Here is a 72,089-nt window from a genome sequence, read left to right on the forward strand (position 1 = left end):
AGCTCAGCCTGCGCCGGCCCCAGCTAATACAGCTCAAGGTTCTTCCAATCAGTACTCACTCGCTTGCACGCTGCCCTCTGACTCAGCTTCTTCCTCTTTCGAAGGACCTCAACTTTGCAACTTTGTGCTCTTGGCAACTGCTAATGTTTTTATTAAAAACAGAGCTGGGAGTCTAATACCTTGTCGTGCCATACTCGACTCAGGTTCGCAAGTGCACATTGTAACATCAAGATTCGTACACCTTCTTCAGCTCAAAGGGATTAAATCTGCTGCTGCTGTATCTGGTCTTGGAGATTCTAGCTTCAGAACTACAGGATATGCTGTCCAGCTGAATTTATCATCCAACTCTACCAATTACTCTGCAAATATTGAAGCCGTGGTTGCATCCTCAATTGTCAACGACCAGCCTGACTTCAACTTCGACTCATCACAATGGAATATCCCATCGAATCTACCATTGGTTGACCCGGAATTCAACAAATCGAAGAGGATTGACCTTCTCATAGGAGCAAGTTTGTTTTATGATTTGTTATGTATCGGACAAATCAAACTTGGACCCCGTCTTCCCACTCTGCAGAAAACTCGACTTGGATGGGTTGTCTCTGGTGGCACGGCACAAACTTGCCACACTCTCGTTGCCTCTCAATCTATTTCAGATAAAATTCCAAAGCCTGAAGATCGAGTCGATGATCTTCTGCAGCGATTTTGGGAATTAGAATCCTGTCCTTCGGAAAGCTCGAAATTCACCAAGGAAGAAACGGAATGCGAGGACCATTTCCAAAACACCTTCTTTCGACTACCCACTGGTGAATATGAAGTTCAGCTACCGAAAACTGGAAAAAATCGATGGTCTTGGAGAGTCATACCAGCAAGCATTTCGCCGTTTTCTCAGCTTGGAGCGGAAGCTGGAACGCCGTCCTGATGTCAAGAAACAATACTCTAACTTCATAAAGGAGTATCTGGAACTCAACCATATGTCGCTTGTACCTCCGGATGATAGAATGCACTGCAGATTCTTCCTCCCGCATCATTGCGTCTTTAAGGAAGATAGCACGACCACCAAACTACGTGTCGTATTTGATGGATCAGCAGCTTCATCATCTGGAATTTCGTTGAATGACACGTTGATGGCAGGACCTACCATACAGGCTAAACTCTTCAATATTCTAATCCGTTTTCGTACCTTTGCAGTTGCTCTCACTGGAGACATTGGGAAAATGTATCGCTGTGTTCGAATAGCCAAGTCAGACAGCTATTTGCAATGCATTCTCTGGCGCGGTTCTGATCAGGATGACATCAGCATCTACAAGTTGGATACCGTAACATACGGTACCAAACCCGCCGCTTTTCTATCAGTTCGAGCGATGCATCAGTTGACCATGGATGAGCAGTCGACATATCCTGTAGGGTCTCAAATCGTCAAACGTGATTTCTATGTTGATGACCTGATAACCGGAGGCAGTTCCATTGAAGAAGTCGAGGAGATTCTTCACCAAACAAAGGACTTGCTAGCGAAAGGCCACTTTATGCTTCGAAAGTGGTGCTCCAATATACCAGTCGTTCTCGAAAATGTTCCAGAAGAGGAGAAGGAATCATTCTTGAAGTTTCACGATGGAAGCGACATAACCAACACTCTCGGATTGGCTTGGGATCCTGCATCAGATGTCCTTCTTTTCTCGTACTTGCCTACGCAGTCCACGACCAAGCCAAACAAACGTTCTGTGCTCTCGACAATATCTCGATTTTATGACCCGCTTGGCCTCATAAGCCCGGTCATAACCAAAGCTAAAATCTTCCTACAGGAGCTTTGGAAGGAGAAGCTACACTGGGATGAAAGCTTGCCCGAATCTTTAAGCTCAACATGGTCCAGTATATGCCTTCAGTTTCGCAGCGTGGAAAGGACGACATTTCCCAGATTCGCACTACTACCAAAGGGATCAATCGAGATTCATGGGTTTTGCGATGCTAGCATGTCCGCCTATGGAGCATGCGTGTATATTGTATCCAGATCTGCTGACAAATCCAATGCCCAACTATTGTGCGCCAAGTCCAGAGTAGCACCCTTAAAGACTCTGTCGATTCCGAAGCTTGAACTGTGCGGAGCGCTTCTATTGGCCAATCTTCTGAGCGAGCTTCAAAAAATGGATATATTTTCAGGTCCATACTTCTGCTGGTGCGATTCAACCGTAGTCTTAGCTTGGCTGAATAGTGAGTCATCCCGATTCACGACTTTCGTTGCTAACAGAGTAGCATCCATTCAGAGACTGTCTGCCGGAATGGAATGGCTTCACATACCGACTACACTAAATCCTGCTGATATCATATCCAGAGGAGCCTTGCCCATGGAATTGAACGCGTCCGATCTCTGGTTTCATGGACCTTCGTTCTTGCTGCTACCGCGATCCAGCTGGCCGCCATCCCCTGCCCAAGAGCAGTGCTTACTGGAGCTGCGCAAGGCAACGTGTTTGGTTTTGACGTCACCGATTGATCTGACATCTACGTGCAAGTTCGAAAATTCATTTCCTGCCATGCAGCGAATTTTCTCATACATTTACAAATTCTTGTTTCGACTTAGATCACCCACTCTGACTGTTTCAGATTTACAGAATGGTACACGCCTCCTAGTTCTCGAACTGAACTTTTAGGTTCGAATACCACTCCTCGTACTTGGTCGTAATCTTTGCTGTTATAGGGTGTTACGGCGATTGGTTGGTCTAGGCAAAAGTTCTGTGGACTTCTCGAATAATTGACGACCTCCATGAAACTATAACCCTTGTTAGCTGAATACAAACCTCCAGTAATGGACAGGTCTTTATTTATGAGTACGGGCTCGTGGAGAAAGTCTCCATCGGTAATATTAACTGGTAGGGATATAAAAGCTCTTTCTTGAGGTTGTATAAGAAGTAGGTCAGTGCCTTGATAGATTTCCGTGTGGATATCGATGGAGGCGAAATGTGTTTCGAGTTTGGAATTCTCGATGTTGATCTTAGCTTTGTGGGATGCGAAGAAATCCATACCCAGCAGTCCATTAAAAATAGGGTGAAATTTAAAGGCAAGAAGATCTAGTTGCCCTGTCTGTTTAAATGCTTCCGGCAAGGGTAGTCGGACTTTATGCGTAAGTGAGTAATTATGAAAAACTGTACTTATAGTGACTTCTTCGTCTAACTTTATCATGTCATCCTTTGTTATTAAATGAGGGTCTATAAAGGAAAATGTAGAACCGGTATCTAACAAAAATTTTAGAGGTGCTGTTATACTGTCAAATTTCAAAAATACATATGGAAGTGTAGACCCGCGATATTCTTTCTTATTTAAGTATCCGACTGGGGTTTCGAGGCTTCTGCTTGAAAATTTTCGCTGTCCTCAATATTATTAAGGTTGGTTGAAGTGCGTCCACTTGAAGTATTTCGAGACTGGGATGATTCCCGCCTGAATGGGTTTGAATTAGCTGCCTGATTTCCCCAGGTGTTACTTGTATTTGAAGTTCTACCGTTTCTGGAGTTGTCCCTGCGGTAGTACTGTGAGTTGTAGTTCCTATCGTTCCTATCGTTTCTACCCCTGTTGTTCCTATACACAGGATTATTGTTGTAAGTCCTGCTTGTGTTTGAGCTTTGTGCCTTGTCTTGATAATAAAAGCTTTGCTCGTGTTGGCACCATTCGTATGCCTTTTCTAGCGTGTCTGGATTTCTAGCTCTAACTATTGTTTTCAGGGGCTCCCGGAGCCCCACTAAAAAGGCATTCAGACAGAGTCCGTCATAGAACCCCCTTTTTGATGCTGGGTTTACGAATTGGTTGTTTGGGCCAGGTTGGGCGTTCAAAAGTTGGTTTCTTAGTTTCGAGATCTCGTGGAAAAGTTTTCCTACTGACATTCCCTGGGGCTGATTTTGAAGTTCCCGAATAAGCATTGGTTCTGTCTTTTTGGATGCGTAAATGCTAGTCAGACTTGCCTTGATGCTGTCCCATTCCAGTTTCGTTTCAAGGTTAGTCAATGTTTCGGCAGCTCTACCGATAATTTTGTGTCTAATTGAACGTAACAGCAACTGTCCATAGGGTGTCTGGTCCGTACCCCTAATGAGCATAATCACCTCCTCAACGCTAACGATGAATTTGTCTAGTGTTCCTGGTGTACCGTCAAAAGTCGGAAGCATCTTTACAAACGCTAGTATGTCCGTAGGGTTAAGGGTAGAATTAATAGAAGTGTTCAGAATGGTACTAGCAGACTCCATAGCGGCTAGTACCATTCTGAACAGTGCAGCGAGCTACCATGTGGGCTGACTTAAAAGCAATTCAGGCCAACCATGTCCTGAAGCCATCAAATTGCCTGTCATCGCTGTCCCCATTCGTTGACGATTTTGGTCTTCTACGAGTCGGAGGTAGACTATCGAACTCAAGTCTGCCCTTTGACTCTCGTCATCCAATGATCCTGCCCAGGAAGCATCCAATAACTTCGGCTATCATCAAGCACTTCCACGAAGAAAGCCTTCACGCAGGACCTCGGACGTTGCTGGCCAGAATCAGACTCCACTATTGGCCCATCGGGGGGAGAAGAACAGTCGCTGCTGTCGTCACCAGGTGCATTCGCTGCTGTCGTGCTCGGCCACGTACACTTCAGCATGTTATGGCAGACCTGCCAAAGGAACGCGTGGATTCTTGCAAGGCCTTCACTGTCACTGGAGTGGATTACTGCGGCCCATTCCTGTATAAGCCTGAGGGACGAAAACGCCAGCCGTTGAAGTGCTACATATGCATTTTTATATGCTTTGCAACCAAAGCAGTTCACATGGAACTAGTGGCTGATTTATCCACACCAACATTCTTGGCAGCCCTCAGACGATTTATTGCAACAAGAGGTCGTCCCAAATGCATTTGGTCTGATAATGCAACCAACTTTACTGGAGCCAAGAACGAGCTTGCCGAACTTCGTCGTTTATTCTTAGCTGAGGACCATTTAAAGGCAATCGAAAGCTTCTGTCTAGCGGATTCCATCGAATGGAAATTCATTCCACCCAGATCGCCTCACTTTGGAGGCCTTTGGGAGGCCTCAGTTAAGACAGCCAAGCATCATCTTTATCGCACTATTTCGCAATCCGTACTAGGATTTGATGAGTTGCGCACCATCGTTTGCATGATTTCGGCCATCATCAACTCTAGACCGCTGCTGCCCCTATCAGAGGATCCAGCAGACCTTCATGTCCTGACTCCAGCACATTTTCTAACTGGCGGTCCTGCTACCAGCTTCAGCGAACCAGATCTCTCTAACCTAAATGTCAACCGACTTGATCGTTGGCAGAAAATTTCTTATTTGCAGGAAACTTTTTGGAAACGGTGGCGTGAAGAATATCTGACGCTCCTTCAGCAGAGATCCAAGTGGCGTTCTCCCCAACCCAGTCTGCAAGTCAACGATGTCGTCCTAATTAAGGATGAAAATCTACCACCACTCAAATGGCCATTAGCTCGTGTGCTAGAGCTGATAAAGGGGAAGGATGAAATCTGTCGAGTCGCTGTCCTGAAGACTGCAACAGGAACCACCAAGAGAGCTGTCGCCAAATTGTGCCTCTTGCCTACGAAGGATGATGTTGAAAGCCCTGGTCTTCCAACGGGGGGAGAATGTTTGGTCCAGCCCAAACAACTTAAATAACATCGCTTTTGTTTTCCTAACATCATAACTAAAACTATTGTAAACTGCCCTGCGAGGCAAACTCTCTTAAATTCGCTTGCCCTGCGAGGCAATTCTCTTAACCATCGCTTGTTCATTTATCACTTCTTACTTCTTCGTTAAGCTCATGCAGCTGCATTGCATCGGCATTGCCGAAAATAATTATCAGTCATCATCAGTCGTTGTTAGCTAACAGTCGTTAATAGTTGTCGTCGTTATCAGATCGTTGCTAGATCGTTGCATTTAACGCTCAAACCAATTCGGGTTTGTCTGCGCATATTATCGTATTATTTTGTAGCCGCCCTTGTGCCGCTAAATAAACTCTTGTACTTAATAACATAAGTGAAATAATTGAAACAAAACTTGTTATAATTTACGTTCGATCTAATTAAATACACTTTATAAAACCTAAAATAAATCTTTGTGTTATCTTGCCAAAAAATAGTTAGTGAAAAAGCTCGCTAACTAAACACTCTCCAAACGATTTTTTTGTAATTCGTATGTCTCTCGTTGAGCGATATTTGCTGGAACATCTTCATAATTTCTGCTGAGAACGTATAAACGTACATTCGGAAACGAAGGCCCACATTCAAGGCCTTGCCATTGGCGCCGCGACCCATCGAAAACTAATCGCAGTTTTTGGCCCAGCACCGGGTGATGTGGAAGATACAATTAAAACCAGTAGCGACCTCCTTCGGCGGGACCACTTGCATGTGCCCAAAATTGATGTATGGCCGTATAAAGTGTATGAACTGTAGTCATTGCTCCACTGATTAGATGCGATGGAGAGCTCATTGTAGAGTGTCTGCAAATTCAGGTTTAACTAAGTTAAATGGAAGCTCAACAATTTACTTCCCCTATTCAATCGCGGTTGTGGGTGGTGGTTTATTTTCCAGTTCTGCATAAGTTTGTCCTTTCAAGTTTCCCAGAACTTCTTAAACGAAGCGGTTATTTCTGTTATTGTTGTTAATGCAATAGCGTTGCTTTGTTTTGGCGTGTTCAATGAGGTGACAATCCCCCAATTATCGGAAAATTGCGATAAGATTTCCATGTTGCCGTAGATTTTGCGACCAAAGAGTACCGCCCAAAACGGCGCGCTTGTGTTGATCTGTGTATCCGCCACTTGCAGATCCCTGAATCCTTCGAGTGTAGATGGGTTAAGGCTTTGGCTTTCAAGAGACGAAGTGATCCTGCCTAGAAAGTGGGCTTGAAGTGGGCTTGGAGTGGGCTAGTCTGTAATTAAAGAGGTTTCATGTAAAGCGTGGTACATCCCATTGTCGTGTTTGCTTTCGCGAAAGATTTTTCAGTTACCAAATTTCGTGATGCTGCCCGTACCAATCCAAGACCTTGAATGCATCGTTCATCGTGTTCGAAACATATACCATGGCTTACCTGGATTTGCGTTTCCTGTGAAAATTTTACAGTTTCTTGTGCACATATAGCTTCTGAAGTTCCCGCTTTTAAGCCAAACACAACACAAATCCTGCAACTGCAAGCCAACGCTGATGGACAACAACAAAAATCGCCAACGTGCAAGAACTCTGACGATTACATAATTTATCGTATACTCATACATATAATCGTCCATACTTCTTTGTAATAAATATTTATTCTTATTTTGTACTCCAAGCAACACAGTGGTTTTGTTTGCAAGCTTCCTTCCAGTATTTTCTGAAGTCAGACTCGCATATGACACCTAATCCACTCCTTCGGTTACAGGACACTGGCACAGCAGAACTACGAACAAGGGATTAAAAGGGGTGACACACAAAAATGTTCACATGCATGAATATGTGGATATGTATCCGCACACAAAGAAAAAAAAATGTAATTAAATAAACGAAACAAACAAAATCAAATTCTAATTGACACGCAAGTGACCGTAACAAACAAAATCAAATTCTAATTGCCACGCAAGCGAGCGTGTATGTGTAAATGAGTTAAATAGTTATTCCTTCGTTGCCGGGTGGCTGCCGTCTTCCACGAAGTTCTTGAGAAAACTAATAATGTGGAGTACCAGTATGTTGACAATTAAATTGTACGGTGAAAGGGTAACTGCTAACATAAATGGAACTTCATAGCGGCCACGCAAATATGCTGTGTTTGCCGTATTGCACGAGCATCCGACCAGACGCTGTGTCAGCATTTTGGACGCTGCAAGCGTGAGTTACGCTCACTAAAACGGATGAGGATGTTGTGCTCCAAGGTAATATTCACGGAAAGCGAGCTGGCTACTCCTGGAGCCCTTTTCCGGGCTGCGTCATGATTGACAAATCGGGTTTCGTTGACTGTGGCATACTCGGCAAAGGTGATGAGGTGGGTGCTTCGTACGTGGAGAAACGTCCTGTTGTCCACACTCACACGAGCCGCTCGCTCCGTTTACGATGATGATCTCCTCGTCAACGTTGGTAACCGCGCATTGCGAGATCCAGCAAAGCGATCTGCAGCTTTGCTGGATCTCGCAATGCGCGGTGCCCCAGCGTTCCCCATTACATTCCGCCACTATGTTATCTACTAGCCTGAGCATCGTGCCATGATGCGATACGAGAAAAATAGTGATTTTATTAAAGGCTGACTTGATTTTAAGAAATTTGATAACGAAATGCAAAATGTTAATGGATTGTAAGATCTTGACGTACTCAACGGACAATACATCTTTAATAGGGGTATCGATGGGCTCTTCCATCCACACATTTTCCAGGTCTGCAAGATCTAATATGGTAGGGCTTACGATATTGAGTTTAGCAAGAGCTACTGCAAATATTAAATTTTTCATCTCCTTGCAATCATCATTTTCCGAGATTATAACATCTCGTATAGGTGCCCCATGTCAATTTGAGATCATTTAGCCGTCCTTAGAAGTTAATTTGATCTTGTACCTTGTTATTGATATTTACTTGCCTATTTTGTGCATTAATTAATTGAAATTCAGTGAATTTAATTTTTTCGAAATCTTCTGCGTCTGGCGTCTTGCCAACTACTTTCACCACCGTTCCTAGGAAATCTAAGCTTCAAGCTACTTTATAGTGGATGCTCAATGAGTCGAGCAGGTTGCGTAGGTGGGCATCGTCAACGCTCAAGAGTTTTTGCATATGCGATAGGGGGAACATGTTAGTCATGCCATCAGTTTCCTCCACTACGCGCCTATATTCTGAAAGATTCGCTGTGTGTCTTACGAATGCGACTTCTTGTAATGTTTGTTTGATATATTGTAATGTTTGTTCCAAATGGGGTAGCACGCACCCAAGGTATATAAAAAAAGCATGACTAAAAATAAAAGCGACTAAAAAAATCTATGACAAGTTGCTAGTGACAAAAATAATAAAAAATAAAAAACTATTTGGCGAATGATAACAAAGTTATGCTTTACCTAAGGTTCTCCTTCTGAACCACCCTCCCCTTAATGAGGACTGTAGCCCCCATGTTCGCTTCCATAGTTTTCTCCTCACATAATAGTGAGAGTTTCTTGCCTAGTCGCCTGTTGGATTCTCTGGTTCTGAGCCTATCTTGGTCGTGCCTTATATTATCCTCTACCTCGTACTGCGGGTTACTTAATTGTGTTTAAACCACGTCGGTCGGATAAATCTTTTGTTCTGTTCCGAGTTCAATGATGGTTCATTATCGCAATATATGACCTTGGCTTTAGGGAAAACATTCATAAGTTGTAAGAGGGCTGGCTTCAGATCCTCTATAATAATAGAGGGTATTGGCTAAACCATGGCAAATTTTGAAAATTTTTCGATGCACGTAAGAAAATAATTTTTATCCGTGAAGAAAATATCTCTATGTAGCTTTCCCCTACATGAGACGGGATTGACGCTTCTCCAAGCTTATGTTTCTTAGGATGTCTGTTATATTTTGCCCCTAGTACATTTCTTGCTGTTAGTGACTATTTCGTTCGACAATTTGGCCATTTTCGGAAAGTAGTACTCGGAGAACCTGCTTCACATTTTCCTGAGCCGATCTGTGAACCCGTCCGCTGGAAATTGCGGGAGCAATTCATCATGATTTTTTGCGTGTGAAGTCGATGTTATGTCGCCTCTTGTTTCCAAAAAGTACGAAGCTGCGTTTTGACGGGAAGCGCCCGTCCTCCAGAGTTATCTAGTTCTGGAAGCAATTCAATGGCTTGTCCGTAGTTTCAATAGTATGCGTGAGCGACAGCTTACTGTGAATTGTAGCCGCGCTCGAGTAAGCTTCTTCCTCTCCCATAACGTTAAGTTGTTGTCTTGAGAGGACATCAGCAACGAGGTCGTCTTTGCCAGGCTTGTAAAAAATCTTGAATATTCCTGAATATTCTTAGACCTGTGGCTACTGACACTTCCATGTTCCCCTTTCAGAATGTCCGATAATGTCCGAATGTCCGAATGTCCGAACGCATCTATAATAGTTAGCCAGGCCCAGGAATGATCTGACTTTGAATACGTTCCTGGGCTCTGGGTACACCTGAATGGCCTTGATTTTTTCGAGGTCAGCATTGGCACCGTTGTTGGTGACTATGAACCCCAAAAAGCGGTTTTTGCGTTGATACCCTAATGTTAGCATCGTGGAGGCTCTTAAGAACTCAGTCTACGTGCGGGATGTGCGAGTTCTCACCTCAGAAAAGACGATGACATCATCAACATAAACAAAGCAAAATTTGCCAATCTGTTCTCGAAGTATATCGTCTATCGTTCTTTGGAAAATGCTGGCAGCATTTTAAATCCAAATGACAGTCTGCGAAATTCATACTTTCCTCCGTTTACAGAAAAGGAAGTTTTATATCGATCGCGCTCTGTCAGTGTGATCTGATGATGGCGGGACTACCAGTCCAGTGTTGTGAAGTACTGGGCCTTGCCTAAGTTTCCAAATATCATCGATATATTTGGCTGGAGTATCGATCGGGTATTGTTCTCTGGTTCAGTTTGCGAAGGTCCAACACCAAACGCCTTTTCCGCTGCCCAGATTCGACGGTGCCCTTCTTATCTACTACCCATATTGGGTTATTGTAGGGGCATTTCGACTTTTGAATTATGCCATTTTTTACCAGATCTTGAATTTCATCATTGACGAAACCGGCTGCCCCCATTGGGTATGGGGTTCGCTAATAGTTCTTAAGGTAGCCACCACCGACGCTCTATATGGCAGGGCCTCGTTAGGGCGTTGCGAAGGCTTTTTTCATGTCGCGCGGTGCCTCATCTGAGGTGGCCAGAAGCTAGACAAAGTAATGCCCCAGCCTTTTTTAGCAGGTCGAATCACATCAATGGAAGACACGTCAGGTAAAATGAAGATCGTGGCCTTCAAGTTAAAAATTGACACAAAGCATTTCTTCGTAATAGTGGTGATGCCATAAATGGAATGAATTGTAAACGGAGCTTTTACTGGGCGGACGCCTTTCAATCCTTCGAATGGTCGGATGAAGTTTTTTGATGCGCCCGTGTCAACGAGAAGCCTCATATCAATCCCCGCTACTCTTCGTCTGGTGACGGGCGGCTGGGACTTTCCGCTAAAAAATTAATGGCGTCCGAGTCGTACTCGCAAATGGCGTCGTCATTCATTTCTTTTGCCGCGCTAGAAGCCGCGGTAGAGTGAGTATCTCTCATCGGGAGTGTTGACGCTTTGCGTAACGTGATTAACCTTCTGCCTCTTTAGCGAGGACAGCGAGGGGTCAACGTCCATGGATTCTGGAGTGTTTTCACGATGCCTATCGTTTCGTAAAGCAGAGTGTACCTGCGATCTATGATGTTTAGTAAAGTAGGTATTTTTTCCCAGTACTTGTTTGGGGGTGTACTTGAGGGGGGTTTGTTGGCGGTCTTGCGCTTTTGGAAAATGGCTGCTCTTTCAATCCTCTTGGCTCTTAGCTAACAACGTTGCGAATGAGTATATTTCGTGGTTCGTTTTCACTTCTGAAGGCAACGCAAGCGCAGATGGCATGTCTTTTTGCTTCGCCGAGAAGAGGACATCAGTAAGACTGCGTTTAAGTCCCGAAATAAATACGCTAAAGGCATCATCCCGGCACACAAAACCTTTGCCGCCAATGCCTCCGAAAGCATAGTGTTTTTATTAGTGAGTAAGGTGACCCGCAAATTCGGGCAGGGAATCAACAACGTCCAATGGCTCATTACACTGGACATCGCCCCTTATATGTATAGGTTCATAGACCCTTATCTGAGGGGCTTCTGCAGAGGTGGGTGGAATTTGCATCGCTGCTATTTTGTGTAGTCTGGCGCAAATCATTTTCCCTACGCAGGTCTTCGCCGGCCTTTTCCACAAAAGCGTGGGCCACGGCCGCCTGAATTACGACTCGATGGTTTGGTTGGTCCCCATACAAACTTATATGAAAGGGCCTCCGCTTAGTGCGTTTCCGCTTTTAGCGACAAACCGCTTATAGGAACCAAATTAAAAAAAAATAAAAAAATTACCCGGATATTGCGTCGTGACGAAAAAAAATCCAATGCAATACTGCCAAATTTAAGCTTAAAAACACGCTGTTAGAAATTCATGTATTTATCACTGATCGGCACCCTTGCGTGTGTGCGTAGCAGCAACACGAAGGATCTTAAACTGTCACCACTCTCTCTGTTAGTTTTTGCTGTCGCTTTAAATACATTCATCAAATTTACACACATACTTAGCGAGTAAGTCTGCATAGTAGGGAGTTTTCTTAAGATTGGTTGCTTTGCTGGCTTCACTTTACTGTAGTTTATTTTAATTTTTGTTAGTGTTAAAGAAATGCACTCGACTATGGAAAGCATTCCACAACCACACATCCTGTCCCTTCAACCACTGCTTGCAGGTGATCCAAGATCCTTGACCGCTATAGGGTCTAAAAGTCATCGATGAGGACGATTGTTCTTCTATTTTTAATGATTTTTTGAAAATGACTAGAAATACGCATTTCAGCCATATTTTTCTCTTTTCCATACAAACTTTTTCCGACATTGTCACCTTCAAAAAATCTTAAAAAATAGAAGAAAAATTATTTTTGAAAAATTCTTTTTGCAGTTCCTATTATTTTTGATTAAAGAAACTTTTTGCATCCAAAAATTTTAGTTTTAAAGCCGAGGGAAAAAGTTTATTTTTGACTTTTTTTTAAATTGCCCTTTTCAATAAATATCGAATGAGTTGAGAAAAGTATGGTATCATTCAAAAGGCATTTTTACCTTAAAAGGCAGAATTACCTTTCCATTGATACCAAAAGTTAAAAGAAGCAAGTTCAGGTTTCGAGTATATTTCACTTTTATTTTGACAAAATACTTATGGCCACCACTGTAGCTGTGTCATCAACAAAGGTGGATAGGATTGTTTGACCGCTTGTGGAAATATCAGCAGTGTAAAGGAGATACGAGATCGGTCCGAGCACACTTCCTTGGGGTACTCCAGCCTTGATTTTGTGGTTTTCAGAGAAGAAGTTTTTGCATCTTACAGTAAAGACTCTATCTTTGAGGTAAGATTCAAGCAACTTGTGGGTGTTTTGTGGCAAGACGGTCTTGATTTTGTAAACTAGACCTTCAATCCAAACGCGATCAAAGGCTTGAGACACGTCTAGGAATATGGCACTGCAATATTCCCTGTATTCAAAAGCTGCGCGTATTTCAGCTGTTATGCGATTTACCTGTTCGATAGTTCCGTGAATTTCCCTAAAGCCGAACTTATGCAGGGGAATCGCTCTGTAGTTTTGGAGGTGTGTTCTTAGGTCGCATGAAAGCACCTTTTCAAATAGCTTTGATAAGCACGGAAGGAGGCTAATGGGCCTGTATGGCGAAGGTTGGGATTTGTCCTTGCCTGGTTTCGGTATCATTGTAATAACGGACTTTTTCCATTGCAGAGGAAAATAGCCCCATTTGAGAATTGAGTTAAATATGGTGGTGATGCATTTAACTGCACATGCAGGCAGTTCAATTATCATTTCAGGCGAAATTGAATCATGGCCGGGGGCGTTTTTTTCGGATTCATCTGTTTTGCAATGGCTTTTGTGAAAGTACTTGTTTCAAGAATGACTGTGGAGGAAGGCTCTGCTGGTGGGATGTTTGGCAAAGTAAATTGATTCGCCGGCGGATGAGGTTGGAAGATGCTTTTTTTTTTTTTTTGAGCTTTATCTTTATTTATTGAATCTTCTCTTGAAGAGACTTACAATAAGAATTCAGATCTTAACCTATACTATGTATTATTAATGTCTATTATTTATTATTATTTATTTGTTATATTATGATTATGATTGTAAGTGAGAGGCGAAGATGTTGGCCTTTTCCTCGTCACTACGCGCCCATACACCTGTTGGTGATCGAATTGTAAAATCGGGCTCTATAGGTGGTTGAATGTTTGGGTGCGCTCTCCAGAGTGGGAATTTGTTGCTAATGAGTGAAAGCTGTGCTATATACGCACGTTGAGCCTGATTCTTCTCAGTTATTAAAGCTTTAGATAGCTTCCGACAGGCTTCTTTATAGCTTTGTTTAGTGGCCGGGGATCGGTGTGTCTGCCAATTTCGGCGAAGTCTACGCTTTTCTTGAAGCGATTGGATCTGCATGTTTGCACGCATAGTATTTGGGAGGGATGTAGCTAAAGGGTCAGGTGTAGAGTGTTTGGCAGCTGAGGACATTACATCTGTTATGTGCTTAAGTGAGTTTTCAATGTCAGCTTCACACGAGATATTGGGTTCGATTTCAATGTGAGAGCTGATATATTTTTTATACTTTAGCCAGTTTGTTGTATTGGAAGTCAGAAATTGTGGTCGCTTTACAAGCTGTGGGTGTTCAATTAGGCAGAGAAGAACAGGCGAATGATCAGATGAAAGTTCCGCCAGTGTTCCAACGCGAATCAGCCTGGGCGGCACTAGTTACGGCAAAATCGACAATGTCTGGTTGTTTATTCGGATCTGCTGGCCAGTATGTAGGACTACCCGGTGAAACAAAATCTAGCTTATTACTAGGTTTGATAATAGCATTGTATAGTTGTCGTCCTTTGGGGTTAATAAGCCGAGAGCCCCAGTAGTGGTGTTTTGCATTATAGTCACCGGCAGCTATAAAGCAGTTACCTAGTGAGTTGTAGAAGGCCAAGAATTCATTCTCTGGAATATTGAATTGTGGGGGACAATACACAGCTGATAGTGTGAGTGGACCGCTGGTTATATTGATACGTATGGATGTGGCCTGCAAGTAGTTAGTAGCGAATGCGTCCTGAGGATGATGCTTTATGCGCTGTTTGACGAGAATGCCAGTGCCTCCATGCGCTTTGCCATCTGGATGGTTGGTCGCGTGAAATACATAGCCGGTGAGATAAAAATAGTTTTTATTGGTTAGATGTGTTTCCGAGAGAAGCATGATATCGATATCATGGTTGTTTAGGAACTGAAGGAGTTCGTATTTGTGTTGGGAAACGCCGTTGGCGTTTCAGAAGCATATTTTTAAGGGATTCATTTAGATTTTTTAATTAAAAGCTCCAAAAGATGATTTTGGTTTCGCGTTAGGTCTTGCAGGGTACTTTGTATCGATAGCATAATTTTTGTAAGCGTAGTTAATGTATGTTCAAGTCCGCTATGTGCTTGTGGGGGGAAAGCTTTGGGTTGAGTTAATCGATGGGTATTTTGCTCTGGCAGCGAGTCATCTTTTCGATTTGATGTGGGCTGGAGAGAATGCACAACTTCAGGCTAAGTATAACTTACTGGCACTGGCGATGCTCCAGAGTATCGAAGAGCTCTGGCAAAGGAGACTCCGGGTGTTGTTCCTGATTGCGCGAAGTAGTTTGGCTGAGCAACATGTTGAACGGTAGTTGCTTTGCTGCGCCTCTGGGTGAGACGTGTCTTGAGTTCTTTATAGATAGGGCAGCCCCTATAGTTGGTTGTGTGGTTTCCACCACAGTTACTACATTTCCTCGTTGCAGGGTCTTCTTTGTTTCTCTGACATGCATCTATGCAGTGCAAATCACCACAGGCGACGCAGACTGATCGCAAGGTGCAGTAGCTCCTTGTGTGCCCAAACTCCTGACAGTTAGTACATTGTACCGGGCCGTTTCGCTTGTGTGGCTCCTCTACGGTAATTCTTCGGTGGAGAAGATATTGTAACTTGTGAATAGGGTGGACTGAATTTTTCTTAAGAGGTGCAGTCTCTGGTGCCAGTTCAATCTTAAATAGTGGCTGAGGGATTTTTTCCCTGTGGATTATATTGGTTACATGTTTAACGTCAAAACCTTGTTCTTTTAGTCCCTCGGCTATGTTAGCTACCGAGACGGTTGATTCTATTCCTTTTACTACAACTTGTAGTCCTTTGCTACTTTTGAGCTGGTAGGTGTAGTAGTTTACCGGCACATGGTCGATGAAATCCGTCACAGTGCGGTAGTTGCTTTCATTTTTTATTTAGAGTTTGGTTTCTGATATATTACCTCTTTTTAAGTTGGTAATATAAAAGTTTTTTGGCCCGATTTTTTGTTTAAGATTGTTAATAAGCTCCGAGCAATTGTGTTCCGTAACGTAGATAGGGGGGTGGCTTTACATCTTTGGTGGGTTGAGGCGGTTAACCCTCATCTTCTCCAAGGTCACCAAGTATAGCAAATCTATTTTCAGAAGTTGCCTTGTTGTTGTTGCCTGGGGTTTTCGATACTTTCGGCAGGTTTGCGTTCGTTTTTTGTGGGCTAAGCTTTCTTTTTATTTGTACATACCGATCGATCCCGGTCTGTACAAGCGTAGTTTGTGGGAGAGAGGCAGCAGAGACACATTTCACTTGCGATGATAATATCGGCCACAGATTTGACACCGACGTTGAAGTTGTTGTTGTCGTCGTCGAAACAACAGTTGTAAGAGAGGGCACCGTGCTGGTCAGCGCAAGAGCAGACGTAGTCAGTGCAATGAGTGGTGAGAGTGGAGATGGGCATTGGGAGCTCCACGACTGGGTCATGGCAGCGCGGCTTGAGCTTAGGAGTGCAGGTGGCAGAGAGCGCGCTCTCTCGGAAGCAGTCAATGACATTGCTTTTGTTGTTGCGTGTTCGTTACTTACTGTCTCCGAAACAATTTCTACATAAGCATTATTCCGGCAGAAGACAGTCGGCGTTCGTCTTGCTTTTGTTGTTGTTGCATTCTACTTTGACTCGTGGGTTTACTAGTTGCACTTATTATTGATTTGCCCGCAGGCATTGTATTTTGTTTGAGATTAATTGTTTTCTTCACTTTGATTTGTTAGAAAACAAGGAAATGGAGCTAATATGGTTTGGTATTGCTGCCAGCGTCCTTTCGGTACTATTTCAGTTTTTATTTCACTTAAATATCGAGCTAATTGACTCGCTCGGCGGAGCGATCAAGAATCACGTCTGCACGGGAAAAAGTAGAACTAGACGCCGAAATATGACGCTATTAAGCCAGGTGAAAAAATTAAACTCCGCAGTAAGACCTGGCTTCACGGCCGGATTGGCCGTGCCCACGTAAAACCAAACAACAAACACCACAAGGAAACAAGTAAGTGTGTAATACCATAATAAGAGAGGCCCAACGATTGCAATAGCCCGAGTACCAGTTTTTTGTTTTCGAGTGGATGGGCGGGCGTATTGGAGCTATCGGTTCGATCTCGTCGCCCTGCTCCTGATCGTGCTCGCTACTGTAACATTCGTATAACATTCATATATAAACTCAAATATAACAACCTTTGTATAACAGACATAAACCACGCTCAAAAGCTTCAAAGCTCTCCTTTGACCGATCAATGTAACTAAACTTCAAAGCTCCTTTAATTACCATATGTTTCATATCAACTAATGTAAGATTACGATAAGAACCGTTAGGATTAAGCTTACGCATAAGAACCAATGTAAACCGAAACGTATAAAAGACGGGCCTTGAGCTCGAATAAAGTCATTCAAACTTTACGCCTATTACATGGCGATCCTGCCTAATATCGGCAAAATAAAATATTAAGAGCCCAAGCCAATCCACAATAAGGCATGCTCAGCATAAACACTAATAAAGCTATAGCCAGTATACCGGCTAGAAAAGAACCGCATACAAAAGAGGAAAAGTTGGAAAACACTATCCAGTGGGCCCAACAGCGGTATATAAATCTAAAAGGAGAAAAGAGTGCCCACCTGGAGGCCATCAGGGAAGCACTAAAGAGAGAACCAGCAGCCGGCCCGAAACCACGGGTCATAAGAGAGAACCCGATCCCATCAACACCAGCGAAGAGACAACGAGGAGGGAGGATTGTCAAATTACGACGACTACGAGCAGCGCTGCTATCGCTCATCAACCGAGACCCACCACCACCTTGGGACGAAGCCTGCGCAATTTGGAAACGAATTGACGACATAGAACAACAACAAGAAGCAGACGCACAAAGACGACACCAACAACAACAACAATAACAAAAACAAAATAAAAACAACCTGGCGAAAACGCCGATGTTATAAAAAAAAAAAAAAAAAAAAAAACCAAAAAAACAAAACAAAACAAAAAAAAATATATATATATACCTATATAAATATACATATTAAAAATATTATGTAAACTAAACGAATGAATTTAAATTGAATTGAATTGAATTGAAACAAACCAAATTAAAATTATTACCTATTTATATATAAGACTAAAATATAAACAAATGAATTTAAAATTTAAAACAAACAACATTAAAATTGTTATTAATAAGGCTAAAATGAAAAATAAAATAAATAAATAAATAAATAAAATATTTAAATGTAAAATAAATAAATTAATGTACACTTAGAAAAAAAAAAGGGAATTTAAATAATTTAATTTCGAGAAGTTATATTGATTTAAAAATTTTTTGCCAACATTATAATTAAATTATAAATGTCAATGGAGTGGGAAGACATAAAGGACAAAATAGAATCACATAAAGAAAATTTTGATAAAGCCTACAAGTGTCTCAACAAAAACATATATATTCAACCATCTACAATTAAAAAACATTTAGATACCCTATTCGATAGCTTTAATAACATAAAGGAAATAATAAGAGAGAACTCAGAATTAGGAACACCCGATGAAAAGCCTCAAGTTACTGAAATAATAGAAACACTCAAAAATTTTTTAGTTAATATCTGCAGTAAACATCAAATAACAGCTTCAATCCCAATCGCTCTAGAAAAACAAGCTGAATTTAGATTCGAAATAATAACAGAAGTTAAGAAAACTCTCATAGCAAAGGACAAAATGGCACAAACAAATATAGAATTCCTTAATTCAGCATCAAAATTGATCCAAGAGTTTGATGGGAAGGCTGAAAACCTTCAAAGTTTTATAGACTCACTCGAACTTTTGGACGACATTAAGGGTACACATGAGTCAACAGCAATCCGAATAATCAAAACAAAGCTAAAAGGTGATGTACGATTACTTGTTACAGAAGAAAAAACTATTGTAGAAATTATAGAGACTCTAAAAAGAAATATAAAGGGAGAATCAGTACAGGTACTAGAAGCCCGATTAATGAATCTGCAACAACACGGGAAAACAGCTAACGCATATACATCCGAAATTGAAACAATTACAAAGGCACTAAAACGTGCATATATCATAGATAAGTTAAAGCCTGAAACAGCAAATGAATACGCGACTAGGGTAGCTGTCAGAGCCATTGTACTAAATTGTACAAACGAAAAATTAAAAACAATAATGGAGGCTGGTCAATTTACCAACATGAACGAAGTAATAGCTAAGTTTGTTAGTAGCTCTACTAATATAACAGATAACACAATACTCTTTTCAAAACGAAGTCCTACAAACCAAAATGACAGATCAAGAAATTTTAATAGAAATTATAGAAATTACAACAGCTACAATAATAATGGTAGCTATCGCAACAATAACTATAGTAGTAATAGATATAACAACACAGGTAGCTATCGCAACAATAACTATAGTAGTAATAGATATAACAACAATAGTAGAAGCCATGAGAACAATAATAACATTAGATTTATAAATGAAGAAAATGAAAACACTAACAATAATAATAGATTCATAAACGAAGAAGAGCAACAGGAAAACTCTGTACGTCCCCTGAGTTCAAATTAAGTACACATAAGATTTATACACTAAGTCAAAGCCTCAATAGCTGTATTAGATTAAGAATAAACAGAATAAACATTACACTATTACTAGATACCGGTGCTGACATCTCTTTAATAAAACAAAAAATCATACTACCAAACTCAAGCCAAATTAACAGAAACAAACGCACAAGTTTACATGGAATAGGGGAAAGCACGGTAAACACATTAGGAGAAATTCAACTAAAACTGACTACCCATAACACAACATTACCACATACCTTTCATATAGTAAAAGATGACTTCCCAATCCCGTACGATGGATTAAAAGGCCTAGATTTTATAAAAAATTATAACTGCCTTCTTGACTACAAAAACAACATACCTATCCTTAACCAACCTTATGACAATCAAGAAACATTAATCCCAATACTAATAAAACCTCAAAATAATATTTTAGTAATCCCAGCCAGAACAGAAATAATAGAAAAAATTACAATAAACAACAAAGAAAACGAAATATTAATCCCAAACCAAGAAATCCATCCAGGTGTATTCATAGCTAATACAATAATTTCAAAAAACAGCCCTTTCGTCCGCATTATTAACACTAACTCTAAAGAAGCCCAAATACAGAAGACAAAACTTAAGAATGAAAAACTATCTGACTATGAACTATACAATCTTACACACACACAAACAAAACAACATCAAAAGGACATTATGTCAACTCTAGAAAAGAACTTTCCATTATTCGTGAAAACAGAAATATACAATTTGTGCAATGAATATACAGACATATTTGCTAAACAAGACGATAAAATTACATGTAATAACTTTTACAAACAGAGACTAACCTTGAAAGACAATACACCAGTATACACAAAGAACTACAGAATTCCACATAATCAAAAAGGAGAAATAAATAAACACATAGACAAACTTATAAATGACAAAATAATAGAACCATCAATGTCTGAATTCAACAGCCCAATTTTATTAGTTCCAAAAAAATCGTTACCTGGCAGCACTGAAAAAAGGTGGCGCCTAGTAATAGACTACAGAAAAATAAATAAACAATTAATAGCCGACAAATTCCCACTACCTAGAATGGACGACATTTTAGACCAATTAGGACGAGCAAAATATTTTTCCTGTTTAGATCTGATGTCAGGATTCCACCAAATAGAACTAGAAGAAACATCTCGTGACATCACGTCATTCTCCACAGACAGAGGATTCTACAGATTTAAAAGGCTACCATACGGATTAAAAATAGCCCCAAACTCTTTTCAAAGAATGATGACGTTAGCATTTGCAGGGTTAAAACCCTCTCAAGCGTTTCTTTATATGGACGATCTAATAGTTATAGGGTGCTCAGAAAAACACATGCTTGATAATCTAGAAGACGTTTTTAAAACATGCCGACGGTATAACTTAAAGCTACATCCAGAAAAATGCATATTTTTTAAACATGAAGTAGCATTTTTAGGACATAAATGTACAAATAAAGGGATATTGCCAGATGATAGTAAATTTGAAACAATAAAAAACTACGCAATTCCTAAAAACGGGGAAGAAGCGAAACGATTCATAGCCTTCTGCAATTACTATCGCCGATTTATACCAAATTTCGCAAAGTCAGCACGCCATATCACAAAATTATCTAGAAAAAACATTACTTTTGACTGGTCTACAGAATGTCAAACAGCATTTAATTATCTAAAAAATTGTTTACAACACCCCACAATATTACAATATCCTGACTTTAATAAACAATTCTGTATAACAACAGACGCAAGCAAGTATGCTTGTGGTGCAGTTTTAAGCCAGGAATATAACGTAAAGCAGTTACCCATATCCTTTGCATCAAAATCATTCACAAAAGGAGAAAGTAACAAGGCAGTTATTGAACAGGAATTGGTAGCAATCCATTGGGCTGTTCAATATTTTAAGCCGTACATTTATGGAGTGAAATTTTTAATAAAAACAGACCACAAACCACTAACCTATTTATTTTCATTAAAAAATCCATCATCAAAACTAATAAGAATGAGGTTAGACTTAGAAGAATATGATTTTACTATAGAATATATCAGGGGACGTGAAAATTATATAGCAGATGCTCTATCAAGAATTAATTTTGAGGATATTAAGAATATTAAAAATAATACAAATAATGTCAGAAAAATGACAACTAGGTTAGAAACGAAAAAAACAAACTGAAAGTAGTAATAAGAAAGAAAACAACAAAAAATTAGAACAAATCACAGAATTACAAGTATTCGAATCAATAAATCACAGCCATAAGAAGGGAGCAATTAAATTAACAATACACAAGCACAGCTGCAAAATATTTCAGGGAAAAACAAAAATTGTATCATTCAATATAAAGGATTTTGTCATTAAAGGAAAAATCAACTTAGAAAGATTCTTTCCAAGGCTTGAAAAAGAAGCCAATGATTCAAAAATTCATATTTTACTCATTGAAATAAATAATGAACTTTTCCACTTAACGAGCATAAACAAATTTAAAGAAATTGGTAATAAACTTTTGAAAAAAATAAAAATAATAATATTACCACCCATAAAAAAGATAAATAGAAAAGAAAAAGATCAACTAACCACTATATTAGAACAATTTCATGATAACCCAATAACGGGAGGTCACAGTAGGGTCACAAGAACATTAAACAAAATAAAAAGAGAATATAAGTGGAAAAATATGACAAAAGATATCACAAACTACATTAAACAATGTGAAAAATGCAAGTTGGCAAAAACAACAACTCATATCAAAACACCAATGATATTAACACCCACACCAGTTAAAGCCTTCGAAAGAGTCCTAATAGATACAATAGGACCATTGCCAAAAACTGAAAACAGGAACGAATATGCGATCTAACAAAATACCTAGTTACTATACCGGTCCCAAATAAAAGCGCTGACACAATCGCAAAAGCAATTTTCGAAAAATGTATCCTAATATATGGGCCGATGAAGACTTTTATAACTGATATGGGAACAGAATACATGAATTCTGTTTTACTAGAACTTTGTAAAAATTTAAGAATCAACAAATTAAACTCTACAGCACATCACCATCAAACTCTTGGTACCATAGAAAAAAGCCATAGAACCTTTAACGAATACATAAGATCATATATTTCAATAAATAAAACTAATTGGGACGAATACCTACAATACTTTACTTATTGTTTTAATATAACACCCTCAATAGTACACGGCCATTGCCCATTTGAACTCGTTTTTGGTAAAATAGCTCCAAACATACCCTTTTCTTCAAACTCCATTGACCCAGTTTACAATATAGAAGACTACAATAAAGAACTCAAATATAAACTACAATTATCCCAAAACAAAGCAAACCAAATGATAGAAAAATACAAATTAAAACAAAAAATGAACTATGATAAACACACAAATAATGTTAAAATAAAAATAGGCCAAAAAATTTTGCTAAGAAACGAAATAGGACATAAGCTAGATAACCAATACATAGGAAAATACACGATTGTAAACATAGGCGAAAATAACAATGTAGTAATAGAGCATGAAAAAACAAAAAAAAACAAACTGTACACTTAAATAGAATTAAGTTAATAGGTTAATAATGAAAAAAAAAAAAAAAAAAAACATAATAATAACTTTAACAATTTATATATTATATTTTTTTTTCAAAACAAAAGGGAGGTGTAACATTCGTATAACATTCATATATAAACATCAAATATAACAACCTTTGTATAACAGACATAAACCACGCTCAAAAGCTTCAAAGCTCTCCTTTGACCGATCAATGTAACTAAACTTCAAAGCTCCTTTAATTACCATATGTTTCATATCAACTAATGTAAGATTACGATAAGAACCGTTAGGATTAAGCTTACGCATAAGAACCAATGTAAACCGAAACGTATAAAAGACGGGCCTTGAGCTCGAATAAAGTCATTCAAACTTTACGCCTATTACACTACCTCCTTGCCCGGCCCCCTGATCCACAGCAAGAGCTGTGTCCGCCTCGGTGCCCAACCTCGGCTCCGAGGAACGGGAGACCTGTGCCTGGTTTGAGGTGCTGGTGCCCCCACTGTTAAGCGCCAGCGGCACCGTCTGATGGAGCGGGGAGTTCTGCGGACTCTGCAGGTTCTTGTGGCGCACTCGATCCGGGAACAGCAGGTCAAGATCATTGCCCGTGTCTGAGACACTGCCATAACGACGCGTCTCGTAGCTAGGACTTAAGGCCTGAATGCAAAAGCGCTCCTCGCGCTGTTCTTGAATATCAAAGGTCTTAGCCAATGCAAAGTAGGCGTAATCGATGCAGACATACGTCAGCAGGAAAGGCATGGTCACGATGGGCGCCAGAAAGTTAATGTTGCCCACCATAATGAAGGTGACGGTGACCAAAGCCACAATGGCCATGGCGTATAAAGGCACTTTGTTGGGACCACGGCCCTTTCCTAAGATATCTATGCCGGGAATGACGTTCTCCTTGGCGATGCTCTGAAGAACACGCGGGGCGCCGTACATGGCGCCCAGGCAGAAGGACATACTGGATACATAGATGCCAGCCAAAAGCAGGAAATCTGCGACCGACACCTTGGCCGAGATTATGTAGTCTATGTAAAGAATGTCACACTGACAGGTTGCGCCCAGAAAGAGTACAAACACCAGGTACAGAAACGTTGAGGTGCCAAAGGCTGCCAGGGTGCCGTTGGGAATGTCTGTAGAGGGAGCACGCAGATCACCGCTCATGTTGATGCCAGAGAGAACGCCTGTGACTGTGGGGAAGAAGACGCCAAACACGCGGAACCAGGAATAGCCGTCGTCATACTTCGAACTAGTTAAAAGCGTCCTGCAACAAGCTCATGATTCTCCAGGCTCTTCTCATTGCGGTATAGGTAAAACAGTGGAGAAACTCAAAAGATACCTGTTTTGGCCGAAGATGCTTATTCAAATTCGAGAATATGTGAACAATTGTAGCGTTTGTAAGCAGACAAAAAGTCAGATAGACCATTCCAGTGATTTTATATGGATTTGTTAGTTCCATATCCTCGTTCGAAGGCAGGAAACATTGGGTTACTGATTATTGTCGATCAGTTTACAAAGTTTCACTTTCTTTGTCCGTTGAAAAAATTTACATCGGAAAAATTTGTGAATTCCTTGAAAAGCATATCTTATTTACATTTGGAGTTCCTGAATCAATTCTCACAGACAATGGATTGCAATTCCGTTCAGGGTTCTTTGAAGCCTTTCCTACTAGATACTCGATTAAGCACGTATCCACTGTTGTATACTCTCCACAGATTAACGCAAGTGAACGCTTAAACCGTTCAGTATTAGCAGCCATAAGAGCGTACGTAGGGAAAGATCATACAACCTGGGATCAGAAATTGAACGAGATCAACGGAGCCATTCGATCTAGTCTACATCCAACTACCGGATTTTCAGTGTACAACGAATTAGCCAACGGAAACGGTAGGGAAATGGGAGTTTACCACCTAAAGGATATTCAAAAAACATAAACCTTTATTAATCGCACTGACCTTTTTCAGATTACGATTCCCTCGAAATCTCAGGAACATAACCTGTGGGTGTAGTGGCCAGTGCTGCCAGATGTACGTATTTATACGTATTGTACGTATTTTTCGGCTCAGGCCGACTATGTACGTATATTCGTACGTACTTAATTTATACTCTCAAGTGCGGTATTTCCATACACCTCAATGATTCGTAAAATAATACAGAACCATATATATTGATATATATATATATATAAAGAAAAATCGATGAGTTGCATATATGCGACATGCGACTCATCGATTTTTCGAGAGGTCTACTAGAGAGTATTTAAACCTCTCTGATGTACCTATATATATACTGACAGCGTGTCTGTCCTTGTCTTACACATTGAGTATTAGCGGTCATCTCGCATTTGTACGTATTTTCAGAATGCTCTCCCCACTACTTTTCTTCCTCCCTACGTATTTCTTGAACCATGAACCTGGCAGCACTGGTAGTGGACAGTGAACAGAAAGACAAGACTTTTAAATTATAACGTACGTACGAATTTTATTAGGTCAGCTAAGGGTTAAACTAGCTCGAGTGTGCAAGCTTTAAGATCAACTATACTGCTTCAGCTTTAATCGTATATTTGTCTCACACGCACCCATTGCTAAGTGGCCAGGAATAGTCCCGTTAAAGCTCATAAACAGATAGCCACGCTGCTAGAATATTCGGCCGATTCGATCATTTGGCTGCCGATCTTCTACCGCCACAGTGCGTAAAATTTTGTGAACGAGAAATTTTAATTCAAGAGTGAAAACCAACCACGTGTTCGGAACCGCACCCATAGCAAGTCCAAATTTAGGCTAGTAGGCGGAGAACCGCAAATTTTGTGCAGCGATCAGGAGACTCCAAAGTCTACCTGTAGTGAACTAGCGATTTGATTTGAAGTTTTTGAAGGTAAATTTGCTAAAGTCATACAGATTTGTGTGGGTACGCTAATTTAGTAAATCTTCCGTAGCTCCTGGTCACCGGCGGCCAGCTCAGCCTTGGCGCTGCGCGCTTTCATACAAACACACATACATATATGTATGTGTTCTAACCCTGCAGTTCCAAAATTGCTTTGTCGTCGAAGAAGTGTGCGAAGCCGCACCGACGACAGCGGGGGTAGCAGCCTTAGCCGCAGCGGCGCGAGTTTATAGAGACATTTTATATGGCACCGCCGTTTTCGGGATACATGTCGCTCTCGATGACTTTTTTGTCCGTTTCATCGAACAAGTCGTCGGTGGCTTATACGAATTTTGTATGGAGAAAATTCGTATAAGCCATTGTTGCTTTCGTAGCTGACGTGGAGGCGAAGTTTTCAACGATGGCTTTTGCGAGGATGTCCTTAGCGAAATCATCTATGTCAAGCCTAAAAATGTCATCCCCAAATTCATATGAAAAACAATATATATATATTTAATTCTTTTTTATTTTATTAATTTATCTTATTTTGTAATATAAAAAATAATAAGTAGGTACATAAATAATATGAAATTCGAAAGTTTTTGTTTACCCCTTCTGTGGAGTATTTGCAGGACATCGGCTGTTTTGCGTCCATCTATGGTACAAATATTTTTATTATTACATGTTATACATTACTTTTTTTAATTTAAAGCAAACTTACCTTTCAAACGAATTTATGGGACATATGTATGGCTGAATCCTAAAAAGATTTCAATAAGTTTGTAGTAAAAAACATAATGTTTTTGTAATATTAACGACACTTACATGATTTTTAAACATTTCCGCTGCCAGTTGCACAAGTGAAGTAATTTCACAACCAATCGTCGAAGCACTACTTAAAAGAATGACGCAGTTTCATTTTTCTCCGATCGAAAGAATAGAAGACAAATTTGGAGTCGGGCCGCCGTCGTTTGCAAGCAACGATTCGTGTTATAAGAGTGAGAAAGAGAGGAACACTTAGGAATATCCCTTTTCCTTTCCTACACACTGATTGCTTAATTGCCAAAAGTCCACAGTGGACATCCAGAACTGCAGGGAAATCTTGCTGCCGCCGGTGTCCCAACTTTGCAGTCGGTATTAGTGGGATGCGCCATAACCTTTTTGGGATACCCTACCCAGGGGAATCTGTGGAGCAATCAGAGCGACAGCAGGACAGCAGCCACATTTAAGTGAAAATAACAACATCTAAGCTACAACATCAACCAAATTTTAGCACATGGCGTTGCATAACATGTAACCTTTCTTCGTGAGTACACGAATCACCCTGTATTGGAAAGAAAACAAGAGTTTGGCACCGCTGAATATTAACCCGTGTGTCAGAGCTGTGCCAATGTCAACCACTTTAAAATAATTTAAATTTTAATTTGAATTCTCTTCGTTTGAATAATTTGATGAACCCTTAATTGACATTTTTAGTTTAAGTAATATCATGTGTACAGCCTCTAACGATTTATGTCAGCCTACTATCTATATGCATACTCATTTACATATATTATATATATAAATTTACTAACGCTTGTTCCACAGCTACAAAACAGTTTGTTGGGCCCAAGATCTTGTTGTAGGTTAATGTAAGTGGTACTTGGAATTGTTTGGAAATGAATTAACCCTTAGTGGGTACAATCGAAGTTGACATTCTTGCGTTAGGCTTTTGTTAAATTTACAATAAATGAAGTTGAATTTCTTAGCATTTAAATTAAAATTAATCTAAAGCAACATGATTTGAATATTAAGTACAACCCTTTGAAAAAAATGAAAATGTATAATTATAATTATTATCACCTTTGGAATTTAATTAAAATATGAACATTTAATGATATCGCTGAGTCTGTCTAATTACATAATGCCGAAGAATTATCGAGGTTAGAACACGTATTGATTTTGTGTTAGGGGTAATGCCAAACATCCATATCATTACCAAGGTAGGGCGGGTACAGAACGGGTGATCAATACCAACTAAGATCACCACAGCCGTGTTTGCTTGCCTCTTTCTATTAACTATACCGATGGGGATCATTATGCTGATATTTTTGGTTATTTTTGTATTTAGTAGAGTAGAGTCAGGAAGTGCACTTTATTTTATCGAGTGTGGTGAGTTAAAGGAGAACATAGGGATAGGAAAAACCCCGACCCCAATACCGGCGAGCTGAGCGCAGAGCGCAGCATAGTGCACTGAACGTCCGATTCCCTCTCCAACTGAGGCTGTGGCAAAAATAATTACCAGCTGTACCATTACACCATACGAGGGAATGAAATAAAAAATTCTCACGCTGTTGTTTTTGATTACATCGACTTAATGTCTTCCAGATGGCGTTTTGTAACTACTATTGAATTTTGGACTAAACTTTATCAAAATCGGATAGCTCTATCATATAGCTGCCATAAGAAAGATCGAAAAAAATATATGTAAAAAATGGAAAAAATATAACATCGTTGCTTTTATTTAGACAAGCAACATTTTAGGAATATAGAGTTTTCTAACGACTCTTTAGTTACAAATTCGATTCATCATAATCGGACAACTATATCATATAGCTGCCATATGAAGAATAGTCGAAAATATGGAAAACATATAGAAAAATCGTCATAGCTTCGATGTTGTTTAGCCTTTATGCATTTTGATCGACATATTTGATGACTGCAAGGGTATATAAGCTTCGGCTTGCCGAAGCTAGCTTCTTTTCTTGTTTCTCCGTTAATTTCCATTAGTTCTATATAGATTTTTCGATCTTTCCTATGGCAGCTAAATGATATAATTGTCCGATTTGTATAAAATTTTTTTCATGATTCAAGGGTAGTTAAAAAACTAAATATTCTAACAATCATGCTCGTGGGATTAAAACCAACGACGATGTAAGTTTTTTTCATCATATATATGCATGCATTTTTCGATTTTTTATATATAGCAGCTTTATGATAGAAATTAAAAAAAAACCCTCTTTAAGAAATCAAGTGGATATGATAAAAAACAAGGAAGTAATAATTTTTTTTATTCAATCTGTCGTATGGGAGCTATCCAATATCGTCGCCCGATCCGGCCCATTCCGACTTATACTAGGTTGTTTGGTAATGACATACCGGTTTCTTTATTGATTTTTGACGACGATTTTAACATAGTTAGCATTTTCTGATTTAAGTGCTATATGTACCGTTGTCTTCGATGATTTGCTGCCATTTTGATGGTAACTTGTATATGCCTCTCCTAAAGAAGTCCTTGTCCCTCCTGGCAAAAAACTCGGCGATTCGATTTTCACAATCCTCCCTTGAACTCAATTTTTGTCCATCGAAAACATTTTGCATGGCCAAAAACAGATGGTAATCGCTTAGGGCAATGTCCGGACTATAAGTTGGATGCATTAACACTTCCCAACCAAGCTCCCGTAGCTTGTGACGCGTCACCAAAGATGTATAGGGCCTGGCGTTGTCAACGCCCTTACGATTCACCATGTCTGGCCGCTTCTGTTCAAGTGCAATCTTCAATCGCTCCAGTTGTTCACAGTAGAGGTCACAATTGATGGCTTGGCCATAGGGCAACACTTCATAATGGATAATTCCTCTGATATCCCACCATACACTCAGCAACACCTTCTGAGCCGTCAGTCCTGGGTTTGCCACCGTTTGAGACGACTCACCGTGCTTCGACCAGGATCTTTCACGCTTTATGTTGTCATATGTGATCCATTTTTCATCACCAGTGACTAACTGATCAAGAAATGAGTCGATAGTTTTGGAAAAACTCATGGGGCACCCATACATCGAGCTTTTTTTTGTTAACGGACGGTTTCCGTGCTTAGTTGCAGCTCCTCTGCGATGGTTCTAATAGTCACATGACGATCTCGATCCACTATTTCCATGATTTTATCCGTATCAACGGTCACTGGTCATCCGGAAGGCTTGGGTGTTTCGGTATCAAAATTGCCACTTCGGAATCGCCTAAACCACTGTTCGGCGGTTTGAATCGAATGTTTGTTATCTCCTAAGACAGCAATAATCTGTCTCCGAGATTCCGCAGCAGTTTTTCCCTGTTCGAGATAAAATTTCCAAAGTGCCCGAATTTCTGCATTTGTGAACTCCATTTCAATCGATTGTAATTTTTTAACGTGGAAGCTCATGTAAACAAACTATATGTCATTTTAAAGGTGATACCAATATCTTTCAAACGATATACAGCACTGCCAGATAAAACCCGGTATGTCATTTCCAAACAACTTAATATAATGCGTGCAATAACTACACAACTTTTGGGAAAGTTTTAGCAAGATCGCTTCAAAACTGAGGACTGGTTTGCGTAGAAACGGACAGGAGGACAGATGTTGCTGATCAAGATTATATGTATATACTTTATGGGGTCTGAGGTGTCGCCTTCACTGCGTTGCAAATTTCTGGCCTAATTATAATTTTTTTGCTCTGTAAGGGTATAAAAATGATAAAATCGTTGTTTTTCATTAGAAAAGAAAATTTGAAATATAGAGTTTTTTAATGACTTTGAATTTTGAATTAAATTTCATAAAAATCGGACGACTATATCATATAAGCTTTCATATGAACAACTTTCGTCAAAAATAGAGAAACTTCAGAAAAAAATCGACATAGCTTCGAGGTTGTTTAGTCTCATTGTATTTGGTTCGACATATTTGATTACTGCAAGGGTACTTCTTGTTCTTACTTAGTTCGTTAAGACTTTGTGAATTGATTACTAACTTTCTCATGTTATTTTTCAGTTGCACCCCATCTTCTTCATTAATTATCCCAAAAAATATTTGATAGAGCGATCCCATAAAACCAAAAGAAGTTCGTTTATTTCTCGTTTACTTTAACCCATAAAAACATCGTAATTCTCTTCCAAATCTGAGATCTTTCTTTATGTATTATCTAAAACTAAAAGACACAGATATTCGAAACTATGAAATTTTTCGCAAATCACTCTCATTTTTGGTAACATTTCCTTACCCTTATTCAACATTTAAAAATAAGCATCCATATTATAGCAAATCCATAAAATCTAAGAGGAAGCCACAATATCCATATCGCCCGCTTCTCCACTTATCATTGTTTGACATAAGATTTGTTTTAAGCTTAGAATCTGCGCTGATTCCTCAGAAACTATTTCGCTTTGTGAAAAACTGTCTATTAAAGCTCTAACTGCCATTGGAAAGATAGAAAAAAAAATATATAAATAATGGAAAAAAAATTATAACGTCCTCGTTCTTAGTCCCATGAGCATGATTTTCAAAATATGTAGAGTTTTAATAACCCTTGAATCAAGAAAAATATTTTATTAAAATCTGACGACGTTATTATTTAGCTGGCAGATCGAAAAATCATTATAGAAATAACGGAAATAAAATTATAACATCGTTTTTTCATCAGACAAGCATAATTTTTGGAATATAGAGTTCTTTAACGAATCTTGAATTACAAATCAAATTTCATCAAAATCGGACAACTATATCATATAGCTACCATATGTATTTTATTTTACATATTTGTTGACTGCAAGGGTATATAAGCTTCGGCTTGCCGAAGCTAGCTTTTTTTTGTTATACCTGGGTTTAAGGCATCCAAAATCCAAAAAAGTTTTAAATTTTTTTCTATTTATTAAGGCTTTAAAAGGATTTAAGGCTTTAAATTCGTTACAAATAAATTATTGTGTACCCAACACCTTTGCAAATGGGTCAAATGTTAGTGAGCAATTCTTTTTAACAGGCTTTTCATCCTGAATTGAGTTAATCAAACTTAGTCGTTGCTCTAAATTTTTATACCCTTGCAGAGCAAAGGGTATTATAATTTTAGCCAGAAGTTTGCAACGCAGTGAAGGAGACACCTTAGACCCCATAAAGTATATATATTCTTGATCAGCATCACCATCTGAATCGAAATACGTCTGTACGTCTGTCCGTCTGTCCGTCTGTCCGTCTGTCCGTCTGTCTGTCTGTCCGTCTGTCCGTCTGTCCGTCTGTCCGTCTGTCCTCCTGTCCGTTTCTGCCCAAACTAGTCTCTCAGTTTTAAAGCTATCTTTCTGAAACTTTCCCAAAAGGTGTGTAGTTATTGCACGCAGTATATAAGTCGGAACGGCCCGGATCGGGCGACTATATAGGATAGCTCCCATACAAGAGATTGAAATACAAAATTCTAACGCCGTTGTTTTTAATCGGATCGACTTGATTTCTTCCACATGGCGTTTTCTAGTTACTATTGAGTTTCGGGTTAAATTTTATCGAAATCGGATAACTCTATCATATAGCTGCCATAGGAGAGATCAAAAAATATATATAGAATTAAAGGAAATTAATTGATTACGTCATTGTTTTGCATCACACGACTATGATTTTTTGAGTATCAAGTTTTTTAACTAGCCTTGGTTCATAAAAAAAATTTCATAAAAATCGGACAACTATATCATATAGCTGCTATAGGAAAGATCGAAAAATCTATATAGAATTAACGGAAATAAAATGATAATATCCTTATTTCTCATCAGAAAATCATGATTTTTTGGATTTGGATTGGAATATAGAGTTTTCTAACGACTCTTGAATAAGAAATAAAATTTCAGCAAAATCGGACGACTATATCATATAGCTGACATATGAACAATATTCAAAAATATGAAAAATTAATAGAAAAGTTGTCGTTGCTTCGATGTTGTTTAGGCTTTGTGTATTCTGTTTGAAATATTTAATGACTGCAAGGGTATATAAGCTTCGGCTTGCCGAAGCTAGCTTCCTTTCTTGTTTTATTTGTATCATGGTTCAGACTCATTTATAGTGTCAATAAACATTTTTGTCTATTTCATTGAGTCAATACATAAGTTTTTAAGCTCAAGAAGGCGATTCATCTGTTCGAAAAATATTTCCGTTTATTTTTTTACCGCTTGGTCAATAGTTTCCAAGCGGTCTCATAATTAACCAAAGAAGCCAATAATAGCTTCTCCCTCAAGTAAAATCTTTAAATAATTAAATTTTAAGGCAGGACTTAGATCCTCTTTTGAATGAAGGAGTTCATGAAACAACTCATAAAATAGGTCCCAATCTTTGAAATCCCTAAAGAATGTGGGAACCTGCATTTTAGGCAAAGTTGGCCAATCGTTAAATTTTGGATTTATCACAGCTATTTCTTCCATTCCTATTCCATTCCTATTATTCTATTTCCATGATTTTTTTCTTCAGGCTATTGTAACTGTAAATAAATCAATTTTCAGCTCATCCAGAATTCAATCATACCTCTTATCAGTGACATCAGTCACCTCGACTTGCTTCAGGCTAACTATTTTGTCCCAATAATACTTTAGTTTTTCCATTCTAATTTGAAAAGATATAATCCTATTGTCTTTAGTGCCGTCAAAAGTTTCTTTTAAGTAAGTTTCAAATTGGTCAATTGCCCTATCTAACTTGCTTTCTTCTCTTTCCTGCGTATTCCAGCTATAGGACTTTTCAGTTAATAATTAGTCAATGCGGGATTTTATTTTTCAAAACACAGCATAATTTCCTCATAATGATTATATAATATGTGAAGTAGTCATGATTGATGATTTCTGATACACTTGTATATAAGTGTATCGAACTTTTTCAGGAACTTGAATGATAAGCATGGGAGTTCTTCGAATTCCCTACTGGCATTCGTAATTTCTGCAGTTTTATTAATTTTTATTATTGAGCGGACAACATCTTGACTATCTAAATTTTTTCTTTTATAAATATATATTTATTTTCTTCGTTGCTGTTGTTGCTGCTGCTGCCGGTGCAGCTGATGATTGTCGTTGCTGCTGATTTTGGCGCTACCGCTGCTGATGACTTTGCTGCCGCTTGCGATGATGTCACCATTGCTGTTCTCGGTTCAATGTTTGCCGCTGCTGCCGGTCCCGAAAATAATTGTATTGTTTTTAATTTCAGCTTCTGTTTTTTGTTATTTGGCGATTTTTTCTTCCTAATACGATTTTTTGGCTTCGACTCCTCTATAGATGATTTAAAGTTTTTTTTTTTTTACTTTCGATGTTTTTGGCGTCGAATACGCCAGATATTGACAATCCCTTTTCAATTTTTTTATTAAGGCCTCAAAAACGCCCAAATATAGTTACTCGATGATATTTTTTATTTATAAATCCAAAATCCACCTATAAATTCGAATTCTTGACCACAATATCACAATTTGAAATCTACACATCTTTAAGTGATTACATAATTTTTGGATCCAAATAGCTTGTACTTTAAACTATGAGTGTCAGCGGCACTCGCTCACAGATAGTAATTTATGGCTCAAGCCTCATACACGCGCATAGAGCTTATTTATATTATATGTATAAATACCTCCACGAATTGCCAAATCTTTCATTCGCTACAGGTAGGCAAAGCTACACTCGTCCTCTACTCGTGTTGTGAAAAATGCTAAATTGTCAGTGTTGAGCGTCTACCGCTCTGGGGACTTTCATTCGACAAGAAAAAATAGATGCAACCGAAGTAACTTCAAGATTAATTTTATTTAACAAATTTCACTAGATATCAAAATAAACTAATTCCAAAGGTTAAGTTATATCAAAATTTTAAGGTTCTTCAAGGTATAAAAATCAAAGAGACACCAGGCCGACCAGCACCGAACACCGCTTGCCGAAGAGTGGCTTGTCGCATTTTAGCATTCGTCTTTTGTGCTGCTGGGACGTCTCGAGAGCGTAGAAAACTGCGTTAAGCACACTCTTTGTCTCCTACGAACTACTCTTAATACCTAGATGCTCGAACATGCCGCCCGCCAATCAGTATTGGCCAGTATTAAATTCCAGTGCTTTTCCCTTGTTGCCAATTAAACGCTGTGAAAAGACAAGTGTTTGTTAGAGCATGCATGTGTTGGATCAAAGATGTGCAAAATAATTGTCGTTAATTTGTAGAATCGGGACCTTTAGCTACTGAGCTTCTATCTTAAGGCAGAAAGCATAGTTTTGAAAGCGATCGCTTATATATTCCTGACAAGGTTTTAACGGAAGCCACACGTACGAGGTTGTCTGATCCAGGATGCAGTTCTATAATTCGTCCAAGTATCCATTCCGCCGGGGGGAATCGATCATCCTTTATGATGACTATATCATCTACCTTAAGATTGGGTTTTACTTGCCACCATTTTGGGCGAGCTTGTAAATGTGACAACCAGTCTGCACTCCAACGCTTCCAAAACTGCCTTACCAGTCGTTGGCCTTCAAAAAACTGCAAGTCCAAAGATTTATCCGCTGTGGTGGGATTTGGTAGAGACATCATGGAATCACCGATCAAAAAAATGAGCCGGAGTCAAAGCCGAGAGATCCTCAATATTTGACGTCAACAGGCACAAGGGTCGAGAGTTTAAACATGCCTCTATTTGCACAAGAACAGTGTTCAACTGCTCGTAGGTCATCTTGACCCCCTGGAAAGTACGAAACAGATGTCTCTTGACTGCTTTCACGTTCGCTTCCCACAAGCCTCCAAAATTAGGGCTGTGTGAAGGATTGAAATGCGACTGAATGTTGCGAGATGTTAATTCAAGCAGCACAGTCTTTGTCATTTGTGGAAGCCACAATATCCATATCGCCCGCTTCTCCACTTATCATTGTTTGACATAAGATTTGTTTTAAGCTTAGAATCTGCGCTGATTCCTCAGAAACTATTTCGCTTTGTGAAAAACTGTCTATTAAAGCTCTAACTGCCATTGGAAAGATAGAAAAAAATATATAAATAATGGAAAAAAATTATAACGTCCTCGTTCTTAGTCCCATGAGCATGATTTTCAAAATATGTAGTGTTTTAATAACCCTTGAATCAAGAAAAATATTTTATTAAAATCTGACGACGTTATTATTTAGCTGGCAGATCGAAAAATCATTATAGAAATAACGGAAATAAAATTATAACATCGTTTTTTCATCAGACAAGCATAATTTTTGGAATATAGAGTTCTTTAACGAATCTTGAATTACAAATCAAATTTCATCAAAATCGGACAACTATATCATATAGCTACCATATGTATTTTATTTTACATATTTGTTGACTGCAAGGGTATATAAGCTTCGGCTTGCCGAAGCTAGCTTTTTTTTTTTTTTGTTATACCTGGGTTTAAGGCATCCAAAATCCAAAAAAGTTTTAAATTTTTTTCTATTTATTAAGGCTTTAAAAGGATTTAAGGCTTTAAATTCGTTACAAATAAATTATTGTGTACCCAACACCTTTGCAAATGGGTCAAATGTTAGTGAGCAATTCTTTTTAACAGGCTTTTCATCCTGAATTGAGTTAATCAAACTTAGTCGTTGCTCTAAATTTTTTTATTTGTATCATGGTTCAGACTCATTTATAGTGTCAATAAACATTTTTGTCTATTTCATTGAGTCAATACATAAGTTTTAAAGCTCAAGAAGGCGATTCATCTGTTCGAAAAATATTTCCGTTTATTTTTTTACCGCTTGGTCAATAGTTTCCAAGCGGTCTCATAATTAACCAAAGAAGCCAATAATAGCTTCTCCCTCAAGTAAAATCTTTAAATAATTAAATTTTAAGGCAGGACTTAGATCCTCTTTTGAATGAATGAGTTCATTAAACAACTCATAAAATAGGTCCCAATCTTTGAAATCCCTAAAGAATGTGGGAACCTGCATTTTAGGCAAAGTTGGCCAATCGTTAAATTTTGGATTTATCACAGCTATTTCTTCCATTCCTATTCCATTCCTATTATTCTATTTCCATGATTTTTTCTTCAGGCTATTGTAACTGTAAATAAATCAATTTTCAGCTCATCCAGAATTCAATCATACCTCTTATCAGTGACATCAGTCACCTCGACTTGCTTCAGGCTAACTATTTTGTCCCAATAATACTTTAGTTTTTCCATTCTAATTTGAAAAGATATAATCCTATTGTCTTTAGTGCCGTCAAAAGTTTCTTTTAAGTAAGTTTCAAATTGGTCAATTGCCCTATCTAACTTGCTTTCTTCTCTTTCCTGCGTATTCCAGCTATAGGACTTTTCAGTTAATAATTAGTCAATGCGGGATTTTATTTTTCAAAACACAGCATAATTTCCTCATAATGATTATATAATATGTGAAGTAGTCATGATTGATGATTTCTGATACACTTGTATATAAGTGTATCGAACTTTTTCAGGAACTTGAATGATAAGCATGGGAGTTCTTCGAATTCCCTACTGGCATTCGTAATTTCTGCAGTTTTATTAATTTTTATTATTGAGCGGACAACATCTTGACTATCTAAATTTTTTTCTTTTATAAATATATATTTATTTTCTTCGTTGCTGTTGTTGCTGCTGCTGCCGGTGCAGCTGATGATTGTCGTTGCTGCTGATTTTGGCGCTACCGCTGCTGATGACTTTGCTGCCGCTTGCGATGATGTCACCATTGCTGTTCTCGGTTCAATGTTTGCCGCTGCTGCCGGTCCCGAAAATAATTGTATTGTTTTTAATTTCAGCTTCTGTTTTTTGTTATTTGGCGATTCTTTCTTCCTAATACGATTTTTTGGCTTCGACTCCTCTATAGATGATTTAAAGTTTTTTTTTTTTTACTTTCGATGTTTTTGGCGTCGAATACGCCAGATATTGACAATCCCTTTTCAATTTTTTTATTAAGGCCTCAAAAACGCCCAAATATAGTTACTCGATGATATTTTTTATTTATAAATCCAAAATCCACCTATAAATTCGAATTCTTGACCACAATATCACAATTTGAAATCTACACATCTTTAAGTGATTACATAATTTTTGGATCCAAATAGCTTGTACTTTAAACTATGAGTGTCAGCGGCACTCGCTCACAGATAGTAATTTATGGCTCAAGCCTCATACACGCGCATAGAGCTTATTTATATTATATGTATAAATACCTCCACGAATTGCCAAATCTTTCATTCGCTACAGGTAGGCAAAGCTACACTCGTCCTCTACTCGTGTTGTGAAAAATGCTAAATTGTCAGTGTTGAGCGTCTACCGCTCTGGGGACTTTCATTCGACAAGAAAAAATAGATGCAACCGAAGTAACTTCAAGATTAATTTTATTTAACAAATTTCACTAGATATCAAAATAAACTAATTCCAAAGGTTAAGTTATATCAAAATTTTAAGGTTCTTCAAGGTATAAAAATCAAAGAGACACCAGGCCGACCAGCACCGAACACCGCTTGCCGAAGAGTGGCTTGTCGCATTTTAGCATTCGTCTTTTGTGCTGCTGGGACGTCTCGAGAGCGTAGAAAACTGCGTTAAGCACACTCTTTGTCTCCTACGAACTACTCTTAATACCTAGATGCTCGAACATGCCGCCCGCCAATACTGATCCCAGTATTAAATTCCAGTGCTTTTCCCTTGTTGCCAATTAAACGCTGTGAAAAGACAAGTGTTTGTTAGAGCATGCATGTGTTGGATCAAAGATGTGCAAAATAATTGTCGTTAATTTGTAGAATCGGGACCTTTAGCTACTGAGCTTCTATCTAAAGGCAGAAAGCATAGTTTTGAAAGCGATCGCTTATATATTCCTGACAAGGTTTTAACGGAAGCCACACGTACGAGGTTGTCTGATCCAGGATGCAGTTCTATAATTCGTCCAAGTATCCATTCCGCCGGGGGGAATCGATCATCCTTTATGATGACTATATCATCTACCTTAAGATTGGGTTTTACTTGCCACCATTTTGGGCGAGCTTGTAAATGTGACAACCAGTCTGCGCTCCAACGCTTCCAAAACTGCCTTACCAGTCGTTGGCCTTCAAAAAACTGCAAGTCCAAAGATTTATCCGCTGTGGTGGGATTTGGTAGAGACATCATGGAATCACCGATCAAAAAATGAGCCGGAGTCAAAGCCGAGAGATCCTCAATATTTGACGTCAACAGGCACAAGGGTCGAGAGTTTAAACATGCCTCTATTTGCACAAGAACAGTGTTCAACTGCTCGTAGGTCATCTTGACCCCCTGGAAAGTACGAAACAGATGTCTCTTGACTGCTTTCACGTTCGCTTCCCACAAGCCTCCAAAATTAGGGCTGTGTGAAGGATTGAAATGCGACTGAATGTTGCGAGATGTTAATTCAAGCAGCACAGTCTTTGTCATTTCTTTTACAAATTCCTTCTTCCACAATTGAAGCGATTTGTCCGCACCCATAAAATTTGTGCCGCAGTCGCTGTACATAGGTATGCCTGCAAAATCCGCGGCGTCCAATAAAACGCTGCAAAGCCCATAGGAAATGCTGGGTAGACAATCCTGTGACGGCCTCCAAATAGATTGCTTTGGTTGCTAAGCAAACGAAAACAGCGATATATGCTTTGTAGGTATGATGTCCACGAAATCGAGATGCCTTAATTTCCAAAGCGCCAGTGTAGTCCTCGCCAGTAGCTTCAAATGCTCGTTTTGGGGGGTTTACCCGATGAAATGGCAAATCTGCCATTAACTGCGATGCTGGTTTTGGACGATGTTTGAAACAGGGAACGCATTTACGTAGGACTCGTGTCACTGCTTGTTTTCCGTTTATAATCCAAAATATCTGTTGAATAGTCGCTAGTGTGAGATCCATTCCTCCATGTAGTGTATTATAATGAGCATTTCGGATCACAAACTCAGTGAAGTGATGTGACTTGGGTAGAATGATCGGAGTTCGTTGGTTAGCAGAGATGTGGATAGCATTCTTTAATCTCCCTCGCACCCGCAAGATATTCTGCTGATCTACAAAAGGACATACACTGCCGCTCAACTGAATAGGTTCATGATCTCAGAGGAAGTGATTTGTCTATAATTCCTAAACCAGTGTACCGATTTCCATAATTTTTTTTTCTTCAACTCTTGAATCATTTTATAATAATATACTGAAGAAGGTTTTTCAGAAACATATTATTTATTCCTTATTTAATTTTTCTTCTGAAAGGTTAACAAAATTCATGTTTTTTTTTTTGGGTCATCTGTAAAGGTTCAACCTAAAACAATTAAAATTATTTAAGTAACTAAGGATAGTTTTCATATTTTTTGAACTTAGCTGATACTTATGAACATTTTTAAAGTACATTTTACTAATTTTAATAAAAAGTGAACCCTCCGTTGTCCGATATAACATCAAATACACGATCGGGAAGCGAGCTATACAAATTGTGCAGTATTTGCAGTGAAATTGTTGTCCAGGCTGTTTTAATTGCCTTAACTAAAGTTGTTTTGCAATAAAATTACCTGCCTCCTTCATATATCTTGCGCGATAGCAACCCCCATACGTTTTCGATTATATTAAGGTCAGGTGAATATGGGGCCATTCAAGTAAGTCCACATTTTGAGCCTTAATCCACTCTTTTACCACCCTAGCTGTATGATGGGAGCGTTATCGTGCTGGTAAGACCATTTGATAAAGTGAAAAGTATTTGAATAATCAGGAAACGCAGCCTTTATGATAGATTTGTAGGCTACCGCGCTCGTTTTGCAAGTAACAAATTAAAGGTCGCAAGTGCCAAAGACTGATACCGACCCCCACACCAAAATCAATTTAATTTAGAAGCGTAAATCAATAGCTACAACTATTATTATCACGATCTTCGAAAGGAAGAGCATTTCCTTAGCCGTCGACATAGCTGTGAGGGTGGGGTGTGGGGGTCGGTATCAGTCTTTGGCACTTTGATATAATCGTTCCAGCGTTCTCGTAAATCTCGAGGAAGTGTTTCGTCCCACTCTAACGGCGAGGAAACTCCAGCAGTACGTTCAATACGAACACTCCAGACGTCCTTCAAAATTGCTTTGGCAGTTGTGATGACTGGCAATAAATCCTAATGGATCGTACAACCGGGCCACTGTGGAGAGTAATGCTCGTTTAGTAAATTCTTGACTAATTTTGAATTTTATATGAAAGCCATAAATATCTCTTTTAGGATGCCAATACAAACCAAGTGTTTTTATTGAATCATGATTGTCGACTTCTAAAATGGTTGAATTCGACATATGTTCTTGGGCAATGTTAACCAGAAAGTCCGGATGATTAGATGCGCATTTCCTGAGACACATGCCAGCTGATTGAAGTGCAGCAATTAGATCCTCTCGAATTTTGATAGCTCCATCAACGGTGTCATGACCATGCGCCAGTTTAGTATGACTCCACCAAGATCATTCTGCAACGCGAGACCTATACAAAGGACATCGTTGAGAGAACGGCCATTGGAAGTTTTGCAAGACGGATCATAGACCACGCGTAATTTGGTGGTGGTACTCTCCTCCTTTAGCACAGCGTGATGAGGCAGAGTGCATGCCGCAAACCCGACCTGCCCCAATGGCGTGTGAGTCCGATGTTGCTCCTCAGTGCTTGCAGCTTCGATGATTTGGTTGAGATCAAAATACTCTTGGATGACGGCTGAATATTGCTGATGTAACGCTGGTTGGAGCTTGCGCTCCAACATATGGAGGCGATTAAGGGCTATTTGCCGAGATTTCCCAAGAACTTGCGAGGAATCGAACTGCGTCTTGAATGGGAGCCGAACCTTATATTTCCCATTGGGTTGACGTGTATGCGTGCGTTTGAAATGATCCCCGCACCATTGTTCTTCTGCTGTCAACTGTCGAGTTTCGGGAATTTTCTCTAGTTCAAAAAACTTATTGACCAAAGACTCCAAATTTGTCTGATGGCATCGAATGGATATGGCATGCGAAAGTGTTTGGTTTGTCTTACCAAATACAATCCAACCCAGTTGCGTGCGCTGAGCTATTGGTTGATCCTGAGCTCCCTTCCGAACTTCAGACAGCATGAGCTGAGGTATGACATCCACGCCAATCAGCAAGTCGATTCGACCGGATCGCGTAAAGGTAGGATCTGCCAATTCGAGTCCTTGGATATGCGACCAGTTTTGCAGGTGGATATTCATCCTTGGCAGAGGTGATGTTAAAGAGCGAAGCACAAACGCCGTATCCACTGACATTTGGAACTGAGGGTGTATACATGAGCTTAATGTAAACCTCGTGCGATGCTTGCACTTATTTGTTGAGTTTTCGCCAACTCCCGTGATTTCAGCAGAAACAGTGAATCGCTTTAGTCCAAGGGCTTGGACGACATTTCCCGTAACAAGAGTTCCCTCGGAGCCATGATCAATTAAAGCGCGTACTATCATAGACTGACCTGTGATGTTGTTGTGTAGTCGAACCAATGCCGTCGCTAGAATCACTGTGGGTGACTTATAAGAAGCCACTGCACTCACAAGCCATTGCACTCACAAGCTGAGTTGTGTTGGCTTGAATTGAGCTTGCCGATAAGGATGAATCCCTCGTTGACTGACACTGTGGAACATTAGATCTAGTATTATTAGGCTGACTAGGAAAATGTAAAAGAGTGTGATGCCGTTGACCACACTGAGAACAATTCTTTATACTACTGCACTGAGACCAATTATGCGAAGGGCTTAAACAATTCAGACAAACCTTGGTGTTTTCCGCTATCAGTTTTCGAGCAAAACAATCTTTAGAAAGGAACTCTGGACAACGCCGTAAAATGTGGTTGCGACTACAATGAGTGCCACGCATTGCTGAATTGGTACCGCTCGTGGTATGGTAGCTGCCGCGTTTATGTATGTTATTGTTGTTAGAGTTGTTCGGAAGCTTGTATGACGGTTTATGCGATGCATTTTGGACCGATGTGGGTTTTGCTGATGGGTTCCCTTTGCGACTTTCTATCATTTCGATACTAACAAGGCGATTGTTTAGAAAATTTTCGAACATCGAAAAGGTTGGAATTTCCTCTGAGCTACCCAGGTGATGCTCCCAGGCTTGGAGAGTAGTTGATGGGAGTTTCGTCGCGAGATGAATCACTATCCAATGGTCACAAGTTGAGATTGCGATTTTGAGACGCTTGAATTCGTTTATGCACACATTGGTGACGTTGAATTGGTGCTTGAATTCCGTTGAACATTCCTTGACGATAACAGGCAAGTCGTATAGGGCATTCATATGGTGCATGAATAATAACCTTGGGTTATTATACCTCCTAACGATGAGATTCCAGGCCACTGCATAGTTTGCTTCCGTCAAATCCATTTGCTGGACATCCTGATCGCAATCACCTGGCAAAGCTTGCTTTAGAAAATGGAATTTTTGAATGCTAGAAAGTGCCGTATTCTCGTTTATAAGCTGTGAAAATACATCAAAAAGGCTGGCCAATCTGTATGTTTGCCAGAAAAAGTGGGGACCGGTAACTTAGGGAGCTGAACTGAGGACACTGCTGTAGAAACCACCGTAGAATTATGGCTCGGAGCTCCAACTGCTGTATCAGTATTTGTTGTTGTCAGCAGGGCATCGTAGGCATCCAAAACAGCACAAAAAACTGTGGTATAACTTTGCTCAAACTTATCTTCAATTGCATTTTTAAAATACGCATGCGTACGCGGACATTTGGAAATAACAATCAATTTATGATTGTGATTTTTATTAAATTGTCTAGAAAGTTCTTATAATTTATCGCGACGGAGTTGAAAATAAGCTTTGGTTTTTCGAGCTGCACTATCTTTTTTAAAATTCGTATGCAGCTGTGTTAATCGTGTAAGAATATCAAATTGAAGAGCACAGAGATCTTCATAACCCGCTCTCTCCAATGAGACTTCTAGTTCACTTTCGTTTTTCTCCATTTGACTCAAAAATAATTGCACTCAATCTATGACCAACATACAAGCAGCAAATAACAAAACACTCACCCTTTCTGTGCAAGAACACCCTGTGTTTCGCAGTCGTTAGCGTTTAACGTTTGTTGTTGTTGTCGTCCGCCAGGCAGAGTAGAGCGACAAAGGCGAAAGCAAGGCGGTGATTTGCTTGTCACTGCAGCTGCGCTTCCAGCGGTCCAGCGAAGTGACGTGGGTGTATGTGGTCGTTGCACTCGGCCGATCATCCAACGAGGCAAATGTTGAAAGAGAGACGCCGATATTTAGCGAATCACTGCAGCTGCGCTTCTAGCGGTCCAGCGACGTGACGTATATATGTACGGGTATGTGGCCGTTGCACTCGGCCGATCATACGAAAGCACAAAGTATAGAAAGAGACGCCGGTAACTTAAAAACGGCGTCTATGTACCAATTAGGTTTGGTATATGGCTGACTCTTTTTGTGTGCGTGCTGGCACTGAACTTTTAGATTTTTATGAACACACAAAGAACCACTTTTTGCCAATTTATGGGCAGATAACTGTTGAAAATTAATTTCAAATGTAATCACGAAGTTATGATCAAATGGTTCCCCTCATGGGCCACCAAAAATGTTGTGACAAATGCTAAATTGTCAGTGATGAGCGTCTACCGCTCTGGGGACTTTTATTCGACAAGAAAAAATAGATGCAACCGAAGTAACTTCAAGATTAATTTTATTTAACAAATTTCACTAGATATCAAAATAAACTAATTTAATTCCGAAGGTTAAGTTATATCAAAATTTTAAGGTTCTTCAAGGTATAAAAATCAAAGAGACACCAGGCCGACCAGCACCGAACACCGCTTGCCGAAGAGTGGCTTGTCGCATTTTGGCATTCGTCTTTTGTGCTGCTGGGACGTCTCGAGAGCGTAGAAAACTGCGTTAAGCACACAAGCAGGAGACAACGACTCCTACACCTCGAACACCTCGTTTGCTTTTGCTCAATTGCTCGTGGATTTCTTTGCTTAAGCAAAAGTTTTAGATTCATTGGAGATAGCAATTTTAAATGCATTTCATGCGATACCACCAATCGACGACAATGTGGATATACCACTGCCTAGCCATGACGAGGTTCGAGTTGCTATAAAGCGGCTCAAAAACAACAAAGCAGCCGGTGCTGATGGACTGCCTGCAGAGTTGTTTAAGGCCGGCGGCGAAGAGCTGATAAGGTGCATGCATCAGCTCCTATACAAAATATGCTAGAAGAAAGCATGCCCAACGATTGGAATCTCAGCGTCCTTTGTCCTGTACTAAAGAAAGGTGACCCGACGATATGCGCCAACTACCGGGGAATCATCCTGATTACCATCTCATACAAGGACTGAAGCCGTATACCAGCACACTGATTGGACCTTATCAGTGCGGCTTCAGACCTGGTAAGCCCACCATAGACCAGATCGTCACCTTACGCCAAATCCTGGAAAAAACCTACGAGAATAACATCGACACACACCATCTCTTTTTCGATTATAAAGCTGCATTCGATAGCCCGACGAGGGAACGCCTATATGCCACCATGTCTGAGTTCGGTATTCCTGCAAAGCTAATACGTCTTTGCAGAATGACCTTGAGCAGCACCATCAGCTCTGTCAAGGTAGGAACGAACCTCTCCGAACCTTTTAATACCGTTCGAGGTTTCAGACAAGGCGACCCCCTGGCGTGCGATCTCTTCAATTTCGTGATGGAAGGGGTTCTGCGGAAAGCCGGTGTACATTGATCTGGGACTATTTTTTATAAAAGTGTCCAGCTCCTTGCGTATGCCAATGATATTGACATCATTGGCCGCAGCAAGCGTGATGTCACTGCTGCATTTTCGGCTTTCGAAAAAGAGTCCGCAAAAGTGGGTTTGGCGGTAAACAAGGGCAAGACCAAGTATATGCTGTCGACAAGCAGGGAGGCGCGGCGCCTAGACTCCCATGTGGTTGCGGACAGCTATACCTTCGAAGTAGTAAAGGAGTTTACGTACCTTGGCACTGCCATTAACACCGAAAATGACGTCAGCCTGGAGATCAAGCGAAGAATCACACTTGCCAATAGGTGCTACTTTGGTCTGAGTAAGCAAATGTGCAATAGAGACCTCTCTCGCCTAACAAAATTAACACTCTACAAGACACTCATCCTACCCGTGCTATTATATGGCGCAGAAGCATGGGTAATACCACTGACGGATGCAGCAGCGCTTGGAGTGTTCGAGAGAAAAATTCTCCGCAAGATCTTTGGTCCCGTTCGGATTGGGGACGACTTTCGCATTCGGATGAACCACGAGCTGTACGAGTTGTACGACGACGTGGACGTGGTCCGGCGCATCACGATACAACGTCTGCGCTGGCTCGGCCACGTTGTGCGTATGGATAAAGAATCTCCAGCTCAGAAGGTGTTTGAAGCGAGGGTCGACTACGGGCGACGACGAAGGGGACGACCAAAGCTCCGATGGAAGGACCAAGTGGAGGAGAACCTGACTGCACTGAGTATTTCCGATTGGAGGAGGCGCGCGAGGAGCAGAGACGTCTGGAGGGAGACGCTGAGGTCGGCCAAAAAACGAATTGGGTTGTAGTGCCACCTAATGAATGAATGAATCATGAATTTTTTTTTGCCTTCTGTTCATTTTTTGCTGCACTTGGAAGTGAAAATTGCGATTTCAGCTCAAAAAACGCTCTTAATTTATTGTTAAAAAATAGATGAAAATACAAAAATAAACTTTTCCTTATTACCTGTTGATTTATGTGAGAATTAGTGTTGAAATTTTGAAAAAGATCGGTTCAGTAGATTTTGAGTTCTGATGTTCACCGACTTTAAAAATAACATCTTCGGGAAAATCGATTTCAAGTTTTTTATACTTCAAAATACGTAAAAATTCGGTCCCTTAAAATTCTGTAACTCTCTTAGTTTGACTCTGATCAAGCAATTAATACTAACATATTTAGCACAAAATCAGATCACAAAATTAAAATATAAAATTTTTTCGCCTCTCCTTTTTATTTTTGCATCGCTTTTAAATTTTTTTTCTCTTTAATATCACGTTAAAGTTTTCGCAAATCTGCCGTACAATACACGGATATCATCCGTGAAACTATGCTTAAAAAAAAAATCCTTAACCCATTAAAACAATGTAACGAACTGATTTGTTTGCCTTTTATGCTCGCTACTCGATTGTGCGGCTAGCTCAGTAATAGTTGTATGTTCGTCCCATCAAATTTATATGTTGTGATTTCCCCACCAGTGAATAAGAAGACAGCATTGCATTCTCGAATTTAAAATTGTTTATTCGGTACCCGACGTGTGATCCTTTCGCTATACGATCAGTTCAGACGAACGTTCCACCCTTGTCCCTACTACTCCGTGCTGGGGCTGTTCAATCCTTGGCTCTCGGGGTTTCGCTGCTCCAGGACTCTGGCAGACACAGCAGGGTTCTCGGCGTGCACGCCTTTAACACCCGTGCCATTCAACTGCGCGTCCTTCGCGGCTTGTCCCACCACGACGCAACCCTCGCCACGAGACGGGCCAAGCGTACGCCGGGTCACCGTCTGGTAGACTCTACGGTATGCGTCTGGATCTCTTCTCTTCCCCACCGAGGACACGTTTACTCTAATAAGGACTCGGGTGTGTAGACTTGGTCAGGACCCGCCGGGCAATACGTCAGGCTCAATGTCTCCAACCAGTGGTCGTCACAGGCGCCTAGTTCGAGTTGTGTGGCGCCTACAGGACCTCAGCTACCTGTGTCTCAATTCGGAGACTTGCAACTTAAAGTCCCGAACGTCTCGACGTAGCGATGTTACTCCTTGTAGACTACTTGCTTGGGATCCGCGTCTCCTTCGTCCACGCCGTAGATCCTGATTCTCGTCCTGCTCCTTGTGTTTGACTCCTCGTCCTTGCTTGACTCCTTGTTTACTGCTCTGCACTCGCGTTGACTTCTTGTCGATTGCTGTGTATCCTTGCTTTACTTCTCGTCGACTGATCCAGGCTGAACTGCGGGGCCCTTTGGCTCGATCGCGTGACCGGGTCCAAGGTCCACGGCGATCCCGTTGCTTCTTTGGCTAGATCGCGTGACCAGGTCCAAGGGCCACGCTATCCTTTTATCCAGCCCATTACTATTTGTGGGGAGTTATCCAACTCCTCACAACAATAACTTCTGATGGCGAAAATAAAATTAATAATACGCCGTAATAAAAAATTAATTTATACGAAAGCGGACGTCTTATCATCGAATACTTCCAACCAGAAAATAGAGTTACAATTTTAAAAAAGTATCTGCAACCCAATATTAGCCCAGGGATAATTGTGCCTCTAAAGTATTGTACAAACTCTAATTTTACTAAAACACAGTTTCACAAATTTTATTCAAGATATAACAAATAACGAAAATAAAGCGATTATAATAACGGAAACCCACTACCAAGCTCACAAAGGATTAAAAAAGAATTAAAAGCAAATCACTTGACCATACCTTTGGTCAAAATAGAACAACGAATTAAAAGAATACATAACGAAATATGAAATACGAATAAATAAAAAGTTTGAACCAGGCTTGTGTTTGGTCATGCAGCAGCTTAAAACAAATCACTAATTTTCAAATCGTAACGTAAATTTAAATGTTTGTTTTGTTTTGCTATTCACCCTGCGTGGCAACTCCTGTTCTAATTGTCATTTATAACTACTTTTGCACTCTTTCGCTTACCGCTCCCTGGCCTTTGTCCACGGCAAGCTTTATATAGTTCGATTTGGTACTCGCTTACACAAGGCACGATCGCTGATCGCCTGCCAAATCTTTTCTTATATACTTTCGCGACTAAAACGGCACAGACAAATCGGTCTGCCTGCCCTTCATACTTTCGGCTATTTAAATGGCACAGACAAGTCGGTCTGCCTGCCTAATTCAAACCTACATAAACAATAACTCTGTATATTAAGGCCTTGGTGCCATTAAAATAAAGAAGTGCATTATTTAAGAGACATTTGTGCGGATTATTTTATTTGGGCACCGACAAGGTAATGGTTAGTGAAAAAGCTCACTGACCCAACAACTTGAATATAGTGCAATTTTATTTTGCAAACAAACAAACAATTGATAACAGAGACACCGTACGGTGCGTACAGAAGAAGCGAGCACACGAATTGGATCTATGTCTCTCAAATTTGTGGAAGATTTTTCGGAAGGATCTTTGTTTGCCTGCTTACAAAATCCAACTCGTGCAAGAACTAAAGCCAAACGATCATCAAGTAAGGCGTAGATTCGTCGAATGGGCCCAAAACGAGATTGCCGTTGTTCCCGATTTTCATAAGCGAATTTTATTTAGCGATGAAGTGCACTTCTGTTTGAATGGCTACCTCAACAAACAAACCTGCAGCATTTGTAGTGAAGCAAATCCTCAAGTTTTCGCGGGTTACCTCGTATCGAATTTCGATTTTTTTGTGGCGTTATGTTGGTACTCATGTCTCTCACTTATGCCGACAAGCTCGGCCATTTTGAATGTTCACTTAATTGTTGAGCTTTGCTTGCACGTGCTTTGGATCGTCTTCGATTTTTACCCCTTTCAAAAAAATGGATCAACGAACCTGTATCAAATTTTGATTGAAAAACGAAATTAAGTGCGTGGATGCATTCTCAATGTTGACTGTGGCATACGGAGAAGCTACCTTGGACCGAAGCAACGTTTATCGGTGGTACAGAATGTTCTCAGAAGGCCGAAAAGATGTGAATGACGAAGAGCGTGCCGGACGCCCGAGCAGTTCAACAACAGACGAAAAAATTAATGAAGTGGTGAAAATGGTATTGGCCAATCGTTGAATCACCGTTAGAGAAGTTGCTGAGGACCTAAACATATCGATTAGCTCGTGCCATTCGATTTTTATCAATGATTTGGGTATGAGACTCTCTATTAAACTCTGTCCGCGACGACCCAAATTTGCTCCAGGGGGTCATAACTGGTGACGAATCGTGGGTTTATGGTTACGACGTGGAAACCAAAGCTCAATCATCTCAATGGAAGCTGCCGCACGAGCCAAGACCGAAAAAAAGCGCGCCAAGTCGAATGTGAAAGTTTTGCTGACAGTTTTCTTCGATTGCAGGGGCGTGGTGCATCATGTGTTCTTGCCACAGGGAAGAACGGTCTATAAGGAATATTACCTGCAAGTTATGCGCAATTTGCGCGAAGCAATCCGCCAGAAACGCCCGGATTTGTGGAAGAAGAAAATTGGCTTTTGCACCACGATAACGTCTCTGCTCACACATCGTTGCTTGTGCGCGACTTTTTGGCCAAAAACAACACACTAATGATGCCGCAGCCACCGTATTCCCCAGATGTGGCCCCCTGTGACTTTTTCTTGTTTTCTAAACTGAAGAGGCCCATGAAAGGACGACGTTACGCTACGCTTGACGAGATAAAGACGGCATCGAAGGAGGAGCTGAACAAGATTAAAAAAAATGATTTTTTGAAGTGCTTCGAAAATTGGAAAAACCGTTGGCACAAGTGCATAATATCTCATGGGGACAAAATAGATATTCATGAATAAATAAATAATTTTTGAAAAAACACAAAATTCGCGATACTTTTTGAACACACCTCGTATGTCAGAAATCATATTAAAAATGTAATGCCACAAAATTGTCTTTCGGATAAACATCGATGTTTAATTGCAATTTAAGTTTCCATACCTTTAAAAAAAGAAGAGCCTTTTAATAAAATAAAAGTTTTACATGTACATTACTATATCATATTTACTGCATAATGGTTAAACAACATCTTAGCTAAAACCAATTTTGATTAACTTTCTTTTTTTACCGATTGTTTCTTTAATAGTTATATGATATGGTCGTGCAATTGTAATAAAATAAAATCTAAACTTAAGAGTCGTCCAAAAAATCAAGTTTTTATGATAACAAACGATGGTCTTATAATTTCGTTTCATTAATTTTATTATTATTATTTCTGTCAGAAGTTTGCAACGCAGTGAAGGAGACCCCTTATATTCAGGCTATTCATCACGATCTGAATCAAACTAGACGGCTACGTCTGCCCGTCTGTCTGTTTCTATGTAAATTAGTGTGGGAAGGTTCATAACACGCCGTAGTACCAATAAGCGAAGAAAATTAATGGGATAGCGTTGGACTTTGGACCCGATCTCGCGAGCCGGCCGGAAAAGAGTTACGGGATAGCCTTGGACTTTGGAACCGATCACGCCGAGGACACCAAGGACTAACGGGACGCGGAGGCCTATATAAGCGGGGCCCGCGTCTCGGAAATGGATCAGTCAACGAGAAGGAGAACGAGAGTGTACATCAGTCAGCAACAAGTGAAACGCAAGCATACATCAGTGAGCGAGAAGCAGAGCGCGAGTATACATCATTCGACAAGTAAACAGGATCATCGCAGCACCAACTACAAGGACCATCGTGGGCAAGGACACAGGGATCCACGAGCAGCAAAGTCTACAAGGAGCAAGATCGCTACGTCGAGACGTATCTTAAGTCTTCAGGTCTCCAAATTGAGACACAGGTTTCTGAGGTCCCGGAGGCATCACACGGCTAAAACAAGGAACCTGTGAAGAGCCTGGCGTATTGCCCGATCTCTCCAGACTTACTGTAAACATATGAGTCCTTAGTTGATGTAGAGGCTTCGGTGGAACGTTTGTTTGAACATGGCGTCTCGTTCAAGGAGTATTCGACGGATATCCGACGCACACCTGGACCATCGCAGAGAATTGCTTGAGCTTCTGGGGGACCTGCCGGGACTGTTAACAGTGAGGTCAATAGTGCTTGCGCTGCGAACATCGGGCTCAAAAGCCGAGCTAATAGCGCGTCTGCAGACAATTTCTCTGAAAGCACATGGCGACCATCTAAGTGAGACAGCCTAGCATCTAGAGCGGGCGTTAGCTCTAGAACTGGATGAAAAGGATGAAGCAAGCCACTACCGCTACAAACAGAAGACAAAGATATAGAGGAGATTTCGATCAACTCGACGACGACACAGACAGTGGACGGCATCGGAATGAAGCAGCTTTGTCTTATCGATGTCGAAAAAACTATGTTGCAGAAAATACATGACGAAATCGAAGAAAATAAGGCAGTACTTGGAAAAACCAAGACCGAGATTGCTGACGCCACCAAGAACAAGCTAAACCATGTCCAACAGAACAACGACGTCGTCGGCAGAAACTTTGAGAACGTCGACACCTCTTCCAGTTTCAGTGTTGAAAAGGAAGCGGCAGACAGTGATGATCAACGCCACGTCGCAAATGTATAAGCAAAAGAGGTTACAATGGATTACGACCGTAACTTGTGTACCCGAAAATGGGTCACACAAATGCAAAACATTGCTAAGATCTACGATTTGGATACCGCGGGTGTAGTGTAACGAACTGCTTTTTATATCTTCGCTCGCTACGCAAACGTGCGGCTAGCTCAGTTGAGTTTGTGTGTTCGTCCCACCAAATTTATTGTTGCGTGACCCCGAAAACAAAGAAATGCGCAGAAGTTTGGTTAGATTCAGAATTATACGATGGGTTTATTATTTGTAGGTTTACAGCTTGATGTTTGACTTGTGGCTCTGCTGTCTGACGACTCGATCTCCCTCGTTGACGCCGGTAGGGGCTCCCGCGTCGACTCCCGCGGCGGCACGCCTTTCGCGCGTCCTCTGCCTTGCCGAGTCTTTCGGGCATCGGTCGCGTACTAGGCTCGCTACGAGTCTCTCACAGCCTTGGAGGATGTTAAGCAGAACCTCCCTAGCGGGGCTAAGCAGCGATGCATGCAGTCACCACTCTTCGCTCCACCCCGGAGTTCGGTCGGGACTTCGTCTGCCTGGCCCTCGGCAGGTCCTCACTCTCGTGTGGACCGACACCGGGTACCTTTCGCACAACTCCACTGGATCTTCGTCAGCTGGCCCTCAGCAGGTTCTCAATCTTTCATGCGAACCGACGCTGGGTACCTTTCGCACAACATCCACTTACTCGGACTCCACCAATATCGTCGTTTTCGAGACTCGTATACGCACCCTACAACTTACCCTGTACCCTCGAGATCTCAGCTTTGCAGTCTCAGCTTATGTAGACGTGACCGTCGTTGGGCTTCTCGACTCGGCGATATTGATCCGGATATCCTGGCACTTGTTGTTCACTTGGGCTTTATTCGCGTTGATACGGTCACTTGCACGAATTTCACTTGATTCTCACGAAGTGTGCTCGCGTCCTCCTTTTATACGCCATCCTGGTCCCGCGATTTCCTTTCCTCGGTGGCGTGATCGGGTCCAAAGTGCAGGACCAGTCCCGTTAGTTCACGGTCATTCCTCTTTGTGCTGGTCCAAAGTCCGCCGACTTTACCGTTATACGGGTACAAAGTTCAGGACTTCACCGTTATAACGGGTACAAAGTCCAGAATGGTACCGTTAGTTCACGGTCTCTCCTCTTTGCGCGGGTCCGAAGTCCGCAGACTCACCGTTATTGGGTCCAAAATCTGCAGACTCACCGCAGCATTGAGTTCAAAGTCCAGAGAGCCGTTATTTCCCTTTTTCCCTCTGCACCCAGCGCATCCCGCTGTTGCTATCCAGCTCCCCTGCACTCGAAATTGTAAGGAGTTTTACAACTCCTTACATCTCCCTCTTCCTTCGGAAACTTTAAAAAGCTTCGGGCTCCGGAATGTCCTGGGGAAAACGTCCTCGAATTGCTTTCTTCCCACGTCGACCTCCAACTCCTGAATGCGGCCAAGGGCCTCCTGGATCTCAGCCGGACAGTCTCAGCCTATTAGACCCTACCTGGTCGCTCAGCATCTCGACTGTGGCATCTTGACCCCCGTTTGCTCCTTGCGCACAAATCCTTCCTTGATCCTTGTGGCCGCTGCCACTCCCTCGTCGACCTCCTCCCGCCACGGCTGAGAGCTCCTCCAATCTCAGCACCTAAGTCTCATCTTATGTAGACTTTCCGTCGTTGGGCTTCTTGACTAGGGCATCTTGACTGTCGAAAACTCCCACGGCGCGACTTCTTCCGATCCTCGTTTTCAAATTCGAAAAAGTCTCCCGCGTAGTATTTCCCGCGCGCCATCGATAATTCCTAGCAATCGATCGTGGCGTTGCCACTCCTCAGGGCTGCAGTCATAATTAGCGTGACCGGCCAGCGATGTTTTCAGTATTTTTCTTGCTCCCATCGCCGTTATCGAGGCGACCCCATTCCCAATTTTCCGCTGGCCTCGTTTGTTTGTTTTGGTAAGTAAATAAATTCACATTACCCCTTCTTTGTGTTTTACCCTTTTGTTTTCGTCTTCCAGCATGGTCGAGCCGTTGTTGCCTTCCTGATGTTCATGCGCCGGGGCGCCAACCCTGGCCCAGCGCGTCCCGGCAGGCGTATGTTTTGGGCAGCTGACCTCCGCTTCTCCATTTGCAGTGCATGCCAGACCGGCGACGGGGACCGCGACACCAGCGGGGACGCCAGTAGCTGGTGAAACAGCGACGAGCGCCGGTGCCTCCACTTCACCCCTGGCTGTTCCGCTGGCCACGGCCTTCCACATCGACCTGCTGCTGCCGCTGTTGTTGTTGCTGTTGCGGCTGCTGCTGTTACCGCTGATGGTGATGTTCTCGTTGCTGCTGCTGCTGCCGTTTGTTGTTGCTGCTGCCGATCCTCATGTCGCTGCTGCTGCTTCTGAAGTCACTGCTGCTGCTGCTGAAGTGTCCGGCTGTTTTTTTTCCTGCCACGGCTTGTGTATACATACCCTCCTCTAACCCGCTTTCGCGCTCCAATGTACCCTCCTCTGACCCGCTTCTCGCGCTCCTCGCGCTCGCGCTCCAATGTACCCTCCTCTGACCCGCTTCTCGCGCTCCTGGCGCTCGCGCTCCAAAATTTACGTGTGTGTGTGAGGCACTGCATCGATACTCCGTATCGTCCTCTCCCTTTCTAACGAGACACACGTACAGTGCGCCCCCAGTATGACGGTTACCACTATTTTTCCCCCTCGGTTGTGCTCGGCTTCAGCTCGCTAACGTGGGCCCTCTTTTCTTTGCCACTCTAGCTGTGCCTTAAATTACAAATTACCGGGGAAATAGAATTATTGATTGTGAACGGCCCGTCATATCTGGGGGCCAATTTCGCCGCGAAGCCTTCCACTGCTTTGGACAGGTGGTGCTCCTTGGCCCAAACCTTCTCGCCAATCCTTGGCGTCCATGGCCTCCTCCGCAGGTTGTAATGGTGCGCCTGATCCTGCGCCGCCTTCTCCATGTTACGCCTGACGAGTTCAAAAATTTCCGACAGTTTTTGTGCATTTTCCTTCGGTGTTTGTGTCACCTTTCCGGTTCCGATTGTGTGCTCGTCGAACAGAGCTTTTAGCAGCCTGGGTCCTCGACCCTGAGTGACGAACGCTGGCGAGTACCCGGTGGACTCCGCCACACTGCTATTCACCGCCAGCTGTAGTTCTGGCCATTTGTCGTCCCAGGTCCTCTGGTCGGCCCCCGCGAACTGGGCGATCATCGTCTTAACTGTTCTGTTTTCTCTTTCTTTCGGGTTTTCCTAAGGCGTGTATGGTGCAGTGAATTGGTGTCGCACCCCCAATTCTTCCAGAAATCTTTTAAACGCCCTGCTTGTAAATTGCACCCCGTTGTCCGTGATTAAAACTTTAGAGACGCCGTACCGCGAGACGATTATCTCTCTTATCGCCTTCTGTAGTGATTCCGTGGTCGCCTTCCGCATCGGCACCAACTCGGTCCACTTCGAGAATCGGTCCACCAGCCCGAGCAGCATTGCATCGGCGCACACTGTCGCCCACGGCTCCTCGGGAATCTGCGTCAACATCTTGCCTGCCGCCTGCAGCTGGTTCGGCTTGTACTTCATGCAGCTCTCACAGCTACGTACGTAGGCCCTGATGTCCCTGTGCATGCCCGGCCAGTGGTACCTCGCAGCCACTCTTGCGATTGTTTTCTTCTTGAGCCTCTATCACTCTTATCACTTCTCTTGATTGCAATATGATAGGCAGGGTAGCCTCCGGAGTGAAGTTTGTTGGAAGCACAAAGCTATTTGTTAATAGAAGTGGTAGATGCGCAGCAAATACATTTGCCCGCTCTTCGTTGCTGCGAGCCCACTCTCCTGTTCTTGTGTGTAATAGCGACTCGCTTTCGATTGGTAGACGTATACCCGATTTAGCTTTCCACAGTGGATATCGTCTGCTGTTTGAAGAGAGATTCTGCAAAAGGAATAGTTGAGATCGATTCTTCTAGGGCTGTGCGTTGAAGATAGTTGGCTGCTTAAAGCCGCTCCTTTGAGGCAGGCGATCTGTGGGCTTGCCACTCCCTGTGAAGCCTTCTCTTATTGCGTAACAGTTTGTTGCCCAGAAGCTCGACGGCTGCTAGAATTAGAATTAAAATTACAAGCCGATATAATAGCACTACGTTTACTCTTATTGATAACAGCGACACCGCACGGTGCGTACAGAAGAAGCGAGCACACGAATTGGATCTATGTCTCTCAAATTTGTGGAAGATTTTTCGGAAGGATCTTTGTTTGCCTGCTTATAAAATTCAACTCGTGCGTGAAGAATATCTGACGCTACTTCAGAAGAGATCCAAGTGGCGTTCTCCCCAACCCAGTCTACTGGCCAACGATGTCGTCGTAATTAATGATGAAAATCTACCACCGCGGACGATTTGGATTTTGTAAGCAGGCAAACAAAGATCCTTCCGAAAAATCTTCCACAAATAAGAGAAGATTCGATAAATAAACACCGTAATTTAAAAAGAAATCAATGTTTGGGACTGAGAAGCATTCGCACACCCGCTGTATCCAAATCGTAGATCTTAGCAATGTTTTGCATTTGTGTAGGATTGGTATAGTTATAAGAGGATATCCCTGATGTGTTTAGTATTAAAGATCTAGTATTAAGGATCTAGTATAAAGTATTAAAGAGTAAGGTTGTCAAGCTTAATGAGATGCGGACACACTTCAGAATGAGAAACCGAACAGAGCGGTCGAAGTCAAGATTTTAAGTTGTAAAAGATGAAGCGTAAAAGAGGAAAACTAAGAAGTGTAAAAGAGGAAAACTAAGAAGTTAAGAGAGAACACGTGAAGCACATTTAAATTATATAAGACATTAAGAATATCCAGAATTATAATAAATAAACATTTGTAGGTAACTCGTTAAAGTTATAACCCTACAAGTATTGGGGGCTCGACCGGGAAATGAAAATGAAATGAATGAATGTTCATTCTATTATATCTTTAACTTCTGTAGTTAAAAAGGCCAGTAAATTCGCAATATTTCTTAGCAAATCAAACTCATGTTTATTCACTCTCTTCTACAGCTTTCTAGGTTATAATCTGTAGGGATGTATTTGACTCGATACAATCGATATATTTAAGGAGCCCTTTAACTTGGCGGATATTTTTGAATTCGTAACACTTAACTTCAACACTTTCCCTTGTAAGAATTTAAAAATAACATTTCAATTGACAAACTTGAAAATCTTGTGATTCTATATAAAGCAAAGTAAATAGTGGTTTTCTCCTTCAGAAGAGTCCAATCTTGTTGCAAAGAATCCGGAGACGAGTATTAAGGAGCGGCTTTGTCATCATATCTGCAAGTTGTTCCTCAGTCGGGATTTGCTCGATTCCAAATTCTCCCTCAGCAATTCTTTCCCTGATAAAGAAATGCTTGTTGGCTATGTGCTTCGTCCGACGATGGAATTCCGGGTTTTGAGCCAACCTCATGGCCGCAGCATTGTCGACCTGAAGAATTGGTGCTCGGTCCAATCTGTCAATTTCCTGAAACAATCTTTTAAGCCAAATTATTTCTTTTGCAGCTTCATTGGCTGCTACTATTTCAGCCTCTGTAGTAGAAATAGCCACCATTGCCTGTCTTTGACTTTTCCACGATACAGCTCCTGAGGCAAACATGATCAAGATACCTGAAGTAGATCTCCCAGTCTTCCTGCAGCCACCAAAGTCTGCATCGCTGTAGCATTCAAGGATTCCCTTCTTCTGTTTTTGATAGACTATTCCAACGTTGAGAGTTCCTGAAATGTAACGGAAAACCCTCTTAACTTGTGCAATACTTTCTTTTGTTGGATTCTCAAGCGTTTTTGAAAGAAATCCGATGCTGAAAGCCAAGTCTGGTCTACTTCCAAGCATGAGGTACATGAGAGCTCCGATGGCTTGGCGATAAGGGAACTCAGTCGCCTCCGATTCTTTTCCTTCTGTCGAAATTTCCAAACTCTTGAGAAGTGGCGTTGTAACAGCTTTGCAATGAGAAAATCTGAATCGTTCCAAAATCTTTTTGGCATATCCTTGTTGACTTATTTTGAGTCCATTTTCTTGTTTCTGAATTTCTAGTCCCAAGAAACACTCAGCCTTGCTTGAGACAATTTTGAACTCCGATTTTAGCTCATCCAAAAATTCCTCCAAATCTTGAGTATCTGTTGCTGCGACGAGTCCGTCATCTACGTAAACGACAAGCAAAATCTTTTTGCCATTTCTTTCCCTGATGTAAAGACATGGATCCGCCTCGCTGACTTTAAAATTGTGTTTCCGCAGGAAACCTCCGAAGCGTTCTTGCCAACATCTTGGCCCTTGCTTAAGCCCGTAGAGACTCTTCTTCAGTCTGCAAACAAGCTCCTGTCCTTTCTCGTATCCCTCTGGTTGTTGCATGTAAATTTCCTTGTCGTCCAATTCACCGTATAAAAAGGCTGTCGAGACGTCAAACTGGAACAAAAACATATCATTTTTGGCTGCAACGCTCAACACTGAGCGGATTGTTTCCATTCTCGCAACAGAGCTAAATGTTTGGTCGTAATCGATCCCTTGTCTCTGAGCGAATCCTTTGATGACCAAGCGAGCTTTGTATTTGTCAATACTTCCGTCAGAATGGGTTTTGACTCGATAGACCCATTTGCAAGGAAGTGCCCTCGATCCTTTGGGCAGTCTAGTTAAGCTCCAAGTTTCATTCTGATGCAAGGAATCAATTTCCCTATCCATTGCCTTTTTCCATTCGACGCTGCTGTTGATGGCTTCCTGGTAGGATCCTGGACTTTCCAGCACAAAATTCTCAGCTGCTGCTATGTAGTTATCCGGTCTCTTCAACTTCGAACGATCCCGCAACCGCATCGAGTGTAAGTTTCTATTGTTGCTTTCCTCGTCAAAACTTATTTCTTCTCCGGTTTCGTAATTGTCTTCACTTTCTGTTTCGGCTGCGTCTTCTTTTAAGTCTTGCTCCTGAAGTGTGTCTTCGTCCTCGCTCTGGTGCAAATCTGCGTCTTCTTCTTTCTTGTCTTCTAAGACTTCCTTGGAACCAAGATCTTGAAAAGGTAGGTTGACGCCTGGTTCACAATTGCTGAACTTTTCTTGAAATTTTACGTCCCTGGACACGACTACTTTGTGCTTCTCTGGTAAGTAAATACGATATCTCTCATCGCCGTCGTAACCCACTAAGTACCCCTTTTCAGCTTTTTCGTCCATCTTCTTCCTTTTTGGAAAGGAATGTGTACATAGCATGTCGATCCTACGATTCGAAGATGTTGAATTCTTGGTTTCTTGCCCAGCCAAAGTTGGTAAGGGCTCACACCCTTCAACGAAGATTTGCCCGTCCTATTGAGAACGTAGACTGCTGTGCTGACCAACTCAGCCCAAATTGCTTCTGGAAATTTGATTTCTGGATTAGAATATTTAAAAGTTCTCGCCATTTCGACTATCGTTCGATTCTCTCTCTCTACACCGCCGTTTTGTTCTGGAGTATAGGGAGCAGTGAGTCGAAATGTAATACCACCTTCCTGAAGAATTTGTCTCACTCCTGCACAGTCGAATTCTCCTCCGTTGTCAGTCAGGAATTCCCGAATTGTGTGCCCTTGTTGCTTGGCATGAGAAACCATGTGTCGTAGTACGTCCTTGACCTCTGACTTCTGCTTAACGATGTACCCGTATCGAAACCTGGTGAAATGATCTTTAAAAACTACCAGGTACCTCTTCTTTTGGAAAGAATCCTCAAACGGGCCGCAAACATCGCCTGACATCAGCTCCCCTGGCTTCGCTGCTGGTTTCCTTGTTCCGAACGGCAATCGATGCGCCTTCCCAAAGATGCAAGGCTCGCAAAAGCTACTCTCAAGCTTGACTTTAATGCCCATTTCTCTTTTGAGCATGTCCTTGATGTGGTTCTTATCCTGATGACCCCACCTCTCGTGGTAGAGTTGGAGAGTAGAAGTTCCTGAAGTTGCGACGTTGACATCGACATTTCGTTCTGGAAGAATGGGCTCGATCCCTGCTCTGTAAAGTGTTCCTCCGACTTCTCTGGCTCCAACGAGGACAATCTTGTCATTTATTTTGAGAGTGCACTGTGTTGCTGACGACTCAAAACGACTAGTTGGATTATTGTCTTGGGCAGCCAAAACTGAAAATAGATTCTTCGTTATATTGGGAACAAACCACACATTTTCTAAAGAAATAAAAAGAATTTTTCCATTGACAAACGTTTTAACTTTGATTGTGCCTTGTCCTAAAGCTGATAAGGTTTCGTTTCCAGCTGCTCTGATCCAACTCGGATTCTCAAACTTCTCAAAAAACTCGAAATACTTTGCAGTCTTCACAACATGTCTTGTTGCACCGTTGTCTATCCACCAGTCGACCTCTGAGTTTGCCTCTGCTGCAAACACGCCGTTGTGGACTGAGACGAGAGTTAACGCTGGTTCTGCGCAATTTCCTTGTTCAGCATTCTGCTTGCTCGGCTTCGGACATCCATCCTTCTTCCATTTTATACAGTTCCTGACCCAGTGCCCCTTTTTCTTGCAATAGTGGCAGGTATCAAATCTCCGACCAGATGCTCCTGAATCCTGACGATGGTCCCTTTTTGCTGTAGTAGGAAAAGCCTCCTGGCTTTCCTTTTCATTATTATCTTTTGATCTAAAATTTCTCTCAAACATTACTACTTGATTAGTTAGTTCATCGAAAGTCTTTTCTTCTTCTTTTGTTAAGAGCATCCAACTTTGACGGAACGTTTCAAATGGCTTTGGCAAAATGTGCAGCGTTTTACAAACAAGTATTAGATCTGGCAACTCATTTTCGTTTTTAACCTTCAAAGCTTGATTCAACTCGTTCCAAAGACTACGCAATTTTGCTATGTGAGTTGATACATCGTTACCTGGATTCCAAGAGAAAGCAAAAAACTAATTGCAGATCCTGAATACCTGGTCCTTTGCAGTTGCTTCAAACTGATTTTTCAATGCTTCCCATGTATCGTGAGCTGTCTCCTTGTCCATAATCTTCTGGTACACTGAGTCCGTGACCGCAGTGGTAATCATGGATTTTGCGTAGCTGTTGGCCTTTCGAAAAAAATCACTCTGCTCCTTGTGCTTCTTTTCTACTGCTGTTGAGGCATCTTCTGGCAATGGTTCCGGTTTGACGATCTTTCCGTCCAACGCATCGAGAGCACCGTCGTGATAATCTATCAGGTCCCTAATTTTTCTTTTCCAAATCGGCCAATCGGTCGCGCCTGAGAGCTTCGTAACGTGCTTCGCCAAATTCATCGCAATCGAGCAAAATAAACTTTTTTCTTTTACTTTAAACTGAACAAAACGTTCCTGGGCCCATAACCTATTATATCTTTAACTTCTGTAGTTAAAAAGGCCAGTAAATTCGCAATATTTCTTAGCAAATCAAACTCATGTTTATTCACTCTCTTCTACAGCTTTCTAGGTTATAATCTGTAGGGATGTATTTGACTCGATACAATCGATATATTTAAGGAGCCCTTTAACTTGGCGGATATTTTTGAATTCGTAACACTTAACTTCAACACATTCTGGAAATTTCTTTTTGCGTCTTTTATATGTGCGGATGTGTGTGTGCGCGTTGTTAAAAACAAGAGAAAGAGGGCTGAAGACTGTGTAAAGTCGAGGCGTCGTGGAAATTCGTGGAAAAGGAAGTTTCCGAGAATTGGCGAAAAGATCGTGGGTTGATGGCGTCACACAGACAATCATAACGACGTGAAAAGTGGCAACTGCGCATTTACTTACACATAACGATTGTCAAATCGGTGTAAGTATGTGTGTGGAACACTAAGCAGGAGTGTGCAAGCAAGATCGAATATTGACGGCGTCGAGGGAGTTGCAGTTGAAAAGGTGCAAATCTAACGACACAGAGGTCGTGGATTGGCAGGCTTCAACAACAACAACGGCTAGAGAGTCGTGAAGCAGTGCCACACAGAGGTCGACTGCTACAACAAGAGGTGACGGCGTCGAGGGAGTTGCAGTTGAAGAGGTGCGAATCTAACGATACAGAGGTCGTAGATTGGCAGGCTGCAACAACAATTGTCGGTCAATGGCGAAGCAGTGCGACACAGGGGGTCCACTCTAGCAACAACAAGAAGTGACAGCGGCGAGGAAGTTCCAGTTGAAAAGTGGCAACCGCGCATTTACTTACACATAACGATCGTCAAATCGGTGTGAGTATGTGTGTGAACCACTAAGCAGGAGTGTACAAACAAGAGGTGATAGCGGCGAGGGAGTTGCAGTTGAAGAGCTGCAAATCTAACGACACAGAGGTCGTGGATTGGCAGGCTGCAACAACAATTGTCGGTCAGTGGCGAAGCAGTGCGAGGTTGTAGACTGGCAGACTGCAACAACAACAAACTAGCAAGCAGTGCTATCGACAAGGAATCGGTTAAGTAGAGCTACGTGAGAACTATGGATGTCAAAACAATATTGTCTTTAAGAGTGGAGGAGTTGCGGCAACACCTAAGAACTTTAGAGTTAGAGTCCACCGGTAGGAAATCCGTGCTGCAGGATAGGCTATTAGAGCATTACAATTTAGGAGAAGTCGAGGAAGATGAAGAAGAGCAAGATACGCACTCAGTTAAGTCTAGCGAGTATCAGGAAGCAGAGACAGACGGTTTTAAGAGCGCATCAAGATTTACGCTCCAAGATGTTCAAGATAGTTTATCACATTTTTCAGGATCAGATCAACCAGATATAAATCAGTGGGTATCTGAATTTGAAGATTGTGCTGCAACGGTAGGTTGGGATAGCTTACAAAAGTACATTTACGGGAAGCAACTGTTGCAAGGAGCAGCAAAATTATTTGTGAGAGGTCTAACAGGTGTAAGAGAATGGGAACAATTGAAGGCAAAGCTGCGAGCCGAGTTTGGCAAAACAATGTGTGCAGCTGAAGTACATAAACAACTGAAGAACAGAGTAAAACTTGATAAAGAGTCGTTAAGTGAGTATCTGTATAGCCTGATTGAGATTGGGAAGCAAGTCAGATTGGACGAAGAAAGTCTCATATTGTACTTCGTGGATGGTGTTCAAGATAGTAAATTAAACAAGAGTGACTTGTACCGGTGCAGGACGCTTAATGAATTGAAAGCAGAGATAAACATTTATGAAAGGATCAAGGAGAGTACCGAGAGCGGCAGTACAAGATCACCAATTCCCCAGATTAAGAAGAAATGTTTTAAATGTAGCAAGGAGGGACACTTTTCAAAGGAATGTAGTGCGGCAATTTTATGCTTTAAATGCAATAAAACTGGTCACATTGCTAAGGATTGCAACCAGGAGAAAACAATCGAAAGGAATGAGAAAGTAGGTGTTTTGAAGTCTAGATCGATGTCAAAAGACGGAATCAATACGGTCATATGCGTAAATGACGTACATTTTGTCGCAATGATAGACTCAAGATGCGATCTGAGTTTGATGAGGGAAGATCTATTGGAAATGCTAAAAGGAGTTAGTCTAAGGAAGGAGACAAAGAGCTTGCGAGGCATAGGGAATGGAGACATTAAAACGATCGGACAGTTTGAGACAGTAGTGTCAGCAGGGAATGTTGGCTTTAATGTAACTTTTAATGTAGTCAAACAAAAAGACATTGAGTATGCAACCATCATTGGGAACGACGTTTTGAAGGAAGTGGATATCATTTTTAGTTCAGGTGGAGTACAATTCAGGAAAAAAGAAGTATCAGAGATATTTGAAGGATTGTGCGTGAACGAAATGATCACTGAACCTAAAACCTCAGATGAAGTGGAGTTAAATCATCTTAGTAAGGATTTGAGAGGTGAGGTGGAACAGTTGATAGACAGCTACGAAGGAAAGAAAGAAATTGAGTCGCCAGTGAAAATGCAAATTGTGCCTGAAGACGATTTTCCTGTTTATCAGTCCCCACGAAGAATTTCATATGAAAATAAGATGATCATTGAAAAACAGGTTCAAGATGGGTTAGAAGAAGAAATCATATCACCGAGTAGTTTTTCATACGCAGCACCAGTAGTTCGGGTTGGTAAGAAAGATGGTTCGAAGAGACTTCGTTGTGATTTCAGGATATAAAAGGAGTCTTGTAATATGCTCACATATCGGGTACCCACTGTACCCTTTATATATTAAATAAATACAAAGTAGCAGTTCCCTAAAAACCAAATGTTCCCAGCATTTCAAGTGAGGAGTTTGTTAACCCACACAAGAATGCAATGGGCAGCCAAAGTGCTGAGTCGGCATGTCTGGCATGCGCGACCGAATTATGATATGCCAGCGTATTACACTCTCTCACTCAACGGCTTGCGCAACTTCTGTTGGGCAGCCTGATATGTTTATGAGCGCGGACTGCTCCGCTGCCGGCGTCACCGACGGCGTAGCTGCGCAGTCCCGAGTTTGACGAATGCTAACTAAAAATAAGAGAGCATTGAAGATATACGGCTGAGACCAGAAGGTCAGGCCTAATTTTGTTTAGTTAATAAAGACCTAATTTTGTTTAATCAATTAATCCGCAAACTATAAATGGCTTTATTTACTTGGGAATAAATATGCATTTCTACATGGCGACCGTGACATAGAAATTGCAATCTTCGGATTGAAAGTAAAAGACAAAAGACAAAAAGTGATGTGAATTCTTTTAAAAACATATAAAAGCTGCAAATCCAAAACAGCCAACAAACAATATTCAATACAAAGGAAAAATTAAAACAAAAAATCAGCCTGTGCAATGACCAGCACCGGCGCCGCCTGAGTCCAAAGGGCCGAACAACACACAAAAATATACACAAAAAAAAAAAAATATGTACATACAAAAATTAAAATCATCAGTGAAATGACCAACAAAAACCCAGGAGGAATAAACAAGAAGCAGAACGAGAAAAAGTGTGGAAGGAATGACAAATCCTTCTACGCCAACGTAGGAAAGTAAAGTGTGGTAGGCAAACCGCCGACTACACCAACGCAGGAACGTTGTTAGAAACAAAAAGTGTGGAAGGAATGACAAATCCTTCTACGCCAACGTAGGAACGTATGAGTGCAGAAGGCAATCCGCCCTCTGCACCCTCGTGGGAGACACCTGCACCTGTTGTGCAAAGGGACGCGCCAACTCTAGACGAGGCCCTCGAGTTGTGTCCCAACGATGGACCACGCCCCCTCACAATAGCTGAGTACAGGGCACGCCAACAGAAGTCAACGCAGGAAAAAAGGACCCGAGGCGGCAAGAAAACTAAGCTACTCCGACAACTGCATTTGGAAAAAGATTTAATAAAGCTAGCGAGGTCACCAGAGGAAAGGAAAACCCACGAGGAAAACTACAAAACCATACAAAAACAACTTCGCTCTGATGCGAAGAAACGCAACAAAGGCAATGGCAAAGCCTGAGTTGCCTTTAGTTTAAGTAAAATAAAACCACAGCGGGCTGCGCGAAAGTGCTAGCTGTAAAACTTCTGAACACTAACCACTATTAGGCTATATACTAATAACATATAACTGATATTGATTTATATAGAGCAAAATATTGTAAATCAGTTATATGAAAACTAACACAAAAATTTTTTCTCACTCTGAATATCGAAGCGAAATTTATGCGATTATGTCAGCAGATATTTTTTCTACATTTTATTACATTTATTTGATTAATTAAACTTGAATTCCTAAATTCTTGTTATAAATACAAAATTTCTTTTGTTGACTTTATTTTGATCAGTTTTTTTTTTTTAATGGCCCCTTAAATGAAATAGAAAGCTAGACCGGGATATCAAGAAAAATAATACTTACATATATACAATTGAATGAATGAATAACAATAAAATAAATAAATTCTCAACAGAAAATTTTAGTAATACCAACAAATTAGTAGTATATCCACCCAAAATGGGAGTTGTAGATGTTAAGTCAGTGGACTCCACTGCTAACGTTATTAACAAAGTAGAATCTAACAACATTGATCTATATTGGATGCATATACTGTTAATAATAATAGTTGTCATAATGTGCGCAAATTTTTTTTACAAAATATACAAGTTGCACAATAAATGTTTAAAAAAGAAGTATTTAAGCAGAGCAAACGATCTAGATAAGATCTAAAAAGGGCTAGAGTGTTAAATTCCATATCAAGTCATTGAATGATTGATTGTCTATTCTCAAAATATTAATATCCAAGAGAGTATTCAGAAAGTTTACTTTTCGGACGTTCTGTTCACCTAATAATAATCTTTAAACAAATAAAAAATCATTTTTCTAAAAAAAAAAAAAAAAAAACAAATGATGGAATTTAATACTATAGAATTAGATAGTTATCTCGAGGAAATAATTATTAAAGATCCGGAATTTAGAATCCGTGCATTAACCGTTCTTCATTGTCATAAAACCTTTATTCCCATTTTTGAATTCGAAAATTACTATATGGAAAAGTACAACTTGGAATTCAGCCCTTTAGTTACTATCAATAAAAAAATAAAGGGTTTAGTCCTAAATACTTTGCCATACGTCTCAGTAAAGGAGGTCGTAGATTACCATCCTCTACTCGGTGAAACCACTATCCTTATGGTTAAATTACACAGATAAGATTACTATGGAATGAAACGATTTGTATGCGAAATTGAATAAAATAAAAAATGAATTCGATAAATCCTACAAATCTCTTTCTCAAAATAGACCAATTCAAGGGAGCACTATTAAAAAACATACAGGAATATTAGTAAACTGCTTTAACGAGGCGCGTATATTAATACATGGGCAGCGAGAAAAATTAAATAACGATCATTGGTCAAAAGTGCCAAATTTTTGAAGAGACTCAGAGAAAATTTAATATCAATAAAAGAAAAATTCAATTTAAATATCTCTGTACCCAGTACTCTTAATACCGCCATAACAGTTGAAACCGATGAAGAATTAACATTGGAAGAGACAACTGGCGTCGACCAAATAGAATCAGAGGAAGTAAACGCAAAAATTAAGGATGAAGATTTAAATAATCTCACTATCCCAGGTGTTTTATTATCAAACATAGATAACACAACAGACTCCGATTCAGACTCAAGCGCAGACATAAGTGAAAACAACGACTTCAAAATGGCACAAACAAATATTGACTTCATTAACACTGCATCAAAGCTTGTACCAGTTTTCGATGGTAAAGCAGAAAATTTAACTAGTTTCATTGATGCATTAAATATAATAGACTCAATAAAAGGCGAACACGAAAACCTAGCTGTCTCTATAATAAAGACAAAGCTAAAGGGTGTAGCCAGGAATCTTATCGGAAACAAAACAACAATAAATGAAGTAATTGCCAAATTAAAAAGTAACGTCAAGGGCGAGACTGTAGAAGTATTGTCAGCAAAGCTGATGAATCTACAGAAACGCAATAAAACTGCCAATCAATATACATCAGAGGTTGAGCAGATGACGAAGGCTTTAGAAAGTGCGTACATAACAGACGGCTTAACACTAGAGCTGGCCAGAAGTTATTCCACACAGCAAGCAGTAAAAGCAATGACCAAAAACTGCACGATTGATAAGGTCAAACTTATAATGCAAGCCGGCAATTTCAACACTATGAATGACGCCGTTTCAAAATTCGTAAACAGTTGCACAGAAGCAGCTGGACAACCAAACTCGGTCCTGTTCTGTAATAACTATACACAGCGCGGCGGATACCGCGGACGCGGAAATTATAGAGGTAATTTCCGTGGTTGTAGTAACAATTATAGTTACTACAACAATAATAATAATCGCGGCAACTACAGAGGAAACTCAAGGGGCCGTGGCAACTCGAACAGAGGCTACAATAACAACAATACAAATAATGTAAAAGTAGCCAATGAGAGTTCGGTAAACTCTCAAGCCCCTTTAAATACTCAACAGTAGAAAATGTAACAGTTCATACAATTAATCTCAGCCAAAATATATTTGTCTCATTCACCCATGTGGCTACTGGAAAAGAACTTGTATTTTTGGTAGACACAGGTGCCGAAATCTCTATAGTAAAAGAAAATTCCGATATATTTCAAAACATACAATATAATAACATAATAGATAAACGGGGAATAAGCCAAGAGATTACTAAATCCAAAGGCTTAACATCAATTGAAATACAGACTACGAAATACATAATTCCACACGATTTTCATATCGTAGACTTACACCTAGCCGTCCCTTGTGATGGCATATTAGGAATTGACTTCATTAAAAAATACAACTGTCAACTAGACTTTCAGCCATCTGAGGATTGGCTTATAATAAGACCAAATAATTTGAAATTTCCAATTTACGTTTCAATAGCATACAGTTCTGGCAATAACTCATTTCTTTTGCCAGCAAGATCACAAGTCATTAGAAAAATAAAATTAAATTCAAAAGAGAACAGTGTATTAATTCCAACTCAAGAAATTGAGCAAGGAATTTATGTAGCAAGTACCATAGCTACAACAGAAAATGCCTTCATAAGACTACTGAATACAACAGATGTAGATAAAGTGGTCAGTGCGAATAATTTAGCATATGAATCACTTTTGAACTACGAGGTGGTCGAAGGAAACAAAGAAACTAGAGAAAAGTCTGTATTATCTCAATTGTCAAAAAATTTCCCCCCACAATTCAAATCACAACTTTCAAACTTATGTAAAAAATATAACGACATATTCGGATTAGAAACCGAACCAATCAGCACGAATAATTTCTACAAACAAAAACTGAGATTAAAAGATGATGAACCCGTATACATAAAAAATTATAGAAGTCCACATAGTCAGGTGAACGAAATCCAGAAGCAAGTCGGAAAATTAATCACCGACGGGATTGTCGAACCCTCTGTATCTGAATATAATAGCCCATTATTACTTGGTCCTAAAAAATCAACTCCAGGTACCGAAGAAAAGAAGTGGTGATGAGTAATTGAATATCGTCAGATTAATAAAAAATTACTGTCCGATAAATTTCGAATTCCGAGAATTGATGATATTTTAGATCAACTAGGTCGAGCAAAATACTTTTCATGTCTTGATAAAATGTCAGGATTTCACCAAATAGAACTAGAAAAAGGCTCAAGAGATATAACTTCATTTTCAACGAGCAATGGCTCGTATCGCTTCACGCGGTTACCTTTTGGTTTAAAAATAGCGCCAAATTCATTTCAGAGAATGATGACTATTGCATTCTCTGGACTTAAACCTTCACAAGCATTCCTTTATATGGATGACTTAATAGTTATAGGTTGCTCCGAAAAACATATGCTTATAAACTTAACAGACGTTTTTGAGAAATGTAGGGAATACAACCTAAAGTTACATCCACAAAAATGTTCATTCTTTATGCATGAGGTGACTTTTCTAGGTCATAAGTGCACAGATAAAGGAATACTTCCAGACGACAAGAAATATGACGTCATACTGAACTATCCAGCCCCACACGATGCAGACAGCGCAAGACGTTTTGTAGCATTCTGCAATGACTACAGGCGATTCATAAAAAATTTCGCCGACTATTCACGGCACATAACACGATTATGTAAAAAGAATGTTCCTTTTGAATGGACAGCTGAATGCCAAAACGCGTTCGAATACTTAAAAACAAAACTCATGGAACCAACCTTGCTACAATATCCCGATTTTAGTAAAGAATTTTGTATAATTACGGATGCTAGTAAGCAAGCATGTGGAGCGGTTTTATCTCAAAACCATAACGGACTCCAACTTCCAATTGCATATGCATCAAGAGCCTTTACCAAGGGAGAAAGTAATAAGTGTACTACCGAGCAGGAACTAGCTGCAATACACTGGGCAATATTACATTTTCGACCATATATTTATGGCAAACATTTCACTATCAAAACAGATCACAGACCTTTAACATACTTGTTCTCAATGACTAACCCAAGTTCCAAACTGACACGCATGAGGCTAGAATTAGAAGAATACAACTTTACAGTTGAATATTTGAAGGGAAAAGACAATTATGTAGCCGATGCGTTATCAAGAATAACCATCAAAGAACTACAAGACATAACCAGAAATATAAATAAAGTCACTACAAGATACCAAAGTAGACAGAAATCCTGCGCAGGAGAAAAAGAAATAGACTTGCCTAGGCAATCTAAAGAAAAAGCTTCAAAAACCAACGTATACGGAGTCATAAACAATGACGAAGTACGTAAAGTAGTGACCTTGCAAGTAAAAAATACGCTATGTCTTTTTAAACATGGAAAAAAAATTACTGCAAGATATGATGTTAGCGATATATATACCAATGGAGTCCTTGACTTAGGTCAGTTTTTCCAAAGGCTTGAAACGCAAGCCGGTATACATAAAATCAGCCAACTCAAAGTGGCACCGTGGGAAAATATCTTTGAACATGTTTCATTAGATAATTTCAAGAAAATGGGCAATAAAACATTAAAATCATTAAGAGTAGCGCTACTCAACCCGGTGACCAAAATAAATTCTGAAAAAGAAAAAGAAGCTATAATGTCTACATACCATGATGAACCAATTCAAGGAGGTCATACTGGCATTACCAAAACTTTGGCCAAAGTCAAAAGACATTACTTTTGGAAAGGTATGACTCGATATATTAAAGAGTACATACGAAAATGTCTAAAATGCCAAAAAGCGAAAATAACCACGCATACAAAGACCCCATTAACTATTACCGAAACACCACAAACTGCTTTCGACAGGGTAATCGTGGACACGATCGGTCCATTGCCCAAGTCTGAACAAGGGAATGAATACGCAGTCACCCTAATTTGCGATTTAACTAAATACCTTGTAGCAATACCAATTCCAAATAAAAGTGCAAAAACAATAGCCAAAGCTATATTTGAAGATTTCATTCTGAAGTACGGTCCAATGAAGACGTTCATTACGGACATGGGAACAGAATATAAAAAGTCAATAATTGAAGATTTATGTAAAAACTTAAATATCAAAAACATAAATTCTACTGCACACCATCACCAGACTGTCGGAACGGTGGAGCGAAGCCACAGAACACTTAACGAGTTCATACGCTCATATATCTCAGTTGATAAAACAGATTGGGATGTATGGCTACAATACTTCGTATATTGCTTTAACACAACCCCCTCTATGGCACATGATTATTGTCCATACGAATTAGTGTTTGGGAAAACTCCAAACTTACCAAAAAATTTCAATAGCATAGATAGAATAGAACCACTATATAATATAGAAGACTATGCTAAGGAATCTAAATATAGATTAGAACAGGCATATAAAAGAGCCAGAATAATGCTAGAAAATAATAAACAAAAACAAAAAGATAGATACGATAAAAATAGCTTAGATTTCGAATTAAAAATAGGAGACCAAGTTTTATTAAAAAATGAAACGGGCCATAAGCTAGACTTTAAATATACAGGACCCTATAAAGTAGAAAAGATAGAACCTAATAATAATATAACAATTTTAAACACAAAAAACAAAAAACAGACAATTCATAAGGATAGACTAAAAATTTTTATAGAATAGATTTTGTAGGATGGCCATTCATAAGATAAAAATAATATTACATATTCACTAAAAAAAAAAAAAAAAAAATTAACTACAAAAAAAAATATATATTTCTCCCCTATTATAAGGAATATAGGAATACAAAAACGAAAACAAAATATATAATAATAAGACATATTCGCATAAATTTTGATTTCACTAACTTTTTCAACATTTACTATATTAACCAAAACAAAAAACAAAAATGAAAAAAAAAAAACACATATAAAAATATTAATTCCTAATTTTTATAAACATACATATATAATACATATTACACATATAACATATTAATTATCAAAATAACTCCATAAATTACGTTATTTTTCAAAAGGAGGGAGATGTAATATGCTCACATATCGGTTACTCACTGTACCCTTTATATATTAAATAAATACAAAGTAGCAGTTCCCTAAAAACCAAATGTTCCCAGCATTTCAAGTGCGGAGTTTGTTAACCCACACAAGAATGCAATGGACAGCCAAAGTGCTGAGTCGGCATGTCTGGCATGCGCGACCGAATTATGATATGCCAGCGTATTCACTCTCTCACTCAACGGCTTGCGCAACTTCTGTTGGGCAGCCTG

At 40.4% G+C, this 72,089-nt stretch overlaps 4 protein-coding genes across 4 annotated transcripts; 2 read left to right on the forward strand and 2 right to left on the reverse strand.

The window, feature by feature from the left end:
* Positions 1 to 812: 812 nt before the first annotated feature.
* On the forward strand, positions 813 to 2,625 carry LOC122320588. Its single transcript, XM_043208780.1, has 2 exons — positions 813 to 2,506; positions 2,607 to 2,625. The coding sequence occupies exons 1-2, from the start codon at positions 813 to 815 to the stop codon at positions 2,623 to 2,625; spliced, it is 1,713 nt and encodes a 570-aa protein (XP_043064715.1).
* A 1,639-nt stretch (positions 2,626 to 4,264) lies between these two features.
* On the forward strand, positions 4,265 to 10,063 carry LOC122320589. The gene is made up of 2 exons (XM_043208781.1): positions 4,265 to 5,550; positions 9,994 to 10,063. The coding sequence occupies exons 1-2, from the start codon at positions 4,265 to 4,267 to the stop codon at positions 10,061 to 10,063; spliced, it is 1,356 nt and encodes a 451-aa protein (XP_043064716.1).
* A 6,861-nt stretch (positions 10,064 to 16,924) lies between these two features.
* Positions 16,925 to 39,079, reverse strand: LOC108094169 (solute carrier family 12 member 8-like). The gene is given in 4 exon segments (XM_043208782.1): positions 16,925 to 17,093; positions 17,095 to 17,207; positions 23,621 to 24,500; positions 38,895 to 39,079. Coding segments are annotated over 4 exon segments (1,347 nt in total).
* Positions 39,080 to 41,172: 2,093 nt separating this feature from the next.
* Positions 41,173 to 42,054, reverse strand: LOC122320590. The gene has a single exon (XM_043208783.1). The coding sequence runs from the start codon at positions 42,052 to 42,054 to the stop codon at positions 41,173 to 41,175; it is 882 nt and encodes a 293-aa protein (XP_043064718.1).
* Positions 42,055 to 72,089: the final 30,035 nt, after the last annotated feature.

Source organism: Drosophila ficusphila, unplaced genomic scaffold, assembly GCF_018152265.1.
Source record: "Drosophila ficusphila isolate 14025-0441.05 unplaced genomic scaffold, ASM1815226v1 contig_636, whole genome shotgun sequence".
In the NCBI taxonomy this organism is placed as follows: domain Eukaryota; kingdom Metazoa; phylum Arthropoda; class Insecta; order Diptera; family Drosophilidae; genus Drosophila; species Drosophila ficusphila.

What these genes read in the sequence shown, in the direction of transcription:
- LOC122320590 (XM_043208783.1), bottom strand. Translation starts at nt 42,054, where the DNA reads ATGTCAGTGGATACGGCGTTTGTGCTTCGCTCTTTAACATCACCTCTG.
- LOC122320589 (XM_043208781.1), top strand. Translation starts at nt 4,265, where the DNA reads ATGTGGGCTGACTTAAAAGCAATTCAGGCCAACCATGTCCTGAAGCCA. An exon ending in AAGAGAGCTGTCGCCAAATT is followed by an intron (nt 5,551 to 9,993) that starts GTGCCTCTTGCC and finishes TTCCCCTTTCAG; the next exon opens with AATGTCCGATAATGTCCGAA.
- LOC122320588 (XM_043208780.1), top strand. Translation starts at nt 813, where the DNA reads ATGAAGTTCAGCTACCGAAAACTGGAAAAAATCGATGGTCTTGGAGAG.